The sequence below is a fragment of the Pinus tabuliformis genome, chromosome 4_2 (genome assembly GCF_031772625.1).
Source record: "Pinus tabuliformis cultivar Carrire ecotype Pingquan chromosome 4_2, CPIR1, whole genome shotgun sequence".
Lineage (NCBI taxonomy): Eukaryota > Viridiplantae > Streptophyta > Pinopsida > Pinales > Pinaceae > Pinus > Pinus tabuliformis.
In genome coordinates, this window is record NC_142304.1 from 475,935,404 (window position 1) to 476,007,492 (window position 72,089).

The following is a 72,089-nucleotide window of genomic DNA, read 5'->3' on the forward strand; positions in this document are numbered from 1 at the left end:
GTAGGATTTCTTAGGTCTCCATTCCAAGTGGAATCACTCCAAAATACCTCTGTTACCACGTGCTAAAAAATAGTACAAAATTACTATTCTAAAAACTGGAAATTCAAGAACTAGTGAGCTAGTTAACCTATCAAACGCCTAACCTAATCAAGTGAAAATACAATTGGGTGACTTTTTTTATTAACTTGAATGGTTTTATGCCCTAATACAATTTTAATCAACTCAAATAAATCTCATTAATAGGTTCTATAAAATATCATAAAATTACTACTATTTTTCTACAAGGGAGTTCCAGAAATTCTAAATTTGTGAACTAGTAGATCAATCGAAGTAGCTCAATGATGAAGATTGTTTTTAAAAGTTGTTATAAGGATGAATCATGCTTTTGAATATTTAAATAACCTAAAAAATAACTTACTTCAATAATTTAACCCAATCCTACATCAAAAGAAGCATCAATACTAAATGCAAAAATAGGAAAAAAAAGAATTAGAGATGCATGTCAATAAGAAGTGAAAAGAAGAAAATAAAATTATAAAAAATCACTCTGAGGCTCCTAGGATGGCCAAGACCAAGAATACTAAGAGTCCTATGAAGGATACCAAGCTTTAGAAGCTAAAAATGGCACCAAAATTCATTAATTGAATCAATCCAAATACATGATTGCTAGAAATGAAAGTGGAGCTACAAAAATACAAGTTTTATCCACGGGAAGACTAAGAAATGCCTGCCTTTAGAGGAAAATTCTATTTTTAATTATAAAAAATGGTGAGGAATAATTATCATTGAAATGAGGAAGCTTTCCCCTCCAAAATCTCTCAAATAGTGGATCTGGTTCCCAACACTAGGAATCTGTATTAAATGACAGGGAACACATTCCTAGATTTTCTCAATCATTGAAGCTCTAGAATTCTTCAATAATTTCATGATATTTTGTTCATTTATTATCCAATATTTATCCTCCTGTAGTAGGTAGCAAGTCCCTAGATTAACTCCTCCTCCAAATCTTCATAATCTGCCTAATATTCTCACAATATTCTTCAAAAATAAATAATATGAAGCACGTTATATGCAATCATCTCTAAAACTTCCTCATAACATATTAAAGAAAAAAAACATTATTAAGTGTAGAAGGAGAAGTTTAATATAGCCTTCAAGTTCACAAGAAAGGTTAGCTGGGCCTTAATTTGTGTCTAATTTAGAGGCTCATCATATTGCAAATATAGTGAATTGTGAAGATATATGAGTTACTTAGAACCATATGTAGTAATTAGTGGCAGTGATTTCTATGATTTTCTAAGCTTGACACTAGATGGGAGGAAAGATGATATGTATTGAATGGAATCACCCACATAGACCTTGGGACAAATTAGAAATTTTGGGTGGCTACATGCCCGCAGAAGGTAAGGTTGAGAAACAAATATGCATTATAGGAAATGAACTAAGTATTACTAAGGATCCCCATTCTTACAACATGACCAGACAAAATGAAAAGATGGAAAGAAAACACATCAAAATGATGCCAGTAAGACGTGTAAGTATCTATAGGATTAACTACCCAATTTTCAACAAGGCTTGCACTAAATGACGAAGGTATTAAAACCAAAAAGAGGATGTGCAGAGCTAGATGACCAAGAATTAACACCATCGAAAAATTGATTGACTGAACATTGTCAAAAAATAATAGCTAGGGTTTACTAGGATTCTTTACAACTCGCAATGGCTTAGTTAATCACTAGACCCTTTTCAAACATCATCAAACATTTAGCCAGACATATAAGTGACAACAACAATAGAATAGGGTTGACTAAACTTTGAGGAAATTAGATCTAGAATTTAAAAGGGATCCTTGTAACTTGCAACAACCTCTTCAATAAGTTGACCATTATCAACATTAAGAGATCATTTAGCTGGTCTTTTCATGATTGTGATCACCCTCATTACAACCGTGTTAACACAACCTGTATAATTTCATATTTTTTTCAGAAAAAAATAAAATAAATAAATAAATAAATAAATATTCTATTATAAAATTTCATGTTTACATATGGTTGTAATATACGTTCCCATTAAGAGGATTTTCCAGCGTGTCTCATTCATAATAGAAACTCAAAATTGACCTGTATAGGCTACCAAATGAAAAGCAAAACAAGTGTTTGTAAACCTTACAACTCGTCCCTGTTGTACACCAATCAATCATAGACTATAACTAGCATAACCAAAATATATCATAGCCTGATAAAAAGTCATAACCACATTTAATGATAAACACAACAATGCTAAGAACATTTTTATAAGAACCCTAAAAATATCCCTTTTAAAATCAATTATTTGTAAGTCCGGTTTCTAAATGCAAAAAAAAAAATGAAAAACACCAAATTGAAATGAAAAAAAATACCAAAACTTACATGGAACCTACAGGTTTTGAAGAAATGTCAAATACCCATCAAAGGTTGCCTTCTGAAAAGCATTTGGGTGTCACTGTAATCCAACTTTGGAATTACCATAATTACACTAACCTTACCTTCAACGGACAACAAAACTGCTCATCATATTCGATAACAATTCCAAAAGTCGATGGCCCAGTTGGCACCGCCATCTGTTCATCATTTCCGGTGAAAATCCAAAATCCGGTGCCCCAGCTTGCACCACCATTTATTCATCATACCCGGCGACAAATCCAAAATTCGATTCCCCAACTGGCACCACTGTCTGTTCATCATATCCGACGACAATTCCAAAAGATGTTTCCCCTATTAGCACCACCATCTGTTCATCATATCCAGCGAAAAATCCAAAAGTTGGTGCCCCAACTGGCGCCCCCATCTGTTCATCATATCCGGTGACGATTCCAAAAGTCGGTGCCCCAGCTGGCCCCCTCATTTATTCATCATATCCGGCAACAATTTCAAAATTCGGTGCCCCAGTTGGCACCACCATCTGTTCATCATATCCGGTGACAAATCCAAAAGTCGGTGCCCTAGCTAGCACTGCCATTTGTTCATCATATCTGACGAAAAATCCAAAATTCGGTGCACTAGCTAGCACCACCATCTGGTCATTGTATCCGACGACAAATCCAAAATTCGGTGCCCCAGCTAGCACCACCATCTCTTCATATTATTTGGTGAAAATTCCAAAAGTCGGTTCCCCAGCTTGCACCGCCATTTTTCATCATATTCAGCAACCAATCCAAAATTTGGTGCCCTAGCTGGCACCGCCATCTGTGCATCATATTCGGCGACAATTCCAAAATCTGGTGCCCCAGCTGGCACCACCATCTATTCATCATATCAGGCGACAAATACAAAAGTCGTTTCCCCAGCTTGCACCACCATTTTTTCATCATATCTGGCGACAAATCCAAAAGTCAGTGCCTGGCTGGCACCACCATATTTTCATCATATTCGATGGCAATTACAAAATTCGGTGCCCTAACTGGCACCAAAATTTGTTCATCATATCAGGCGAAAAATACAAAATTCGTTGCCCCAGCTTGCACCACCATTTGTTCATCATATCTAGAAACAATTCCAAAAGTTGATGCCCCAGCTGGCACCACCATCTTTTCATCATATCCAGCGATAATTCTAAAAGCTGGTGCCCCAGCTGGCACCACCATCTGTTCATCATATCCAGTGACAAATCCAAAAATTTGCTACCGCAACTGGCACCGCCATCTGTTCATCGTATCCGGTGACAATTCCAAAATTCGGTGCCCCAGTTGGCACCACCATCTCAATTGTGTTCCAATATCATAAACATACTGTGAAAAATCTATAACAAAGATATTGGCAGCCAAAACTGAGTTCGCCACATGATACGTGAGAGATTTGTGTGCAAGCATTTTGAAATGCAATTTGAGTGAAACAAGTGGAAGCATGGTAAAATACGCATAGTACAATTATTTCCATTTCCATTTTGATGGGCATGGTTCCATTTTAAAAAGTATTATGGAAATATAATTGGTAATATAAATACAGGGAATATGATTTAAAAATGAAAAAATAAAAACATTTAAATGATGTAAATGATCTAATTCAAATATATAAATTCAGTAAATCTTATAAAATTCTTATAAGAAAATTAAAAATAAAAAAACTATCAATGGTACAAAATATCTTACTCAAACATACAAATCCTCACAAAATTATCTTACTCAAACTCGAGTATCTGTTTTATTTCAAACAAGTCACGACAAAATGATTACCAAAAAAACAACTAATTCAAAGTCAATGATTTAAAACAAAAAAAGGGTAACATAATAAATTGTTGAAGTTACATGTGTGCAAATTCTATAACAAAGAGGTTGACCACCGAATTCGAGTTTGAAAAATGGGACACGAGAGATCTCTGCGCAACCATTTTGAAATGTAGTCTGAATGAAATAGGTGGGAACATGGTAAACGATGCACAATATGATTATTGCCATTTCTAGCTTGATTTTCATGGTCCTCAAGATAATTCAAGGCTTCTATGCAAATAGAACACAATGATTTCTCTCCTTATTCATCCGCGAGTTCATCTAATTCAATCTTTTGACACGCTTTCTCCAGTATATCTCTCACTATTTCTTCTTCCATTATTTCATATTTGTCATCATTGTCTGCCCCAGGTAATGGAATATGTTTCCATCACCTTCCACCTTCCACTACCTATTGTTCAACATACACTACAACAATTCCAAATGTTGGTGCCTCAGTTGGCACTGCCATCTGTACATCATATCCGGCAACAATTCCAAGTGTGAGTACCCCAACTGGCATTACCATATGTTCATCATATCCGACAACATTTCATAAAGTTAGTGCCCCAACAGGCACGACCATCTGTTCATCATATCCAGTAACAATTCCAAAAGTCGATGGCCCAGTTGGCACAACCATCTATTCATCATATCTGGCAAAAAATCCAAAAGTAGGTGCCCTAGCTTGCACCACCATTTGTTCATCATATCTAGTGACAAATCTAAAAGCCAGTGCCCCAGTTTTCACCACCATCTATTCATCATATCCGATGACAATTCCAAAATCCGATGCCCTAGCTAGCACCGCCACCTATTCATCATATCCGGTGAAAAATCCAAAAGCTGGTGCCCCAGCTGGCACCGCCATCTATTCATCATATCTATCGACAATTCCAAAATTCGGTGCCCCAACTGACACTACCATCTGTTCATTATATCCGGCGACAATTCCAAAAGTTAGTGACCCAAATAGCACCTCCATCTGTTCATTGTATTTGATGACAATTCCAAAATTCAATGGCCCAGTTGGCACCACCATATGTTCATCATATCCAGCAACAATTCCAAAATTCGATGCCACATCTGGCATCGCCATCTGTTCATCATATCTGGTGACAATTCCAAAAGTTGGTGCCCCAGCTGGCACCACCATTTGTTCATCGTATTTGGTGACAAATCCAAACATCGGTGCCCCAGCTGGCACCACCATCTGTTCATCGTATTCAATGAAAAATCCAAAATTCAGTGCCCCAGCTAGCACCACCATCTATTCATCGTATCTGGTGACAAATCAAAAAGTCGGTGCCCCAGCTGGCACTACCATCTGTTCATCATATCTGACAACAATTCCAAATTAAAGTTGGTGCCCAATATTGCACCGCCATTTGTCCATCATATCCAATGACAAATCCAAAAGCCGGTGCCCCAGCTGGCACCACCATATGTTCATCATATCCGGCGACAATTCCAAAAGATGGTGCCCCAGCTCGCACCGCCATCTGTTCATCATATCCGGTGATAAATCCAAAGTTCGGTGGCCCAGCTTGCACCGCCATTTGTTCATCATATCCAATGACAAATCAAAAAGTTGGTGCCCCAGCTAGCACCACCATCTGTTCATCATATCCGGGGACAATTCCAAAAGTTGGTGCCCCAGTTGGCACCACCATATATTCATCATATCCGGCAACAAATCCAAAATTTGGTGCCCCAACTGGCACCGCCATCTCAATTGAGTTCCAATATATGTGGAGTAGGCAAGTGATGGAAGGGAACTATTCTTGTTTTTAAAATTTATTTCAATATTATTTTTAGTGTTGTGGATGGGGAAGTGCTAGAATGCAAGACTAGTATTCATGAGCCCAGCTTGATTTGGATAATATATGTTTGTGAGATATCCATGTGCCATGATTTAATATTGATTATCGCAGTTTATATATGCATGATTTAATTTGTTGGAGTTGGTTGTTATAATTGTATTCAGGTCTTTTTGAATTTTAATATGATATAGGAAGTTTTTGGGAAATATATTATGTAAAGATTTTTTGAATTTCTAAATGATAGAAGTTTTAGGGAAATATATTATGTAAAGAGTTTTTGAAATGTTTAATGTTTCTAGTAGATATTTTGGTTTACTTATCACCAAATACTAAGGAATATTGAAATATTGGAAAAATGGCAAAGAGAATAATATAAAGGATATGCTTAATATTCAATTTTGATATGTTCTATTTTTAAGATTTTATATTTTGTAGTGAGATGTGGATTTTGTTATAAAAAAATGAAGTTTATATGATTCATAAATGAGGGACTTATAACCCAATTGCTTCATCAACATGGATCCTTTGTGGAAATTTATATCTAAACTCTATCTTTATATTTCCAATATTATATATGGAGCTATGTATTCATAATGATATGTTCTTGGGTGTGACCTACACACATAAAACTCCTAACAATGCAATAGAAATCATTCCAATAAAAAATAATGAATATGTAAATACTCTGCCACTGAGAATTCAATTTTCAAATATGATTTCAAGGGATTTTTAACTCAATGCACTTTTGAATGAAACTTCCCTTCTCCTTGTTTGTCAATGGAATTTAGTGCAACTTCCCTACTCTTTTTTCTTCAATGGAATTTAAGGAAGGGTAATGATTGACTTTATGAGGATTAGGGAAGTGTCAATCAACTCTCTATGCATGGAACGTTATAGCCAACCTCTATAGGCCATGTCCATTAACAGCTTTATGTGGCATGAGCTATGGCCATGGACAACTCATTCTCAGGTAATTTAGCTTTTACCATGGCTTTTATCATACCTCATATATAAACTATAGTGAAAATTCAACTAGCTAGTTCATCAGTACAAACCTTAAATCTACAATGAACTTTTCTACAAAGGATGAAACTCTGAAAATTCTAATCAACTCCATAACTCTAATTATCCACTGATCCAATAAAGGAGTGTCTAAGGAAGTATAACCTTTCAACACATCTATAACAACCTTTGAATCCCTTATCACTTGTGAGTTTAGATTTCTAAAGTGACACAATTAAAATGACTAACATAAATGACTAATCCATATTATTGTAGTACTTGTTAGGTAGTCATATTTTTGTTCCTAGACTAAATTAGTCATTTTTAGTTGCATTACTTATTAATTAGTCATATGTTTTAACTCGAGACTAAATTAGTCATTTATGTTAGTCATCTTTAGTTGGGTCACTTAGGATTGCTCATTTTTTGTATTATTTCACTTGGAAAAGTTTTAGTGACTAACTTTTTTAGTCACGTAGTAACTAATTTCTCATTTTCTACTAGTGGTTTACCTGATCTCGAAGTCAAAATCACTAAGAGTAGCCAATAATATAGCTTTTTTGGCATTCAAATTGCGTTGATCAAACAAGTGCCTTACTCCACTATGATCGCTCATCAGAATGAAACTCTTGCCAATAAGATAATGCCTCCACATCTTCAAGGCATGAATGGTAGCTGCCAACTCAAGATCATGAGTCACATAGTTCTTATCGTGCTCATTAAAATTCCTTGACTCATAGCATACCACCTATTCTTCTTGCATCAATATTCCATTAAGTTCTCCCTTGAAAGCATCTGTACATACCACAAAATCTTTATCGGGATCTGCAATCTTCAAGACTAGAGAATTTATAGGAAAATGCTTTAACTTCTCAAAACTAGGTCCACACTCCTCATTCCATTCAAACTTCTTTCCTCCCCTCTGCAATGATGTAATGAGATAGGCAATCCACGAGAATTTATCAATGAGCCTCCTATAATAGCCTGTTAGTTTAACACCTTCCAGGGTAAATGTGCATATAAAAAACATAATAGGAACAGAAATACAATAAACATATCAGCCATCAAAATCCATATATACATCAGTACATTTGCACATGAAAATCAAGAGAATGAATTTTTTCATTAATAAATGCAATGAACCAACTGGAGATGGGACTACCATGTTCCACCCGACCACAGATTGGCTGACCCATGCCTCTCTTCAGCCAATCACCCATGTGCCATATTCCAAGCATAATTGTGGGATCTCATAGAAAACATCAATCAAAACTCATCCAGGGCTTCCAAAGGCCGCCCACCTCAACCCATCAAACAATGATTCCACCTGATGGTCAAACATCACCAAAAACCATCATCAGATTGGTCTCCATCCAGGTTGTTGGGTTGCAGATCCCCCCACAACGGTTTTTAGGGCTTGTAACCTGAATTGTGGTCAAAATTAATGTAAGGCCTCGCAAAATGTGGGCACAAAGCACGAAAGTCTAGGGTTGTCCTCCCTAAAATGTTGTAATTTAATATAGAATGCGTCGGCATACCCATGGTCCACGGACCATGGGAATGTATAAATAGAGCAAGGCTCTAAGTGTAGAAGGCAGTTCTTGTTAGTTTTCTATCTTAAGTGATATGGGTTTTTGAATACGATATTTGCTCTGAGTCTGTAAGTCCGAGTCTTGGGTGGTAGGAATAGGAAGAGGCTCTACAGCTATGTGCACAGAGGCCTAGTAGAGTCTGCAACTGTGTGCGCGGACCCCTGCAGCTGAGTGCGCAGGGCAAAGTGGGGATTGTAACAGAACAAAATTTTAATAAAAGCTAAGTTGATTCTGAAATATTGTGCATCTATTCATAGATCTGTATGTTTATGCTTCTATTATATGTTTATGCATCTCCTTACCATTTATGATCGCATGAACTTGTTATGAATGTTGAATGATTAATAAGAATATTGGCCCCACAAACTTTAGTTAAGATCTATAATAATAAAGCAGTAAGGATAAAGAATCTAGACCGCACCTCTTTGCACTCTTTACAGAGCTACGTGAAGGTCAAACCACTATGCAGAGCAGTGCAAGCACGCAGGATCAGTTCGCGAACTTCCTACACTTCCTCAAGACATCCCTAGGGTGCGGAACCTAGTTCTAGCACCGTCCCATACTACCTCGGGTGAGACCTCAGTCTGCGCACCACAGACTGTTGCCGAAAGGGTCGGTATTTTCGGGATTTGTTTGGCTAAATCACTTCTGCACCTGGGTCAGACCCTAATAAGCCAACAAATGGTTTCGTTGTCGAGACCAAGATCTGCATAAGGTATGTTTGATGTCGAAACACTGGAATCCTACGAAGAAGAAAATTGAAGATTGGTTGGATCAGAAGCTTCACAAGTTCATGACACAGGAAAACAGAACTCCACAGATATCTGAGAAGAGGTGGCTGGATCGCTACGTATATATGGAAATCCACAAGATCTTTTTCGCGTACTTCTCTTTTGATCCAGGTGGATGTTGGTGGCCACCCACCTATCCCATTTGGACCCCCACAACTGTCTCTTTCAGTTTTTCAGTTTCCTTAATTATAGCAAAGTTTACTATTTTTAGCAGTTTTTCGGGTCCTAAACTTTTGGAGCCGTTTTGAGGCCCTAAACGATGTTTTTTGGGAAATCCACCGTCAGCGATTTTTTTGATAAAAATTGTCTTTTTTGTCGTAGTCCTCGGAGAGATCTTTCCAACGGGCTATCATGCACGTCAAAGGGAGATAATACAACCAATTCGTGACCCCGGGAAGTTGGTTGTCCAACTCACCCCAAAACGGGGCCCACAATTTGGCGTTTCATCTTCTAGGGTTAGGTTTTGGAATGTGAAGGGTTTTCCATTGTTTCTCAATAATAAATAGGCCTTCGAGCCTCATTGTAAACACAGTTCAGAATAGTTCAGAGGCATGTAACCACCACATCTCTTATCAGAGATAAGCTACCATCGCCCTAGTTGGTTTATTTCTATTACTATTTGTAAGCATATTTCAGTATTCTCCATTAATGAAAAGAAGTATTATTTTCGCTGCATCTCTGTATTTATGGTTATCACATCTCTATATTTATGGTTATCTCTGTAATCTATTGCGTTCCTGTTTAAATTCGAATCATCTTTAGAGCTGTATGATTAGATCACGAGGTTAGCCTGTTATCACCCCAAGAAAATCTCCTAGGTTGTATATCAGAGATGCTCAGGAACATTACAAACTCAACAAAAATGTTGGAAAATGGTGGATGAATAGAAGAAATGATGTATATTCAAGCCAGATAACCACTTCTACTATGCTTGACCCCAGACATGGGTGAACACCCCCAGACTACAAGGCTTTAGACCACCAATTACTCACAGTTTAAGGAAAATGTGATGATGGAGAATACTGATCATACTAGCAGATGCATAGGACCCTGTGATGGCCAGCTGCAACCAGTAAGGAGGTCTGCAAATCTATTTCCTAATGCACAGACAGGATGAGAGCTCTCTGGCATTAAAACAACAGAAGCCTACATATATATTCAATAATACTAACTAGATCCTAACACAAGGGTGGGATGATAGCCCCTCTAATGCTAAACATCAAGAGCACATGAAAAATGCATAACAGGCACAGCCTGGAACAAAGAATAAGTGGAAAGTGCACAATTAACAGCAAAAGAAGCTTGTATTAGCTGAAAATGAAGACCAGAAGCTGCAGGTATCACAATAGTTACAGTCTCCAGAAGTTGAACCTTAGATCAAAAATAACATTCATCAACCATCAACCCCCTTACATTCTGTCTTCTGGATATATATAGAGGTTGATCATAAAAACACTCTGCTATGCTATGCATGGAGGGGTCATAATGGACCACCAACCACATTTACAATCTAGCATTGGTCTCTGCTGCAAACTGTGTATTTTAATGAACGAAATCTGCCTTTCTGGTACTCTGTTGTTCTTCTTGAGTAGGCAGAGTACCATATGGAACAAAACTCCATAACTGGTAAATGAATTCAACTGCTCGAGGCAGTACTTTCCTTTCCTGGCCATGTTGTCTCTTGAATGAGGTAGCTGAGGAGTAAAGGCGCAAGGTTCTCGCCTGCTTCTTTCTTCGAAAACATGGTAGAGGTCGGGCACCAAGACTGCATGGTGGATGCATGGGCGCGACGGGGAGGCAATACTAGCCGTTGGATGAAGTAAACAGACGGCAGAGATCGCATTGGAGTGGCTATCGGGAGCACATGGGAGCAGATGAACAAAGGCCATTGGATCGCGGGTGGCAAATCCAACGGCTGACGGGCGTGGGAACGACACAAGCGTTAATGAGCAGGGGCCGTATGGGATGGCGGAAAGCAGTTTCCCCGCACCGCTTATCAGAGGTGACTGGTTTCCATATGCGACCGCGCGATCCAACAAAAATGCGACACGTCGCAGGTAGGTCCGGCGGGAAACCGCCTTCCCCATGGACTGACGTGCATGTAGATTTCGTGGGCGGGAGCTGCAAACATCGTCAGATCCACCGGAAATGATCGGATGGTTCAAGTATTATAGCACGTGCTTATTGCTTGATGTGACGGGGAAAGGGTCTCAGCGGTAGCACTTTTGCGTATGCGCGTAGTTATGGAGGGTTAAGACCTTAGCACCGGGGGTTATAAGGGTATAAGCAGATTGATAAGGAAAGAGCGTGTTGAAAATGCAACAACATGATGGATCTTAGTGAAAAGAAGTCGCCTTCACTAAGTGGGCCCGCAGGCTATTTTTGGCGCAAAGTCTATTTTTAGACTATGTCTATTTTTAGACATATGGATCATGGTCTATGAGTTGCAGGATACTATTTATGGATGATTGGTCATGTTGGTAAAAATAGATGGACCTGTATTTTTAGACATATGGGCGGAGTCTATTTTTAGACTGCCAGTCAAAAAAAGAGAACAGTCGAATATTATTAGCTCTTAATAATATTTGGACTATAAACATTATCTTATCCTCTTGCAGCACTTTAGTTCGAGCTACAGATGTGGCACATGCAACTGCCAGAAGGAAATACGCTTTTCCTATGGGTTAGTTGAGCTATTGCATGATGGACTTTAGTTAGAACTCAAGTGATTGAGATTGGTGGAGTTGATTGAGGAGTTGATGGAGTTGTGTTCAGTTTGACTTAGTTGAACTAGTTGTATTTAATCTAACTGCCAAATACACTAGTGATGAGTGATGTGAATTAATTATTAATTAATTCACTAATTATTAACTCATAAATCAACTAAAGGATACATCAGTTAACTCAGTGCATGGACAGTTCAGTGGAGACAAGTGCTAGAGGTGGGTGAAAGGGTGAGACTATTATCAGTTGTGACTATAGATGTGCATGAGATTTGCACAATCATTGATTGAGATTGCCAATGAGGATTGCGCAGTACAAGCAAAAAGGGAATTCAAACTTGGATCTCATCTATTCTCAACTTGGATTGCGCAGTAGAGGCAGGAAAACAGTGGAGGAGATTTGAACCCGTGACTTGTTCAGATCTGAGCTAGTTTTGTGTGTAGCATGTGGAGATAGTACTGAGTACTTGTGAGGAGTATTGTACTATGTATTGTTACATGTTCTCTATCATTATAATATACAGATAGTTGGGGGTTTTCAGTTGTATGCTTTCCCCATTACATACTGTGTTGATATGTGTGATTGATATTTCAATGTGCGCATGCGATTGTTTTTTTTAAATTCGCAAATTGACGATCAATGGTAGAGGAGGTTATGTATTATGCATGCATTCCACAAATAGTGTATAATTAGGATAATCTTTGTGAATAAGTATTATATTATTCAAATTTCTACATGGTATCAGAGCGAAGTTGATCATCAGATCTATTATTGAGAAAGTGATTACATTTAATTTCTTGAGGCAGAGTCTGTAATCGAACCAGGTAGCCTCTGGATTCATCCTTCTTTTGGAAGGTGAGATATCCGGTAAATGCCCATACAGTCAATCTCTGTATGAGAAATACTTTGTTCTCACGAATTTTAGATCAGAAGCGGTTGAGTTTTGAGCTGGTGGAATTCGAATTTGTAGCAGTGTTTTCTTGGTGGCGAAGTTGAAATGTCTTTCAACGGATTGCGATTGGAGTATGCCCTTGAAGGCAGCTCGAATTATATTGCATGGAAAGACAAGATGGAGGCGGTGTTAGATGACAATGGGTTGAAGGAGTTCATAGATGCTGAGGTACCAAAGCCTACTGATGTTGCTCAAGTTGAGGCTTGGCAAAAGAAGACAGCAAAGTGTCGAAGGATTCTGTTGGAAGGCGTGAAGGATCACATTGTATCCAGCCTACATGGAAAGGCTTCTCCATACTTGATGTGGAAAGCGTTTATAGGTTTATTCCAAAGCAAGAACGACCAAAGGAAGTTGGCGCTCAAGGATAAACTCATAAACATTAAGTGTGAGAAAGGAGACAATATGCCCAAGTATCTCACGAAGTTCACCCAATGCCGGGATGAGCTGGGAAGTGTGGGGGTGACTATCAATGATGAGGACTTGGTGAGCTTGGCTCTCCTTGGTCTTCCAAAGAGTTTGCATTCCTATCAGGACTCTGTCAATGGTCGGGAGAAATTGCCAGGATGGGAGAGACTTTGGTCTGATCTTGTGCAAGAGGAGATCAGGCGGAATACCAGGGATGGATCTTCATCAAAGGCAACTGATGAAGAAAATTGTGCTTTGGCTACCACAGCAAAGAAGGGGAAGAACAAGAAAGCTTCTCATTTCGGTGCGAAAGGCAAGAAGCAGGACATGTCCATGGTGAAGTGCTTCCATTGTCACCAGCATGGACATTATGCCACAAATTGTCTGCAGAAGAAGAAAAATAAGCAAGTTGCTGGATCTGCAACGGGAGAGGCCTTAGCCTCGCAGTTTGAGATGGATTCTTCACTGATCGCATGCTTGGTATCAAGTGTGATGGGGATCGGTATGGTTCTTGGACAGTGGTGCGTCTTTTTCACATGACAGGAGATCGAGATTTGTTTTCTGATCTGGATGAGAAATATCTTGGAGTGCACATCGAGATGGGCGATGATGGTAGATACAGTGCGACCAGTATCAGTACCATTTCCTTTGAGAGGGAGTCTGGTAAACCCTTCGTATTGAAGGAAGTGATGCATGTTCCAGGATTGAAGAAGAATCTTATCTCTGTGGTGATGTTAGAAGACAAGGGATATGATGTTGTCTTTAGTGAGGGAAAGGATTTCCTGTGCAGTAAGACAACTGGAGAAACCCGGAAGATAGGGGTTTGAGTCAAGAACCTTTATCAATTGCATGTAGATGGCTGCGCAGCAATGGCATGCAAGGTAGAAGGATTGGTGAGCTGGGATGATGACGAGCTGTGGCACCAGAGATTGGGCCACCTTCACCATGGAGCCTTGAAGATACTAGAGCAGATTTCTACTGGGCTTCCTAAAGGCACTCTTGCGCAGTCAGATCAGTGCAAGGGGTGTACTTTGGGAAAAGTTGTGAAAGCCGCCTTTCATGAGAAGGATAGTTGTGCCACGACGATCCTTGAGAGAATTCACACAGACGTGTGTGGACCTTTCTCAGTAGCTTCAACAGCAAAACACAAGTACTATGTGATCTTTGTTGATGATTTTTCTCGAAAGTGTTGGATCTTCTTCATGAAGAAGAAGAGCGAGACATACTCAAAGTTCTGTGAGTTCAAAGCACTGGTCAAGAAGGAATCAGGGAAGAAGGTGAAGGCTCTTAGGAGCAACAATGGTGGTGAATTCATCTCTGGCGAGTTCAAGGACTTATGCAGCGCAGAAGGGATTCGAAGAGAGCTCATAGCTCCCCATAACCCACAGCAGAACGGGGTTGCTGAGCGGAAGAACAGAACAATCGTGGGTGTTGCACGAGCGATGTTGCATGATCAGGGCCTACCCCTTCACTTTTGGGTGGAGGCATGCAATACTACAGTATATGTACAGAACCGTTGTCCTCACAAGATGCTTGGCATGAGTACACCCAAGGAGGCTTATTCTGGTAAGAGGCCTGATATTTCCCATTTGAGGATTTTTGGTTCTCCTATTTACATGCATGTGACGAAGGATGCCAGGAAGAAGCTAGAGCCGACCGCAGAGGTTGGGATATTTGTGGGGTACATTGATATGCCCCACAACTATCGTGTGTATTTTCGAGACAGTCGTAAGACTGTTATGTGATGGGATATCAAATTTTAGGAGGAGAAAGCCATGAAGTGTTCGCTTGAGAGGGAGCCACACTTTCATGCAAATGAGGAGCTATTAGTTCCTAAGGATGAGCTTCCAGATGTGGATCAGCCACAAGATGAAGTTCATGGAGTGGAAGAGACCACTCATGCAGCGCCAACCATCAAAGGGCAAAAGCGCACTACAGAAGCTGAGCGACTAGCTCAAGATGCAGAGAAGGTTGTAGGACCACCTACAGCACAGTGTAGAGAGAGACAATCACCTGATTGGTACACTGGATACATGGCTCTTGTGAGAAAATGTGTCGTGATTGAGCCATCCTCTTTCAAGGAAGCTGTGGAGGATCCTACATGGGTAGATGCCATGGTGGAAGAGTATGATTCGATTGTCAAAAATAGTGCATGGGAGATTGTCCCAAGACCGGAGGGGAAATCCGTGGTGGGTTCGAGATGGATCTACAAAGTGAAGCAGGCAGCTGACGGGAGTGTGGAGAAGTACAAGGCAAGATTTGTTGCCTGAGGCTTCTCACAGATAGAGGGGATTGATTATGAGGAGACCTTTGCACCTGTCGCAAGGTATTCTTCCATACGGACGATTCTTGCTCTCTCAGCGCAGATGGGGTGGCACATCCATCTGATGGATGTGAAGACTGTGTTCCTCAACGGAGTCATTGAGGAGGAGGTGTACATAGAGCAGCCCGAAGGTTTCGAGTTCTTCAGCAGTGAGTCGCATGTGTGTAGGCTCAAGAGAGCGTTGTATGGGTTAAAACAAGAACCTCATGCTTGGTACACAGGGATAGACAGTTATTTCACCGGACTTGGATTCTCCAAGAGTGAGACGGATCCTAACCTATACCAAATTGTGGTGGAGGGTAAGTTGCTGATCATTGTACTTTATGTAGATGATTTGATTTTGACGGGAGATGAGCTATTGATACTTTCATGCAAGGAGGATCTTTCTAGAGAGTTTGAGATGAAGGACTTGGGCCTCCTTCATTATTTCCTGGGATTGGAAATTTGGCAGCGCAGTGATGGACTATTTGTTTCTCAGGGTAAGTATGCCCGGGAGATACTGGAGAAGTTCAACATGCATGGCTACAAGCCTGTTGATACTCCTCTTCCTAGAGGTTGGAGGAAGGAGGATGCTACTTCAGCGGAGGTAGTGGATGCCACTGTTTATCGACAGTTGGTGGGGTTGCTTATGTATCTGGTCAATACACGACCCAATATTTGCTATGTTGTTAACCAGCTTTCACAAGCTATGGTTAAGCCAACCAAGCTCTTCTGGAAGGCAGGCAAGCATGTATTACGTTATCTCAGAGGCACATCGGGATATGGATTGTGGTACAGACAGGAGGATGAGGTGAAGCTATGTGGCTTCACGGATGCAGATTGGGCAGGGAGCCCGATGGACAGAAAGAGCACATCTGGAGGGATCTTCAGTATCAGGTTGACAGTAGTTTCTTGGTACAACAGGAAGGAGAGATCCGTGGCACTCAGTTCAGCAGAGGCCGAGTATATGGTAGCAATTTTGGCTGCATGCGAGGCTATATGGATGAGGAAGATCTTGGTCGGGTTGTTCGGGTCACACTTGGAGCCTACTGTGATTTATTGTGATAACCAAAGTTGCATTAAACTCTCGCTAATCTAGTATTTCATGATAGATCCAAGCACATCGACATCAGGTACCATCATATCAGAGATTATGTGCAGCGGAGAATCATGTTACTTTCATACATTCCCACGGAGGATCAGGATGTTGATATCTTGACCAAGGTTCTCACTAGGAGCAAATTCGAATACCACAGAGGTAGGATAGGGGTTGCAGATAATCCATATCTTGTTGAGAGGGAGTGTTGAAAATGCAACAAGATGATGGAGCTTAGTGAAAAGAAGTCGCCTTCACTAAGTGGGCCCACAGGCTATTTTTGGCGCAAAGTCTATTTTTAGACTATGTCTATTTTTAGACATATTGATCATGGTCTATGAGTTGCAGGATGCTATTTATGGATGATTGGTCATGTTAGTAAAAATAAATGGGCCTCTATTTTTAGACATATAGGTGGAGTCTATTTTTAGACTGCCAGTCAAAAAAATAGAACAGTCAAATATTATTAGCTCTTAATAATATTTGGACTATAAACATTATCTTATCCTCTTGCAGCACTTCAGTTCGAGCTACGGATGTGGCACATGCAACTACTAGAAGGAAATATGCTTTTCCTATGGGTTAATTGAGCTATTTCATGATGGACTTCAGTTAGAACTCAAGTGATTGAGTTTGGTGGAGTTGTTTGAGGAGTTGATGGAGTTGTGTTCAGTTTGACTTAGTTGAACTATTTGTATTTAGTCTAACTGCCAAATACACTAGTGATGAGTGACGTGAATTAATTATTAATTAATTCACTAATTATTAACTCATAAATCAACTAAAGAATACATCAGTTAACTCAGTGCATGGACAGTTCAGTGGAGACAAGTGTTAGAGGTGGGGAAAGGGTGAGACTACTATCAGTTGTGACTATAGCTGTGCATGAGATTTGCACAATCATTGATTGAGATTGCCAGTGAGGATTGTGCAGTACAAGCAAAAAGGGAATTTGAACTTGGATCTCATCTATTCTCAACTTGGATTGCGCAGTAGGGGCAGGAAAATAGTGGAGGAGATTTGAACCCGTGACTTGTTCAGATCTGAGCGAGTTTTGTGTGTAGCATGTGGAGATAGTACGAGTACTTGTGAGGAGTATTGTACTATGTATTGTTACATGTTCTCTATCATTATAATATATAGATAGTTGGGGGTTTTCAGCTGTATGCTTTCCCCATTACATACTGTGTTGATACGTGTGATTGATGTTTCAATGTGCGCATGCGATTGTTTTTTTTAATTCCACAAATTGATGATCAATGGTAGAGGAGGTTATGTATTATGCATGCATTCCGCAAATAGTCTATAATCAGGATAATCTTTGTGAATAAGTATTATATTATTAAAATTTCTACAGAGCGGGTTATGTTGCACGGAGTCACATGCTTGGGTAATATTGTGGGTAAATCTTAGCGCCCGGTGCTTAGAGGAACACGAGAATACGTAGAATTTCAAAGGAGAACAGGGAAAACAGGGGCTATGGAGTTATAAGGAGAATAAAGGAGAAAAGGAATCCGACTGTTGAGAGCCTTCATAAAGCACGAAACAACATTGCCACACCTGCTTTCCATCCATCAAATGTCAAAAAATGTAGCAGAGCTAACATAGCCAATAGCCAGGGAAGGTATAAGCTCGATCAACCGATAGTGTGGACTCCGGAGTTAGTGCACAGACTAGAGGCATCAGAAGATAAGATCGCACAGGTCATGGACCATTGGCTTGACCGGATAATAGGGGGACTTATCATTGAGTTCACGATAGATAAAACCGCTAGCTATAGCAAAGCAGAATGACGTTTTCTCAAGGGACTGCGAGATAGGTACATTAAATCCCTGAATACCTGGATTAAGATGTTGTTATATGAAAAGTGGGTTATCTGAATAAATTAATGATTGGAACGACGCAGAGTGGAAAGATCTACAAAGGTATCGAAGGATTAGGAAATAGTCCCTTAATTTCACCTTTGCGAGAAAGCAAGGAAGAGCGCGCTCAGGTTTCTTCGAGAAGTGCGGTCAGTTTGATAAGACAGCACATTCCATAGTTATCACCTCCACTTACGTCATCACCTGCTTCACCTACTTCACCTCCATCCTCACCCACCCCACCTCCACCACCCCCACGGTTTAGCATGGCAAGCCCGATCAAGCTACCCATATTCAGAGGAGTAGGGAATGAGGATCCGGACCATCTCTGGTTCGTGGTAAGGGCAGTATGGGAATCACAAGGGGTCACGGTTGACAACATTAAAAGGGCCACATTGGTGAGCGCGCTACAGGATTATGTGCTAACATGGTATATCAAGCACTCGAATGATCACCCAAATGTAGGAATAGTGGAGATCCAGATTGCGTTGAACAGAGAATTTAGCCGGCCAAAATCAGAGACACAGTCAATCATCGGATTTAAAGAGATCACGATGCTTCCAGGTGAGACCCCCTGGGATCTGGATCAGAGACTAAAGAGTATGATCCGCGAGGCTAATATGACACTAACGGATGCGCAGCACCATGCATGGTTTGTAGCGTCTTTGACATGACACCTGACGACGGTGTTGTCACAGCAAAAGCTTTCAACCCAAGCCGAGGCATTGGAAATGGCGATGAGGTTGCATGAAACACCGATACAAGATCCGAGATTGGGAGTCCAACAAATCCACGCGCAACTACAAAAACTATACCTGGAAATACAGAGCTTGAAGTAGGATAGGGCACCCCAGCCAGAGGTGCATGAAGAAGTGTGGTGCATAAAATGAAAAGGCCAGGGCCATGACAAAGACCACTGTCTAGTATTTGCGAACTACTTGGCAGGAGGGGGGCCAATGCCATTGAGACCAGAGGCATGGGCCGGGCCAAGTGTGGTGGCCACACTTTGTTGCGCGATTTGTCAAATAGGAAGAAAGCACACGACGGATAACTGTCATTTGTTGCAGAAGTATACACAGACTCCCCAGCAGCTGTTTTTCAATTTTTGTAGATCAGTGGGACACGACGAGCATACTTGCTGCAGCTACGAGTTAATGATGGAGCAGACCCCAGCATATAGAATGCAGATGGAAACACAAGGCCTCGACCCAGCCGCGGGGATGGCATGCGTTGGATTTTAGGGCCGAGGCCGAGGACGAGGAGGAATGGGGCCAGGGAGGGGCCGCAGACAGTTAATCTGTTACAATTGTGGAGGACCAGGGCACTACGCTCACGATTGTACCAACTTGATGAGACTATCTTGTTCATACTATGCTCAATTTGATCATAAAGCAGTAGATTTTCCTACGTTGATCACACAGATGCGCGAGAAAGGGGTACTACAGCCTACTCCAACTCAGAATATCCAAATGATGAGGTCTGAACTACACGAAGAAGACCCCAACGTGAACGTGGTGCTCAGAAGTGGCGCAACTACAGGAGAAGAGAAGGGGAAGCAGTCCAAGAAAGATACATGGGTTCGCAAGGCTCCTACAAAGGACCTTGAGTTTGACTTGGAATGCACAAAGGAGACATTTATGGAAGTTAAGAAGAGCTTCACGAAGGCCTCTACTTCAGGTATTAAGGATCAGCGAGAGACAGGGATGCATCTTTCTATGCTAACTACCTTTTTAGAGGCATGTATGAAGCTGCTGCGCGATAATAGGTCAGTGAAAGGACTGCAAGAACTAATAACTAGGTGCGCAGGGTCAGGTGAATTGCACGTAGTCCGGAAACTAGGAAAGCATACATTGCGCATCGGGAGGGAAATGAGATTAGCGGCGCAAATTGGCAAATATGAAATGGAACAGGTAATTCTAGACCTAGGTTTGGACGTGAATGTGTTACTGAAGCAGACATGGGAATGCATGGGCAGGCCTACATTGCAGTGGTACCCTATTCAATTGCGGATGGCGAACCAACAAAAGATCTTGCCCTTGGGGAGGTTACAAGGGGTAACAGTGGATATCGAAGGCGCAAACACGCAAATGGACTATGAGGTAATAGATATTGTGGATGATAGTAACCCTTACCCCACATTGCTAGGAATAGACTGCGCCACTGATATAAATGGAGTCATCAACCTAAAGAAGTGGAAAATGATATTCGAGAAAAAGTCCCTTCACATAATAGTTCTGCTAGATCCGGCCGAAGGTGTGTGCTACACCAAACCTGTGCGCGACTTTGGATTCAGATGAAGAGATAGAATGCTGGAAGAATTAGTTGCACGAAGTGACAACACTGAATTGCAACATGATGATTAGACCACTGCAGTGTGTGATGACCGAAGCAAGGGAACTGCCAACATATGATGGGGTAATAGGAGTGGATGAATTCTTGGACAAATTTGAAAGTGCAGTACCGGAACAGCAGCGATATGATGCATGGAATGGGCGTTATGCGCGACACCCACACAATGGTGGAGTACACATCAGAAGACTATGGGGAATTGGCATGAATGTAGAAGATGAATGTGCTTACGGTTTGGAAGTCCCCAGTGACGAACGCAATCCAGGCAGCCAAGACAAAGCAGACTACGCACCCACCTATGTCGATGGGTGCAGATGTGTGCTATGCAAGCACATCCCAGACCAAGGATTGGAAATCAGAACCTGACGTGACAGCAGGAAAAGCAACAAAAATTCCACATCAAAGCCTTCACAAAACTAGGCGAAATCATGAACAGAGTCTACTAGATGGGATGCACTAATTGGGACCCGCACGTGCTAGTGGTTCAATGGGCCTATAGGACAATAAGCAAAAACTGGAGCGCGGAAATGATTCCAAAGATGACGAGCAGAGTCGAGGCCATAATTTTGGGAAAGAATCCTCACACAATCACTCCCATAATTGCGACAACATGTGAGGATCAGAGTGAAGAAATTATGCAGCCGCGCAAGGATGAACATATGAAGATTCAAGAAGCCATTCAGTGAGGGAACCTTGAACTTCACGAACTCGAAGAAGATCGGGTACTACTGAAGGAGAAAAGCATATTAATGGATGAGGATATTAGAAAACTGGAAACCAAAATCTCGCAAGCATTACGTGTTGACAGAAGGACAGGGCCACATATGGGCAACCCTACCTCCACACTAGAAGATTATTGCCGAAAGGTTTTGGCTATACTACCATGGCTGTGACCGCACCTTATTAGACGAAGTCACCAAGGCAGCACACCACATAAGGAAGAACGCGAGGCGGTGATGAGCACGAGGGTAACCAAGCGAGGCCCGTGCACCGCATTGAAAGGTGACTGGAAGCCTCACACCAATAGTGAGACCACCTGACTATCCGTAGGAAGCATAGTCTCAGTGCTCCAAGTAGTTGAAAGAGAGCACGGGACTATAAAAGAGTATGTATGGAAGCTACGTGACACAGAAGTTGTGAGTAGGATCAGTACAATGCACAGGTCATGTTCATGCACGAAGGACTGCGATGCCACATAGATAGGCTGGAAAGTGACCATTGGTATCATTGTTCATGACAAGATGGCCAATTTAAGACAACGAGGAGCCGACGGCGGGCTATTAAGAAACAAAATCAGAACTAGATTTGGGAATATCTTCCGTCAGTGTTGCATTAATAAGCTAAATTGGGGGGGGAAACAGTCGAATTTGAATTCAAAAGCACCTATAAATCATAGGTGACCCTCCACCAAACAACCCTCGGCATTTTGCGAATTCATTTGTTGCATTATTAAATGGGCATGAACCTGACGAATTTGAAGGCTGTAAGAGAAAGTTTGTGGTTTGAAGCATTGCCAAAGGAGACATGGGATTCTCTTATTAGAATAATGTCAACAACCAAGAGAGCCGCGCAGAGTTCTACGCCACTGGTAGGGGATGCACTAGAAAACCCTAAATCACCCCAGACACTGAGGCCCAAAAAGGACCCATAGGCAGCAGGACTGATCCGTATGTCTCCGCAAAATCCACGATTCGGAAAACTGAGGATGGAAGAAAAGGGAAAAATGGTTAATATTGAGAGTGATGAGGAGAAGGAGGATCTGTATACCTTTGTAGGAGAGCTGGAAATAGAGGAAGAGATGTAAGAAGACATCCAGCCAGTACACGCCACATCAAAGTTGCCGAAGTATGTCCCTCCACGGAAAGGGAGCGTAAAGGTACCTAATGATTTGGATGTCGTTAGAATCACACTCAACACCCAGTTCCTCCCCGAGGGAGTTTTGTTTGAAGGTTTGGCTATGGGTCATCTACCCACTATGAAGTTTGAATACTAAGACCTCACAGATAGCGAGAAGTTCCCTCATTTGGAAACTAGCCAGCTAATGGAACAAAGCACAAAGGAGGCAGTTACAACACTGTAGCCACGGAAATGGCTGCCTAGGGTGGAGGAGGCCGGGCTACTCCACCTCCTATCGATTCCACACTTTCATCGAGCCCCAATCACAATATTTGTCATCAGGCAACTGCTTTTCCTGGTGCACAATGGGTACTTGTGGCTAGAGGAGCCCATTCCCATCACGGCAAAGCTCATTCATAGGATTTCTCAGCTTCCCTATATGGGAAGAGACCCTGCAAAAATAGCTGGCACAAGTGGAGACTTGGTGATTGCGGAGGCTATGAAAAAGAAATATAAGTTGGAGAAAAAGCAAAGGGGTTATGTCATTACTAGTATTCAGAATAAAGGGGTCTGCATCACTACCCAGTTTTTGGAAGGAAAGGTGATGAAAAAATGTCGTGGCAATGAGGTACCAGCAACAGTCATCGTGCTGGCCAAGCAATGCATGGAAGGGGTATAGTTCAACTGGGTGCAGTTCCTCTTCGAGGAGTTCTTGACGAACTGCAGGGAGGCCCAAGAGCATGGTAAGACCTTCCACTACGTGTGGTTTCTCTTATCCATCCTATTGGTTACAGGAGAATTTCCTGAAGATAGTCAGTTTCCTCCCCTTGACTAGGACTCGCCAGAAGTAGCAAAATACACGTCTCTATGGGCAACAAAGGATGCCACATGAATCCAAGAAACCAAGATCTTCTGGGTATTAATGGAGGCGAGTGTATGACTATGGATCAACAAACAGTCGCACCTATCCGCCTCGGTAGACGACAGTCTGAGGAGCTTTGCAAACTTTAAAGAAAATATGCACAATGTGTATATCAGGGTGCAGAAGGATCCAGAGCAGAAGTGGACTACACTCCCCTTCATCGCAATAGATGATGTCGTTTTTGCAGTGCTCAACACATGGCCACCAGAATGGCATGCACCAGATTTGGGGGTGCACGATGAGATGGAGATTCAAATACAAAAGGTTGCCGCCAAGCTGCTAGCACAACAGAGGCAGAATGAACAGCTAGCTGAAGAAGCACGGGTGTCCTGAGAGGCAGCAAAGGTCATCATGGAAACGGCAGCAGTATTAGGGGCCACTACGACACAGGATGAAAGAGGCCCGAACTTGACCATAGGGCATGGGACAGATGATAAGATGGAAGACACAGACCCAAGCACCACCTATACACAATTGAAACGGCCACGCGGGACGGAACAAACAGAGACACAGAAGAAGACAAAGGCTTCCAAGTTGGAGGGGGAGCCTATTACACTGACCGTGAGTGACCTATCCGACATCGGTGACACAATTCACAAGGTCACCAAGGAGGTGCTCCAGGAAGAAATGACGGAGTAGCAAAATGTGTTGGGGGCACTTAGGTCACAATCCCAGGAACTTCAAATGCGGCCCCCCCAGTAGGGAACGATAGCTGCTTATGGGGCTACGGGTGTACCAACAATTGAGCAATTGTTGCAGGCCAAAATGGCTAATACCGTCACGTTTCTGGTAGGAGAACTAACAACGGACAACACGAAGGACAGAGCCGCAGTAAGCCGCCTCAAGGGAATTGGCCTAAACTCAGCTACCCTTCTGCAAGAGATATTATACCAACTGTAGGATGGAGCGACGATAGAGCTCTGCGCTAGGGAAGGACACATAGTGCCTGAGCTAGAGATTGTAGCAAACTTACCAGTAGGTATACAGATCCACAAATTGGCCAGTGGATTCCACAAGGAAAAGGAGGAAGCAATGATGATCCAATTGGACCTCAATTTGTAGATCGCGGAGCTGAGGCTGAAGGTGCATCCCTTTACACCACTGGAGGTCAGAGAGCAGCGGCACCGCACCATTCAATCAAGGTTGGAAGCAATAGAGCGCGCCATACAGGATTGCACAGGCTTGTTAGGTCAGTCACTCGTCACACTCACTTCACTGCAGGAAGACCCAATGCTACAATGGTTAGAAACAGAAGCACGGGAGTTGCAACAGGCCTATGACAATGTCTAGGGACCGCACAGATGGTCGCCCTTACTTAGCGACTGGCCAAGATGAGGGAGGCCTAGGCTCTAAAGCCATAGGTGGAAATTTCACGCCAGAAAGAAGTAATGCTTAAAGAACGCATCTAGCCTTGGCTCGAGGAAGCATTCACAGTCACCGCCAAGCTTGAGGGAAAGCTGGCACAGATGTAGGGCGTATATGCACTCAAGCAAGGAATTGCACCTGACAATGAAGCATTAGAGATATGCACACAATGGATACAGCGAACAGCGGCGGAATGTGTGGCTTACATAAGCAAAGCGCAGAGGTTGCTGGATGAACTTCACGCGAAAATCACCGCACCAGCCGAGTGACTTAGGACGAGTCACGATGATTGTGTTGGGGATCTGTTGGGTAGCGAATCCCCCCCACAACAGTTTTTGGGGCTTGTAGCCTGAATTGTGTTCAAAAGTAACGTAAGAGCTCGCAAAATGTGGGCACGGAGCACGAAAGTCTAGGGTTGTCTGCGCTAAAATGTTGTAATTTAATATAGAAGTGTTGGCCTATCCATTGTCCACGGACCATGGGAATGTATAAATAGAGCGAGGCTCTAAGTGTAGAAGGTAGTTCTTGTTAGTTTTTTTATCTTAGGCGATATGGATTTTTTAATACGATATTCGCTCTGAGTCTGTAAGTCCGAGTCTTGGGTCGTAGGAATAGGAAGAGGCTCTACAACTATGTGCACAGAGGCCTGGTAGAGTCGGCATCTGTGTGTGTGAACCCCTACAGCTGAGTGCGCAGGGTGAAGTGGGGATTGTAACGGAACAGAAGTTTAATAAAAGCTAAGTTGATTATGAAATATTGTGCATCTATTCGTAGATCTGTATGTTTATGCTTATGTTATATGTTTATGCATCTCCTTACAGTTTATGATCATGCACACTTGTTATGAATGTTGAATGATTGATAAGAATATTGGGCCCACAAACTTTAGCTAAGATCTATAATAATAACGCAGTAAGGATAAAGGATCTAGACCGTGCCTCTTTGTGCTCATTACAGAGCTACGTGAAGGTCAGACAGTTGCGCGGAGCAATGCGAGCATGCAGGATCAGTTCGCGAACTTCTCAGACTTCCTCAAGACATCCCTAGGGTGTGGAAACTTGGTTCCAGCACCCTCCCATACTACCTCGGGTGAGACCTCAGTCCACGTACCATGGACTATTGCCAAAAGGGCCGATAGTTTAGGGATTTGTTTGGCTAAATCACTTTTGAACCTGGTTCAGGCCCCAACAAGCCAACACAAGCCTTCTAGGGCTTCCAGAGTGTTTGTCCAACCAAGGCTTCTAGAACTAGTAACTCAACCCACAATTTATACAGGGATTCCAGAGCATTTGTCCAACCAAGGCTTCCAGAACTAGTAACTCAACCCAAAACTTATACAGGGCTTCCAGAGCATTTTTCCAACCAAGGCTTCCAAGACTAGTAACTCAACCCACCAAGGGCTTCCAAAGCGTTTGTCCAGCCAGGGCTTCTAGGAGTAGTGACTCAACCCAAGTTGTTATAGGGCTTCTAGAGCGTTTGTTCAACCAGGGCTTCCAAGACTAGTAACTCAACCCAAGCTGTTATAGGGCTCCTAGAGCATTTTTTCAACCAGGGCTTCCAGGACTAATAACTCAACCCAAGCTAAGGAAACATGAGAACCAACAAAAAACAAAGCAATGAAAGTAAACCCACAATCACCATGGCTATCCAGGAAATGGCAAGGCTATGCAATCCATTGTCGATCCAGGCAATCCTCCATGCCAATGATATATCACAACCAAGAAACCACATGCATGTGCCATGCATGCCAAAAATAGTGAATAAATCATACATGCAACTCGATACCTGCAAGAAAAATTGATTTAGTTCTTGATGTTGATGCCTTCTTGCTCTTTCTTGTTCTTCCTTTGCCTTCTTGCTCCAAGAATTCAAGTATACCACACCCTCCAAGAGTGTTCCAAGAAAACTCTAAGTCTCCAAGAGTATGAGAGAGAGAGAGAGAGAATGAGAGAACTCCAAATATAAACTGACAAAAGATTCACACTCAAAGAAGAAGCTTGCCAACTGATCCTTAGAATCCTTTTTAGGAATGAGGCCTCTATTTTCTTCATTTTCCATTATTTTCCTTCATTTTCCTCCTCACATGCAACATGTGACCTTTCACCTCCTTTTCTCCCAATTTCCATTATTTTCATAAATAAATGTGCCAAAATACCTTTTTGCCTCTTTAATGCCTTAGTCATTTCCTTTGCTAATTTCCTTAACCATAAACAACCAAATGAACACCCACTGGGATGTCTCTCCCACCATTCAACTTGGAATATGTGTTCCATCATTCATGGTATTTATATATTTTTACATGGAATTTTCACCAGGGTTGTTACAGAAAAGGGGGAACACCATCCTCGGTGTTCAATGACACCTATAACCAACATAACTATTGAAATAAAAACATACTGCCCATGGAGCTTTATAACACAGTTCGTTGTAGTATTTAGAATGAAAGATTTTCTTAAAATCAAAAAATCATGACAACATGATAACATACCGCATATTGGAGCTTTGTAACATAGCTCATTACGATATCTACAATAACCACATATACATATACACACATGTACATTTTCACAAACATAAAATAAATTAATATGATGCTTGCATCCGCAACAATGGAATCTAGAGGCTCACACCTCCACCCTTAAAGTAATACTAGGATCCACCTCCTTCCCAGGAAGTCCAGAATCCACTGCAAGGTAAAATCTGCATCCAATGTCCAGTGTTATAATCTCATGCCACTTGTCCTCTTAGTGAATAGTTACCGACTCATTGTTCCAGGGCGCACTCCCAATGTGCATCTGATTCCATATGGAAATTCTAATGACCAAAACAAATCCATATATGACCTTCCCTTCTCTGCTACATAGTCCCTTGGGAATCTGTTCACCCCTTCCATGCAGTCACTCACCTTCCAAGTTCCACTAGCACCCCCATCCCGGGCAGTCCATCCCTTGGCAAGGCTTCCTCGCATCGGAAGATACAAAAACCAAGGTTTCCTTTGCTGTTGCTGCTAATTCTTGCAGTCGATTCCAATCAGCCAACTGGGCATTTCATGCATTCCTGTACCAAACACATAACTTCCATTAGATTTGAAATAAATTCATATCATACCTCATTGGTAGCTCGTCAATAAGGTACATTTGCAATCATGTTCGCTTCCTGTCACAATAATTCAAACTAGCATACTTGACCGAGTCAACATATATAAACATATCACATCAGTTTAGCTCAAACACAACCATCATAGATCATAACCATCATAAACCAAAATCATAGATCACATATAGTCATCATACATCAGAATCATAAATCACATGCATAGTAAAACTAAAATAATATATTGATACTTGTCCTTCATTGATACTTACTTCTGCCTTTTTCTTTATCTCGTACGCACTCTGGATCAGTTGCCACACCTGGAAATCTCCCAGTGCCTTCTCCTCAAGCATGTGCATAGACACATAGTGTGCATCACACACATACAACCACATGGCATACCACACCATGCAATACATGCATCTAAAATTGACATACAACACATACACCTACACCCAATGTACACAATACAATGCATCCATCTATACCCGATGTGAAATACCACCCAATACATGTACCTACATAGAGTACCACATAATGAGTACACATGCCACAATACTATGACTACATGATGCACATACATAATATCACATGCCCTCAACACATCATGTATGACATGCACACAATACCACACATGCACCAATACCATATGTACAACATGTACACAGTTCCACCTGTACACTGCCCCACTTGCACAACATGTGCACAGCATCACATATACACGGCTCCACCTACACAATGTGTACACAATGCCACATGTACACTACACCAATGTACAATGTGTACACAATACCACATGTACACAATACCACATGCACGATGTGTACATTACACCATATGTACATAGCATCACATGCACGACATGTACACAACATCACATGCTCATATCACCCTATGTACAACAGGTACATGACACCACATGCTCACAGCACCACTTGTACAATCATGCACACAACACCATATGTACAACATGCACGCAACACCACATGTACATAGCACTGCATATCCAACATGTACATAGCATCATCCGTGCTTAGCACTACATATCCAACATGCACAGAGCACCGTATACACACACGTCGCATATACATCATGAAGAAAATACAATATGTATACAACACCCCATATGCAATATTCACACAACCCTATTTGTACAATCTTGTATATAACATTGCATAAACAACATGTACACATGTCATGTATACACAACACCAAAAGTGCACACATCATAGATGCAACATGTATAACATATACAACATATGCACAACAATAGTACCACACTATCCTTACCAAGAAACCTTCTATCCCGTGTCTTATCCATGCTTACCCTAGCATGTCGCAAACCACACTACTTTCACTTTGTTGTTGTATCCTTCAACATTACCTGTCATAACATAAACATTGGCATAATACAAGTATACAATATCAGTTCATATCCACATGATACTAACCTCATATATTTATTGTGAATACTCTTCCCAATTGATTCCTCGTAAGACCAGGAACCTCTTCATGTTTTTCTCCATCATAAGCAATCATTCCTCCACAAGAATGATCACTGACAACCCTATCAAATAGTAACATATATACATGGATACATACATACATATATAAATGTTAGCATAAAATAATCATGATATTGTCATACAACGACATACCTACATACATATATGTATACACATATAAACATCAACATAATCATGATCATAACAAAATTGCCAAATAACATAAGGTCAAGGTTAAGAGAACTTCCTTTATTCATGCACGACATGCCTGATATTGAGAACAATGGTTCCCAACATATCCAAGGCATCTGATGCCTCAGATCCATTTACTCTACCTTTTCATGTTACCTTTCTCATGACTATACTATTACCCTCCATTTACCACAATGGACCTAGTCAGTCCAACCGACTGTCATAGATTTACCTTCCGTTGTGCTTACTCATGCACCGAGATTCATCTCAATCTTACATTACCTTTTCGGTACCACACAACTCCCCCTGAGCTCCATCAACTTTCCTCTTTCCCAACCAATTCCAAGACTCAAAACAATTAAAGATAAGACAAGAAGAAGACCACGAAAGCCCATAATGATATGACACTACAACAAAGTGGCAAGGCCTTGCACCAGCATAAACAAAACCGAAAATCAAGCTTAAAATACCCAAAGCACAAGACTGACATCATGACTCAATCCCCATGGTTCCCAAGGAAATCTCAACCTAAGCCATCTTCAAGATTTCATGGCAACCTGTCTTGTCATGCAACTCCCTGCATCATGCTACCATAAACACATAATTATCAATGTATAATTATGCATAATAATACACCAGTTACCTCATCTAATTGTGCCAAGCATGCTTCTTGCAACTGAACACATCCATGCCATCTCTCAAGGAACTCCAATCCTTTAACAGATCCACCTGTAGCTAAAGACTAGCTAATATACCTATCAAGTACATGTTCATGAATATATCACATATCCACATACTGTCAGACAAAATCAAGGTTAAGAAGACTTCCTGTGTGCAAAGAACTCATTTGTTTGAAATTAGGGTTTATACCTGTCAAGTACATGTTCATGAATATATCACATATCCACATACTATTAGACAAAATCAAGGTTAAGAAGACTTCTTGTGTGCAAAGAACTCATTCGTTTGAAATTAGGGTTTCCAAACATAGCCAAAGGAATTCTTGCCCAATTCCTTTCTTTTACCTTTTTACCTTGTTGGAATCGAGGCTTACTATATGTTGTCACACCACCCAACTGTTAGTTATATAGACACATCAAATATTACCTTGTCATGCTAATACCAAGCATGTTACCCTGCAACATATTACACATGTCAACCACATGTTCCAAATATCAAGACAATCATATCTATTCATTTGAAATCAATCGTTACCAAGACTAACCATCATGTCATAATCCATAGTCAACTCATAGTCATCAATCATTATACTACAACTATCACCTACTATACTCAAGTACATATTAATTGTCTCAACACATATATTTTAGTGCAATCATCTTAAAACAAGATCATTTCAACACATACTCATATTATACAATTCATCAAACATTCATACCATGTTAAATAAATCAACTAGATGACATAATCAACAGTCAAGCACCAAATATATGACATAATAAACTGATACCTTAATGTATCTCAGGGGAGGTGATCTTTTTTTCACAATCAATCTAGTTAGCACAATATAACTTTACAACACATCAGCTCAAGCACTCACAAGATCATGATATCCATAACAATATCTAACTAACATGTTCACATCATAAACTCATACACATGCAAAGTCAATCTAGATTAGTATGAAACCATCTCACAAATATGTTGGTTCATACCTGAATATCACGACCATAACCATCTGCATAGGTCAAACCAGGTTAACACAATACATATAACATCAAGATCTTCAAGGCAATAAACATAACCATCACGGATATGACCAATCCAAATTATAACATTAATATCTCAATGAAATGACCCTAATCATCAAGTTAATAGCATATAACAACAATAAGCTATATATCATACTCATCAACAACATACAACATAATCGTCAAGTTATCTAATATAAAACAACAATAGAAATGCCTACAACTACAGGTTATTATCATTCTTGACTATCTGACACATGTGCATATAACCACACTAATCATCTAACATCTATCATGAATGTAACCATAACATCAAATACATGTTCATAAACCTAATGTATATAACCCTAATGCATATAACATTCCTTAACTTACATACCTGCATGCCAAACATACACTACCTGTATGACGATCTGCTCTTATCCCAAAGTCTAATGTTGTAACCTCATTATGATGATCTGCATCGATTGTTCTATCTCAACTAGCTCATTAGCATCATAACAACCAATAGCATCATGGTGACCTAAATTGCATACAATGACTTCACAAGGCATGTTTGACCTACTATACATGCATAATCATAGCCACGATCATACATACATAACAACAACCATTACTCCATTGTACACATTGCCACATGCAACCAACAGTATGCATAAGCAATGCCAAACCAACTACACCTATGCATAAATGCATGTATTCAAACACAAGCAATCGATTCTTGTAATCAACCTACAAGACTGATACATGTAATCAAAATATTAAAAAATGTAACTTAACATACAAGGATGTAAGTGGGTATCATTATATCAACATGTAAGCGACATATAATTCATACACAGTCAGTCACATGTTCCAAAAATCAAGACATCATGTCTATTAATTTGAAATCAGAATTCAACAATACTAACAACCTATCAGCATACCCCCTTACTATCCATGGTCCACACTAAGGTAGAAGGAGGAAGCTACTATAATGGCCCGATCTCCAATGTCCAATTATGGAAATGGATCTCCAAAGCTCTACTAAATTTAACCACACTTGAAAAGAAATTGATTTTTATTTCTCCTACATTTGTATGAGATTAAGTCAAAACATTGCGCTTATTCCACTTGTATGATAATAACTAAAAACATGCCACTTTTCCATTTCCTTACATGCAACTTTTCAAATTCCTTGCGTGCAACTTTTCAAATTCCTTACATGCAACTCTTGAAATTTTTTGCATGCAAATAGGCATAGATCAACTACATCCATATTATCATACTACAATACTATCCCATCGAAAGAAAAAAAAAATAACATTTCTTCAAACAATCACCGTACTTTTATATTTTTCTTCAAACAACTACTATACTATTACATTTGCATGTAAGCATTTCTTTAAACACTCTACATGCAAACTATTTGCATACAAGTAAAAACATATAAACTACAAGAATACAATTACACATCAATACTATCCCCAACCACAAACAACATACTCATTTGGGCATTTTATCAAACAATTTGTATGCAATTAATCATTGAACCCTTTAAGCATTTCATCAAAAACTTTGCGTGCAAACTAATATAGTGAATGATTCAATGCATATATCCTAAACTATAGTAGTACAATTTATGGAAACTGAACCATATTATCAGTGGTATTTTCCCTCACTATGGTTCAAGTTTCAACTTCTGATATTTCATAGATGAAAAGTTATAACAAAAATACCAACACAATCCTATTTGGTGCACAATTCTAGGAGTATCCAGAAATCTCGACTTTCACTGGTCAAATATCCTATACTATAGCGAATAAATGTTTGAAATTTTTATCACAAAATCAATGGTATTTCCACTCATTATAGAAAAAAATTCAGCTCTTGAGAGTGCCCAGAAGAAAAGTTCTAACAAAAATGTTAGCGTGACCTGTTTGAGGCCTGATTTTAGGAGCATTCAAAAGGCTCGACCCCCTCTACTCATATATCCTAAAATATTGCGACCCAATATCTGAAATTTCTACCACATAATCCATGATATGTCCCCTCAATGTGGACAATTTTTCAGCTTCTGAAAGCCTACCAAAGATGAGTCATTGCAGAATTTCCAACATGACCTGTTTAAAGGTGCATTCAGGAAGGTCATCTTCCTTAGATCATAATTTCTAAATTATTTTGAACCAATATCGGAAATTTTTACCAAATTATCAATTGGATTTATCTTCAACATGGACAAATTTTCAACTTCTAATATTCCACAGAATAAATGTTATAACAAATATGACAGAAAGGTTTAAAATTTAACCTTTGTTCTTCATTTCACCTATGAGAGAGTCCATCCAATCCAAGTGTTTGAACCATTTTCTGAGACCACTCTGTAACACCTTCCAGGGTAAATGTGCATATAAAAAACATAATAGGAATATAAATACAATAAACATATCAACCATCAAAATCCATATATACATCAGTACATTTGTACATGAAAATCAAGGGAATGAAATTTTTCATCAATAAATGCAATGAACCAATCGGAGATGGGACTACCACGTTCCACCTGACCATAGATTGGCTGAGCCAAGTCTCTCTTCAGCTAATCACCCTCGTGCCATATTCCAAGCATGAATGTGAGATCTCATAGAACACATCAATCAAAACTCATCCAGGGCTTCCAAAGGCCACCCACCTCAACCCATCAAACAGTGATTCCACCCCATGGTCGGACATCACCAAAATCCATCATCAGATTGGTCTCCATCCAAGCCTTCTAGGGCTTCCATAGTGTTTTTCCAACCAAGGCTTCCAAAACTAGTAACTCAACCCACAACTTATACAAGTATTCCAGAACATTTGTCCAACCAAGGCTTCCAGAACTAGTAACTCAACCCACAACTTATACAGGGCTTCCAAAGAATTTGTCCAACCAAGGATTCCATGACCAGTAACTCAACCCACCAAGGGCTTCCAAAGTGTTTTTCCAACCAGGGCTTCCAAGACTACTAACTCAACGCAAGTTGTTATAGGGATTCCAGAGCATTTGTTCAACCAAGGCTTCCAGGACTAGTAACTCAACCCAAGATATTACAGGGCTTCCAGAGTGTTTGTTCAACCAGGGCTTCCAGGACTAATAACTCAACCCAAGCTAAGGAAACATGAGAACCAATGAAAAACAAATCAATGAAATTAAACCCACAATCACCATGGTTATCCAGGAAATGGCAAGGCTATGCAATCCACGGTCGATCCAGGAAATCTTCCCTGCCAATGATAGATCACAACCAAGAAACCACATGCATGCGCCATGCATGCCAAAACTAGTGAATAAATCATACATGCAACTCAATACCTGCAAGAAAATCTGATGTAGTTGTTGATGTTGATGCCTTCTTGCTCTTTCATGTTCTTCATTTGCCTTCTTGCTCCAAGAATCCAAGTATGCCACACCCTCCAAGAGTGTTCCAAAAAACTCTAAGTCTTCAAGAGTATGAGAGAGATAGAGATAATATTGAGAGAGCTCAAAAGCTAAACTGACAAAAGATTCACACTCAAAGGAAGAAGCTTGCCAACTGATCCTCATAAGCATTTTTATGAATGAGGCCTTTATTTTCTTCATTTTCCATTATTTTCCTTCATTTTCCTCCTCACATGCAACCTGTGACCTTTCACCTCCTTTTTCTCCTAATTTCCATTATTTTCTGTCATTTTCCTCCTCACATGCAACATGTGACCTTTCACCTCCTTTTCTCCTAATTTCTATTATTTTCATAAATAAATGTGCTAAAATGCCTTTTTTGCCTCTTTAATTCCTTAGCCATTACCTTTGCCAATTTTGTTAACCATAAACAACCAAATGAACATCCACTAGGATGTATTTCCCACTATTCAGCTTGGAGTACGTGTCCCATCATCTGTGGTATTTATATATTTTTACATGGAATTTTCACCAGGGCTATTACAGTTAGTCCCACGAATTATCTAACCTCATCCACATTCCTAGGAGTTGGCCACTCCATGATAGCTCTAACATTTTCTAGGTCCACTGCTATACCTTCCTTGGATTCAACGTGCCCAAAGTAATGAACTTCAGTGTGAAATAAACTACACTTCCTAAGATTGGAATACAACTAATGCTCTCTCAACAATCTCAATACTCTTGCTAGGTGCTCTACATGCTCTTCCTCATTCTTAGAATATATCAATATATCATCAATTAACACTATCACAAACTTGTCCAATTAAGGATGAAACACACTATTCATCAAACACATGAAAGTAGTTGGAGCATTAGTAAGACCAAACGGAACCACTACGAACTCATAATTCTTATACCCAGTACAGAATTTGGTCTCGTAGATGTCCTCTTTTTTATGTGTACCTAGTGATATCCTCATCTCAAGTCAATATTTGATAACATTGTTGCTCCCTTCAAATGATCAAACAAATCATCAATCCTCGATAATGGATATCTATGCTTGATTGTCACCTTGTTCAAATGCCTATAATCAATGCACAATCTAAGAGTATCATCCTTCTTCTTCACAAACAATATTGGTGCACCCAAGGTGATACACTTGGCCTAATGTATCCCTTATCAAGCATTTACTTGAGTTGCAACTTCAGTTCCACTAACTCTGGAGTGATCATCTTGTAATGTGTGTTTGATGTTGGTGTTGTTATTGGTACCAACTCGATAGAAATTTCCACTTCCCTATGAGGATGAAATATGAAATATTTGCAAGAAAAACATCTTGAAACTATTGTAAAATAGGATAACTATTCAGAACTTCATGATCCTCAACATCCTTCTCTTTATCACTGGAAATATGAACTGTAAACAATACAAATCCTTTCCAGAAACTGCACTTAGCTTGCATAGTTGTAACCATTATAACTAATGTAGGCTTCTTCTTTCCCTACAATAATCTCTTCTCTCCATCATCATCCAAGCAAGGAATAGCCTTCTATTACTAATCTACCTTAGTCCTGTGAAGGTATAACCAATACATTCCCAAAATCATGTTGTGTGAACCCAATGGAAGCACATTTAAATGAGTTGTAGGCACACCATTCAACTAACATGCACATGCTCTCACCCAATGATGAACTCTTTTCTTAGTCCCTGCAACAAACTACACCAACTAAGACTTTACATGTACTTCTTTACTCAAGCCACACTTATTCACTAGGTCATGATTAACATAACTATAATTATATCTAGGATCAATCAAAATGGAAGAAACTCAATCACAGAGCTTACCTTCCATCTCAATAATGGATGCCTAATGATCTGACTGCTTGTTATCAAATGCTACATAAATTTGAAGAATGCACTGACCAACATCCCCAACCATCTGCACCTCCCGATCATTGTAGATCTAAGGTCTACCACCTTGGTACAATGGAAAATCCTTCTTGCGATGATATTTGCCACAAATCCAACACTGCGATGGTTCCCTGTCACTACCTTTATTTTGCGGCTCTCCAAGCTGAGATCCACGTCCCTCCTTAACTGCACTGAACTTCTTGTAAGGAGCCACATTTTCTTTCTCACTTGCACCTTGAGGTATTTCCTTCTTTGGAGGCCATTCTCATTTGGTATTATAATTACCTTTCCAATCATACTTAGGCTCAAAATTACGCTTCAACTACTCATAACTATGCTTCAAATTCCCATGACTTCCTCTAATGACTGAAGCTAAAATTACTCAATTTGATCCTTGAATGCTAATGGTAGTCCATTAATGAACCTTTGAACATTCATCTTCTCATCCTTAAGATATGACACATACCTCAACAACTCCAGAAACTTAGTCATGTACTCTTTGTGTGCCATAGAACCCATCTTCAACTCATAGAACTCCTTCCCCTTTCCATCATAGTACCTCTCAAAAAATTATTTATTTCTGAAGAGTATCTTAAACTCATGCCAACTCAACTCCTCTATCTTTATTCCTTTGAAATGTTTCACATCTTCTCACAAAATATATGATTTTCCTCTAAGACTAAAAATAACTATCTTGGCTTTCATATTCTCTGTATATTCATGCAGCTTGAAGAAATTATTCATCCCAAGTAGCCATGCTTTTGCATCATCCAGTTTCTTCATCTCTCCATCAAATGTAGGAGCCTTGTCTTTCTTGAATGCATTTGGAAAGTATTGGTTCTCACTCCTCATCCGAGGATGATGATAGATGACCATGATATCTCTCCGAACTAGAACTAGAATAGAACCCATAACCACTACCTCTCCTGTCGGGTGTATCTAACCATCTTCCACCTATAAATGCGGCATCCATGTCCAACTTGTATCTTGATCAAAACCTGCTACCATGTGCCCCATTATTCCTTTCCTCCTATCCATAATTTATCCTTCATTGTCCCTATATCTGCAAATCCGATAAGCTCTAAAGGATCATTGTAGTAACCTTGGCTTGGTTTTCTTGACCTATGGCAAGCATTTCCTGTGAATGAATTATCATGTTGTTATCTTATTTGCAACATATTATTTCTACCTTTAAAATTCTCAATGTATCTACTATATCAGGAGAGTACTCATATTCTTACTGCTATCTCAAGAGAGTACCATGTTAGATAATCCAAATATAAACATTATCAAAATAATACCTTAGTGAATTTCAGGGGAGGCTATCTCATCTACAAAAATCAATGCATATTAGCACGATATACATGTATATACGTACATGAGGACATAAACCTATCAACATATCACGTCATGCATGATAACTCAAACTACAACATCGACTACATGCATGACAACAATAGTCACTATAATGCATGCAAAGTAAACACATTGGCAACTAACATGCATACGTAACAATCACATCTAGCCCATCTAGTCTAAGTGATTGAACCTAGAAGCTCTAATACCAATATGTAACACCCCCTCCCCAGATATACTCGCTTTTACAAGACCTCTTGGTAGATGTGAAGAAGATTGCTACTATGACATGACCCGACCTCCAAGTTCCAGTTATGTAAGTGGCGTTGACAAACTGACAGCTTCACTAACAACCCTCATAGACCATATATCACTAAGATGGCTACAAACCACCCCACGTGGTCAATCCCTAGGATGGACCCATTTTTCACTAACCTAGACCCATAACCGCACCCTTGTCAGTATATCTATGCAGTTATGAGGCTATAACCACACTCAAGGGCTTGCCTCCATGCAGTTATAACCCAAAAGATATATTTTTGTGTTTGTGGTTCCAAGACCTGAGCCACTTTTCCAAGCTAGTCTCTATACAACTGCCTAGTACTACCTGCAACTTTATAGAATCATAACTAAGATGATAACAATGCAAAACATTCAAGATTGAAGAAAAAAATTGACTTATACTGCCTAATATACATTAGAAATTTCATAAAGCATATGTCAAACATAGAAGCTACAGGTCATGAATTCATATCTGATGTTAAGAGTCTAAACTTCATTTGAGAATCACCAAGAAGATCTATTTCCCTCTCATAATAGTTGCAATGACACTTGTTATCTGACACATTCATCAACCATTCATTAACATATCAATTCATGAACAAGATCCATAGCTAGAATATATTATAGAACCATGCATATAACAAACATATAACTAGAATATTAACCATAACAGACCATACCTCAAATCAACATAATAACAAGTACAAGTTATCATATATTACAATAAGAAAATAGCTCTTATTAACATGTGTAAAATCCAACATAGTCAGGGGTTTCCATATACCACCCGACCATAAATTGGGTTGAACAAAATCTTTCTTTCATACAATCACCCTTATGCCATATTCCAAGCATGAATGTGGGATATCATGGGATAAACCAAGGCATAAACAACCAAGGGAATCAAAAAGTTAATCCACTGCCACCCTCAAACTATTGTGATCTCACCTAAACCAGTCTCGAGATCACAAAACTAAACCAAGCTTGGATGCCTTAGAATTTCTTCACCATACCTTGAGAAATTTTCCTGTCTCCACCCCCTTTCATGGAGAAAAACATATCCAACCCAAACCCTTATGAATTTTTCTAAGACCACATCAACGTGTTAAAAAACCTTCCACAATCCAAACCTCAAACAGAAATGAATCCCATCATTCCATGGCTATCCAGGAAATGGCAAGGAAAATTTGAAACCACTATAAAATTAGGAAAAACCCATGCCAATGATAGCAAATGAACTAAATAAACAAATGCATATATTGTGCATTCACACATGCAACCTATTACCTACAAAATATTCCTACTGAAGCTGTTGATCCAACCTTCTCCTTGCTTTCCTTTGCTTTCCTTGATTACTTTTCCTCAGCATTCTTTCTATCTCATATGGGAGATCTCTCTCTCTTTCTCAATTAACCCAAGCTAAAGAATAACCAAAATTGTGAACTGGTTATTTGGTGCCTTTTTATCATCAATTTCTCCTTTTTCTTCATTTTCCTTCATTTTTCCTCTAATTTCGTTAGCATGCAAATCTATGTGTCTTCACCTACCTTTTCTCCTATTATCTTCATTTTCATAAATAAATGCCAATTATTTCCTCTTTGCCTTTGTCAATGCCTTTCCCAATTTCCATAGCCATAAATAAATAAAAAATGATTCCCACTATAGTGTTTTGTCCAACGTTCAACTTGGAATATGTGTCCCATGACCTTAGCCTTATTTTCCTTTATTATCCTTTATTACATGAACTTTAACCTCGGGATGTTACATCAATAGATTAGTTAGGGTCTAGTGTCAATTTTTCCTTTAATGATTGAGCCTATTGTCTGTTGTTATCTACCACACATGCTTGTCTCAGATTGTTTCGATGTCTAATGAGTCAAGGTACTTAGCACTTTACATGGTGCAAGGTAGTTGGGAGGTAGCAAAGTGTGTGTCAATTATAGGTCGGGCGTCATGAGTAATAAGATATCCTGTCAAAATGTGGAAACCCAGTTATGAAAATCGTCTATTAACCTCTTAGGTGAGACTTCACTCACTTCATCGGTGTTGTCAAAAGGGTTGATCCTAACAAATCCCCCTCCCATTGTACATGTTTAAGTAGGTCTTTATTGGCATAACAAATCCTGGCTCTGACAGAGTCCTGCATGCCAACAGTTGGACTGATTACCCAACTAGTTTGAGTCATGGGAATGGGTAGTGTGTTGGAGTTGAGTTGGAGTATGGCAACAAGAGTTAACAGGTTGATGAGATACGATGGATTGCCATAATGTTAGTTGTGATTGATACGTTTCAACCAAGTTGGAAGGAATACCTTCCATGAGTTAGGGTGGCGTGGAGGATTGTGATGCATTGTGGCTGCTGACTATGAGATTGATAAATATTTATTATGTGAAGACATGAGCCTTGATGAAGGTTCACACGAAGGAAGTGAAGATTTCATGAAGATAGGAATTGAGCAACAGGTTGAGTGCAACTTGGAGTTATTGACTTCACGACGTTTTGGACTTGGTGAAGAATTTTTTCAAATGGAGTTGTTGTCATCGAGTTATTTTCATGTACACCCAAGTCACGTGATGCAACAAGCATGGAGCATGGGCACGACATGTTAGAAGTACAGGCCAAGCGTTGAGAGATTTGGTTGAAGGAGTGGTGTGTGGAATGTCTCATGGAACGCACAGCATGAACGCGCGTGCTCCGGATGCTCCTGCACAAATGTAGGATTCCCAAGCATTATAGGTGGATTAGTGTGCATATTGGGGCAACAAGTAGGATAGATCGAGTGGAATAACAAAATAGCATAAGTTTTGGGAAACATGACTTCACAATGGAAACCTTTGATGGACCGGGCAGAGGGTATCGACTATATGTGCAAACAGTCAGACACGATGTTTGATGGGTGAGAAGATGAGCATGAGGGCACAAAGAAATGTCTGCCATAGATGTTACCACATGACGGTGGGGCATCAAGTGCCTAACTTGGGCATCGTGTGTCATGCACATCAAGGTTCCTAGACATAGGGATGTCTGTGTGGTGAAAAGAAAGTTAGCTTGAGATGAAAGGGGCATTAACCCAAGGGAATGATCATCGAACGTTCATGTTGAGGTGTGTATATATTAAAGAGAGGCACATGATGGAAAGACACAAGTGAAGTCCTCAAAAAAAGAGGAAAATAGAATGAAGGGTATAAAGCAAGAAAGATGTAGCCAAGAAGGCATGAAGTCGCAAAAAGGAAAAGTGAGGCTCACCCAGTGAGCCAAGTCATGTAGTTTTTAGACAGATCTTGTGGGTTTGTTTTTTTATGGTTTTGACTAAGTTCATATGTCAGGTTTCCACATGATTTTGGTTTTTTATCTTTGGTTTATCAATGTGTAAGCCCAAGGATGTGCATGACCTTGTGTGAATTTTATGTTTTTGGATAGTGTGTTGGTTAAACCACAACTATTCCATCCTTGTAAATCTATTGTATAATATAGTTGAAGTTGAAGGTAACATAAAAGGGTGAGTTGTTCTTGGGAGTTCCCCTCCCAGTGTACATGTTTATGCCTTATTGAAATGCATTGTTCTATTTATTATTACCATGTTCATTTCACATTGTGAATGAATGTAAATTAAGTAAGGTTGAAGTGAAAATTTGATTGTGTTGAAAGATAAGAAGTTGGCTATTGTGATAGATGAGTTCACTAACACACATAAGCTAGAGGTGTAGCCTGGGAGAAATTAGTTTAGCGACTCGATACAAAATTTCTCTGATGTCACACACCCACGACAGTCTAAGTGGTGTGACCATCCTGGGATTGTAACATCCACGAACACGAGGACCCAAGTAGTATGGGAGTCCATGATGGTTCCTATCAACAATTTAACTATAAGGGAATGGTTCACCTCCGCACGCGAAGCAGGGTCAGGCTCCTCGGATCCCATGAATTCCATAGTAATGGCGGGAGAGCCTCGAAGCAAAGGCAGATGTGTTATATATGTCTGCGGTATGGGACTCACAATGCGAATTCAGGGTCTATTCCATTTGTTTCTGCAGCCTCTGGCGCTGCTGGTCCCTCCAAGCTTTCATCTTTCTGCTTGGGCCATTCACCCACATGCATATGGTCTTTCCTTAGCTGTTATGGGATTCAATTCTGTGGTGAGCTCTATCTCGGCCTTAGACATAGAGACTTTGTTGGGCTCTGCAATCATGGTTCGGCCTCGACAGAGAATGCTCAGCCGTCGAGGCACCTCCCGAGGTGGGTCCTCGCGCCCTCCAGTCGACGAAGACTCTCCCCATCACTGCCATTGCCACTGCCCTCGCACTCAAGGAGCAAGCCTCCTTCGGTCCAGCCAATTTCTGGATGCCAGCGCTCCTGGGTCCTCTTCCTCGCCCTCCTTTGGCTCAGCAATCTTCAATTTCAACAGTTCTTTGAACCGTCCCCGGATCAACGCCCATGTTTCGGTGCTCTTCATTGAGGAAACCCAAGATGAGGTCGATTCTAGAGCCCATCGGGGGATGATGCCAACTGATGGCTCTGCAAGAGCCATGGAGACACCCTCTGCAGATCCTGTGAATGTTTCGGATAGGCCATTTGCTGGTCCCACGAGCGCTAGGGAGACGATGATCAGCCAGAATGAGGATATCAAAATGGAGCCCGTTCCGACAGCTACGGAGGAGGCTCAGGACATGGTGGAATTCGGGTGGTGCAGGGTAGTGGAGGAGGATCCGGAATACTAGCTGCAACTTCTTATCAGGTCCCTGCGGCCCAATAGTGCGGGCATTTTGTAATTCTTGTTGTTTTCGGATATGCTCTTGTGTCAAAGTTGTGGTGTTACTATCTGTGTTAATGTTGTTGGGAATTTGTCCGTGTTTAGATTCTGGGAATTTTTTTTCTCTGTGTATGGGAAAGTTTTTGGCTCCCCTGCGCGGGATTAGTTTGCTATTCCACTGGCGCCCCTGCGTGGGATTGCTTTCTAGTCTGGTTTGTCCTCTAAGACTGCGGACGTTGTTGTTCCATGCTGCCACCACCTCCAGGCAGCTGGTTCTTCATGCCATCTAATGTCTCAGGGATGGAAAACTTTAAGTTCCAAAAGAGGTTTGCAACCCGATATTTGATCTCTCTCTACACTTGACATTCAAGATTGAGTCGAAATAAAAGAATAAAACTAATACAATTTGGAATTGATAAAATTATCTTACTAATGGACATGGATAACGACTAATAATGGGGGAACCTAGAAAATATATTAAAATTCTAAAAATAAACAATAACCTAAATTCCCTAAAAGGAAAAAAAAAACCCTTGGTAGATCTCGAAAAGGGAAAAATGAAGTGGAGAATAAATTATAAAATTCAAATAGGTTATTGGTATAGGAAAAAAGAGACTAAATATATAACTGTAAAAAAAATAAAACCCTAAACAATATCTAGATAAAAAACAAGTTCTTCAGAAGGTGAGCAAAGCCTGTAGTGGCACTGAAGCCAATTTTCTAGTTGAAGCCTGAAATAGCAGACCCTTAAATGCAAGCTATTATGGATTTGGCCTATAGTCTAGCATAGACTTGATTTTAAAGAACTTCGAGGTCTGGAAGTTGCAAGGAGCTTTACAGATTTAACACCTTGACCAAATAGTTACTTTATGGAAACTTTCCTTGAATGCACCTATCTCAAGCAGGCATACTGTATTTGTGAGAGAGGGTTGTAATCAAAGCAGTAAAGAGGAAAGAGAAGTTTCAGGAAGGCTTTGCTTCCATCTAGAACCCCAACTCCCTTCAATTTGAAAGGGAAATGAGACTATGTTGGAACACTAGATCTTGTTCTCCTTCTTGAAAACTAACCCACTAAAACTTTTTATTATCTTTAATATCCAGGCCCCACACAACTAAGAAGAATAAAAACAATGTTGACTCTCCATCCATGAGTTGATTCATCCATATACAAAGAGAGCCATGCATGTAATACTAGTCTAGTAGATCATGGATATTAGTGGATATTAAGGAATACTTCATTTCATCTTGCTTCATTAAAGAAAATTTAAAAAGAATACCTTCAAAATAAAAGGAATCATTGACAACCACTTGTGGTAGCTCTCTTACTGCAAAGCTACCGCCATCTTGAAATGTATCATCTAACAACCAATAAATATTCAAAACCAATTGGGAAAAAACTCTGCAAACCGAAATAATGTAAACGATAATATTTGTTCAACAACATTTTACTAGGGAAGGCTTTGAGGAAGCAACATAATATTTTGGATATCTTAAATAGTCATACATAGTATTGTAGCATGCAAAACAAAATTGGTAATTCACATAGTCCAAAAAAAAGTTAATTATTACTAGAAGCAAACATGGATACAAATATTTTTTTGGCTTTGTGAATATCAAAACTCATCTCAACTATTCTATTATTGTTTTTTAATGCTATGTCACCCATAGAATACAGTACTATTCAAAAAATACAAAGGGAAAGAAAAAATAACCTTTTTTCAACTAGAGAATGTGATCCAATAATGATAATCAAATATAAAGGTTATCTTAAATGTTGTGCCAAAATTGGTTCATATTTTGTTCATGCCAGGATAATCTATTATAGCTGATTCAAGGATTGGTTGAACTAGACATCACAATATAAGAGATTGTATAAGATTAAAGATTTGATAGTAAATGGAAACCCACATTTTGACCTCCATATATTAGATTCAAGGATTGGTTGAACTTGACATCAGAATCTAAGGGATTGTATAAGATTAAAGATATGATTGTAAATAGAAACCCACATTTTGATCTCCATATATTATAACGGGTTCAAGGATTTGTTGAACCAGACATCAGAATCTAAGGGATTGTATAATATTAAAGATCTCACAATAAATGGAAACCCGCATTTTGATCTCAACCTTTGATAGAAGGTAGTAGAGTTGGGATTACTTCTTGCAATGTCAACCTTGGATTTCAATAATAAAGGTGCTTTAACCATGGGAGTCAATAAATTGAACTAACCCTAGGGGTTGGCACTCCCAGAGGAAGAAAGTCAACGTTCCTCTTAGCCCAAAGGCAAGAGAGATGTTGTTGTTATTAATAGACATGTCAACTTTACGAGACTTGATTCTCGGTGAGCAAGATAACAATCATTCCACCCAACCACCCACGCTAAACTCAATTGATAAAATTATTACAAATTTATAATAAAAATAATTTAATTTATTTTAAAAATTCAAATTATAATTTTTTTAATTAAATTTCATTTTGAATATATAAATAGATTGATCATGAATTTTCTCAATCATTGTGTGTAATGTCTGAATGTCCGAAGTTTCAGGTAAACACAAAACCCATTCTCAAGGACACAAATTGTAATGAAGAATCAAAGAGTGTTAAACCAAATATATATGTAGAAAAGAAAAGAATCATAAAATGATTATGACCCTTAGAAATAAATGTGATCATTAATGAAAATCAATTTTTAAATAATTATTAAAAAGGAAATATAGAAATAACTAGAATAAGACAAATTAAAATTAGTCAAATTTGAAAAGGAATTAAATGAACAAATCGGTCATATTAAGTTTAAATATTACCATTAATTAATATGTACTTTTATTGATTAATAGAATTAAATATTAAAATATTAGTGAAATAATAATAGAAAAATAGAATTAGATTATAATGGAGTAAAATAGATTAAAAGACCAGATTAAGCGAGAGGAGTATAGAGGGAATTAAAGGTAAAAATGAAGTAAAAGAAAGGACACGGGAAAGGGAGAAATATAGGAATATTCTTGTAAACATCGTAGATGGAATATAGAAGAATGAAATAGAAAAGAGTAGGGGGCAGGGAGGGGCAAAGACGAGGGATATCAAATGAAGTTGAAAGAGAAGGACATTAGGATGGGTTAGACCTAATATGAGAATAAGGAGAATTATGTTTTGAGGAAAATAAATGGATGCTAAGTTTGCAATTAAGGCTCAACTTATATCCATCTTCTCCATTAAAATTATAAGAGTGTTTTTCAATCTCTAAATCTTTCGTGATGATGCATAGAGAACTTGAAAGATGAGGACATTAGGATGGGTTAGAACTAACATTAGAATAAGGAGGATTATATTTGGAGGAAAATAAAAGGACTATAGGTTTGCAAAAATTGCTCAACTTATATCCATATTCACAATTAAAGTTATAGGAGTGCTCTGGAGCTTCCTTCATGATGCCTTTGGTAAAGGCTAATATTTTAGTAAATATTTTATATTGAGGGAGTGTTCAACAATGGTTAAATTAGCTACACGATTATGAAAGGTGTCATATCCATATGTTCTTTAAATCGAAGCATCTCTAGTTTGACTTATGTATGACTTACCACAAGAGCAAGAGATCTCAAGGGATCTTATATACTTAGCAGCCAAGCATAAGGTTTTTTTTATCTTTCACAAATCTAAAAAGCTATATGAAATCCTTATAAAGTGATAAGATTTTGATATTTTTTCAAAAAAAATGGAAATATAATACTTTGAATATAAAAAACACTCTCAATAAATATATATATATAAATAAATAAATTATGTAAATTATCTAATTCAAATTTATAAATTCAACAAACTTAATTAAAAAAAAAATACTTTAAACCCTATCAATCAATCCTAACATACACTCATTAACCAGCAAAAAATAACGAAAAAATCAGAAAAAAAAAATACAATATGATTAGAGTGCACATTTTATTTCAAATAAGACATTAAAAATCAAGATTATTTACCAAAGAAACAACTCATTAAAAGTCAAAATAATTAAAAAGAAAAAATACACTAACATAATATCATAAACGTACACGTGCGAGAATTCTATAACAAATATCAATGATACAAATTATCTTACTCAAACATACAAATCCTAGCGTGCTCCTCTCATTAACGAGGAAAAGGGCAAAAAAATAAATAAATAACTCGAGTTTGCGTTTTATTTCAAACAACTCACGGCAAAATGATTACCAAAGAAACAACTCATTCAAAGCCAATGATTTAAAACAAAACAAAATGGGTAACACAAGAGACTGTTGAAGTTACATGTGTGCAAATTCTATAAGAAAGAGGTTGACCGCGCAATTGGAGTTCGGCAAACGGGACACGAGAGATTTCTCCGCAACCATTTTGAAATGCAATCTGAATGAAACATGTGGGAGCATGGTAAACGACGCACAGTACGATTATTGCCATTTCCAGCTTCATTGTCAGGGTCCTCAATATAATTCAAGGCTTCTATGCAAATAGAACATAATGATTTCTCTCCTTCTTCTTCATCTGCCACTTCATTTAATTCAAGCTTTTGACACAGTGTCTCCACTATATTTCTCACTATGTCTTCTTCCATTATTTCATCATTGTCATCATTGTCTGCCCCAGGTAATGGAATATGTTGCCTTCGCCTTTCATCTTCCACCCCCTGTTGTTCAACATACCCTGCAACAATTCCAAATGTCGGTGCCTCCGCTGGCACTGCACTCTGTACATCATATCCTGCGACAATTCCAAGTATGAGTGCCCCAACGGGCACTTCCATGTGTTCATCATATTCGACAACATTTCCAAAAGCCAATGCCCCAATAGGGACCACCCTCTGTTCATCATATCCGATAACAATTCCAAAAGTCGGTGGCTCAGCGAGCACCGCCATCTGTTCATCATATTCAGCGACAAATCCAAAAGTCGGTGCCCCAGCTGGCACAACCATCTGTTCATCATATCCGGCGACAATTCCAAAAGCCAGTGCCCCAGCTGGAACCGCCATCTGTTCATCATATCCGGCGACAATTCCAAAAGCCGGTGCCCCAGCTGGAACCGCCATCTGTTCATCATATCCGACGACAATTCCAAAATTCGGTGCCCCAGCTCGCACTACCATCTGTTCATCGTATTCGGTGACAAATCCAAACGCCGGTGCCCCAGTTGGCACCGGGATTTGTTCATCGTATCCGACGACAAATCCAAAAGTCGGTGCCCCAGTAGGCACCGCCATATGTTCATCGTATCTGGTGACAAATCCAAAAGTCGATGCTCCCGCTAGCACTGCCATCTGTTCATCGTATCCGGCGACAATTCCAAATGTTGGTGCCCCAGCTGGTACTGCCCTTTGTTCATCATATCTGGGAACAATTCCAAAAACTGGTGCCCCAGCTGGCACTGCCATCTGTGCATCATATCTGGGAACAATTCCAAAAGTCGGTGCCCCAGCGCTTACCGCCATCTGTTCATCATATCCAGCGACAATTCCAAAAACGAGTGCCCCAATCGGGGCCGCTATCTGTTCATCATGCCCTGCAACAATTCCAAATGGGGGAACCCCAACTGGCACCACCCTCTGTTCATTGTTTCCTGCGCGTCCTTCCATATTTTCCTCGTCAACTGACTCGGCAAGACCCCAATTACTATTAATGGCTCGTCACCCACCTGCGCCTTTCTGTACCCTCTATAACTGCACTGCGTATCAACTGCAACACAAAATATTAATCGCACTTGAGTATGAGTTCATTGACACGCGCCATACAAGTTCATATATATAACTTTGTAAGTGATTGGAACCGATAGATATTTCGTGACAATGTGATATTTGGTGATGTCGGCCGGTGTGCATCCAAAGCACCCCTCATGATCCACAAATGCTACGGCCCAACCGGAACTGACCCTCTTCCGCACACATCTGGCGGTCCCGGCCCCGGCTTCCTCGTGACGGTTTGGCCATTTTCTTCATGAACGAATTTTTTTATTAATATTGGTGTGTAAAAGGGACATTTACCGTTGATAAGTTAGCCTTATAACTACTCTAATGTGGCGTGCTTTTTATAACTACTCTAATGAGGGACGATTAGTAGTTTATTAGAGATATAATGGAGCAGGTTTGAAAAACATTGAAATGATTCCCATTTAATTTAGGAAATAAATCATTTAACTATAATTAAAACATAATTTACGAAATAAAATTTAAATTATTTATATATATATAATCTTATTTTTATATATATAATCTTTATTTTATTTGAATTGAACCGGGGTTTTATTTTTTTAATATTTTATTTAAAGTATCTTAATTAAACTTTAATTAACACTAACTTAAAGATGGTTCACATTATTTATTAAATATGATTAAAACTTTTATAAATAAAATAATAATAATAATTTGAAATTTAATTATATTATTAACTTTTTAATTATTTATCTATTTATATAATATTATTAAATAAATTATTTAAATATGTCAAATATATTTTATAAGATTTATAGTATATTAAAAAACATAATTTAATAATTTTAGTGTTTTTACTAATCTAGAATTTATAGGTAATGTGTATTTTGATTCCTTAATCTATAAGTAAATATAATCGTCTTTCAAGATGACAATCTATCCCTCCAGGATGCATTTGAGGCTCTCGACAACATATTCATCTTATCAAAATATATGCTCTTGTTCAAGGTCGTTTTGAATTCTGGCAACACTTGGATCTTTGTGGTATTTTGAAAATTAGATCTGTTATCATTGCAAGTGACTTGAATCTCACCACTTTTGGTGAGGAGTGTTGGGGGTAGCGATGCAAATTGGATTCCATGAGCTCTTTCTTCAAAAATGTTTTCAAGGAGAACTCCCTAGTGGATATTCGCCCCTCACCCCTCGCTCTGACATGGAAGAATGGTTGTTCTGGTCCTAGCTTGATAGGAAAACGACTAGACATATTTCTAGTCCATGAAAATCTCCTCAAACAACTTGGGTATATGTGCTCGTGGATTTCTCCTGAGACATTGTCAAACCATGCTCCAATCTTCCTACAATGGTAGGGCGATTGTATATGGGAAGGAATTCCCTTTAAATTTAACCACTCATGGTTAGCCGAACTAAACTTCTGTCAACTCATTCAAAATTCTTAGTCTATGGATCATACTTGTGAGGAGAAATTTTGGAATGGAGGTGGTCATGCTTAAACTCGGTTTTCTCAAACAAAGAGTCTGGAAAAGGGATCAGCTTCTGGATCACCAGAAATGTTTCATTCACTCACCTTATGTTCGTCAATGATGTGTTATTGCTTGTACAGGTCTCTTTGAATCAATGGAAGAATCTCTTCCATATTTGTTACTGGAATAATTCACCCGAGGGTATGGGTTAAGCACCCCAACAGAGCAGAGGGCATACACCAATAAGAGGCAAACAAATAAGCAACCTTAATACATAAACTACTAAAGTAGGAAGAAGAAGTATTACCAAAAGGTCCTATGTTTGAGGTCGTTCCCATAGTGTCCAAACCCTATGCTTCCTCCAATGCTTCAAAACTTGCAACTTATTCAATAAAAGCACATATACCAGCAGTAGTTGAAAGCATGTTCATGATATAAATGTTAGATCATATAATCATATGAGTATAAAACATGAAATCATACATTAGTTAGATTAAAACATTAATTAAAGCATTAAGATCATAACATCAGGAACAAGACATAGCTTCTCTATTGATGACTTCAAAAGAATGTGGAAGAATACAAACTCATTCGTCCATGCTCCAAGCAAAACCTTCCTCCGGATCTGTCCAGCCTAAGCCTCAACAATCCTCTTTCAAATGCATACACATGGATGCCATATAAAGGAGATGGACATCACAATGAGGAAACAGGGGTTTCGTATCGCTGGGAGTGCAGGGGGCACAATGATAAATCAAACTTGATCAGGGAAAAGTTGGATATAATGTTAATATCCTATCTTTCTCTCCCCTTAAGCCTTCCCCATGAGGTGTATTTATATCACCTCAAAACAGTTTTTTCATTTGGGATACAGTTAGGCCATGGGCTCCTATAGGTAGGCTTCTTGTGTAACCCGTAAACCCATCTAAAAAAATAGGGATTTTATATTTTTTTCATATTTTAGATCATATACACGGGTTGCGTATAGTTGAACCCGTGTGTGCACGCGTTTTTTGCAGGGTAGAGTCGCGTATGGAATTTAAAATAATATTTTTTAATATTTGGACCAAGTTTGAAGGGAAAGGGTTTCTCAAGGTCATCACTCAAAGCATCAAGTATACAAAGGTGGTAAATGATGCTATAACAATATCATCTCAAATTTTGGAGTGGCATCATATTTATTCATGAATAACCTAAAATATGTTCTTGTCTATGCTCCCTCCAAGATGGACACAATTGTTGAAATTGCTAACACTTTTGGGGTTGCTACGTCTTTGTGTGAGTTGGGTTTCTCTTATCTCAGCTTCAAGTCGAAACCTAATAGATATGGTGATGGGCCTCTAAATTAGACATAAATTAAGGCCCACTGGACCATCCTTCAGTACATTAAACCTGTTTTTTGCATTAGATAATGTATTTTTAACTTTAGTATGTTCATTAGAAAGGTTTATAAATAATTGCATATTTGTGCCGCATATTATTTATTTTTGTGGAATATTATAAGAATATTGGGTAGATTATGGAGATTTGGAGGAGGAAATAATTTACGGACTTGCGCCCTACTACAGGAGGATCGATATTAAATAATAAATCAAAAATATATTATGTAATTATGGCACAGATTGTGGAGCTCCAATGATTGAGAAAATCTAGGGATGTGTTCTCTGTCGTTTAATGCAGATTCCTAGCATTGGGAACCTGATCCACTTATCAAGGGATTTTGGTGGGGAAATATTCCTCCTTTCATGGGGAATGATTCCTAATCATTTTGTATAAGTAACAAGTTGAATTTTCCTCTATGTGTGGATTTTTATTAGTCTTCTTGTGGGGAGAACTTGTATTTTTGTAGCTCCATTATAATTTCTTGCAGGGATGTAATTGTATTGATGGAAATAATGAATATTGGTGACATTCTCAGCTTCTAGATCTTGGTCTCCTTCATAAGACTCTGAGTTTCCTTGGGCTTGGCCATCCCAGGAGCCTCAGAGCCCTTTTGTATCATCTTCTTTTGTTCTTTTCACTTCTTATTCACATGCATATCTTGTTCTTGTGTTTTTTCTGTTTATGCATTTAGTGTTAATGCTTTCTTGTTGTAGGATTGGGTTAAATGGTTGAAGTAAGTTATTTTTCCGGATCACAAGCATCATTTCATCCTTGGAACTGCTTTGGAAGTTCATAGTAATCATTGAGCTACTTGGATTCGTTTTCTTATTCCCAAATATAGATTTCTGGAACTCCTTTGTGGCAACTAACAATAAATTTATGCTATTTTTTAGAGAATGCTAATGATCTTTAATTGATTTGGTTCCAATTTCATCACATCAAAAAATAATTCTAGCTAATAAAAAAATTACCCTATTGCATTTGCACTTGATTAGGTTAGCCATTTGATAGATTTACTAGCTCACTAGTTCTTGAATTTCCAGATTTTCGACTAGTAATTTTCTGCCATTTTTTAGCATGGGTTAACATAAGTATTTTTAAGTGATTCCACTTGTAATGGACACCTAAGACACCCTAGTCAATAAAAAAATTTGTCTCATCCAATTTGGATTTGATTTGCTTCGTCATTCGATGAATTATAACTCCTTGTATTAAATCTGTAACATCTTGTAGTTTCATGTAGTAGCCTTGAATTTTCCTCTAGGTGTGGATTTTTATTAGTCTTCTTGTGGGAAGAACTTGTATTTTTGCAGCTCCATTATAATTTCTTGCAGGGATGTAATTGTGTTAATGGAAATAATGAATATTGGTGACATTCTCAACTTCTAGATCTTGGTCTCCTTCATAAGACTCTGAGTTTCCTTGGGCTTGGCCATCCCAGGAGCCTCAGAGCCCTTTTGTATCATCTTCTTTTCTTCTTTTCACTTCTTATTCACATGCATCTCTTGTTCTTGTGTTTTTTCTGTTTATACATTTAGTGTTACTGATTTCTTGTTGTAGGATTGGGTTAAATGGTTGAAGTAAGTTATTTTGTAGGATCACAAACATCATTTCATCCTTGAAACAACTTTGGAAGTTCATAGTAATCATTGAGCTACTTGGATTAGTTTGCTTATTCCCAAATATAGATTTCTAGAACTCCTTTGTGGAAAATAGCAGTAAATTTATGCAATTTTTTAGAGCATGCTAATGAGATTTAATTGATTTGGTTCCATTTTCATTACATCAAAAAAGAATTCAAGTTAATAAAAAAAATTACCCCATTGCATTTGCACTTGATTAGGTTGGCTATTTGATAGATTTACTAGCTCATCAGTTCTCGAATTTCTAGATTTTAGACTAGTAATTTTCTGTCATTTTTTAGCATGGGTTAACATAGGTATTTTTGAGTGATTCCACTTGGAATGGATACCTAAGACATACTAGTCAATAAAAAAATTTGTCCCATCCAATTTGGATTTGATTTGCTTCATCATTCGATGAATTATAACTTCCTGTAGTAAATCTGTAACATCTTGTCGTTTCATGTAGTAACCTTCCAACATGCATATACTTGCCTAGATTCGCTCAAGAAGCTTGGTTATTGTCCCTTTGGGTTGAATAAAGACCCCTAGGCTCTAAATCAATGATTATGGAAGACTAAAGACCACTTGGGACTTTCATCTTTACCCATGCAAAACATTTCAACGATTTGGGCTAATGGACAAATTTATGAAATGGGTAATACAATGATGATTTTATTGATTGCCACATCCAATGAACTTTGTTAATGGATCTAAAGTCTTTGAAATGTAGTGGTAGACATTAGTTCATTCCAAATAGGTTAGATCCATTGACATATTTCATTATATACTTCATGTGGCAATCAAGAAAATCATTATTGTACTATACAATTAATAAATTTGTTCATTAACCCAAATTGTTGAGATGTGTTGGAGGGGTAAAAAGGAAAATACTGAGTGGTATTTGGTCTTTCCAAATCATGTATTTAGATCCTAGGGGTAACTTTTCATTTAGAATAATTCATATTTGCAGTGGGGATCAAAACTGCTGAAGGAAAGTGATGCTGCGGGTTTGCTACAGGAGGCTTGTAATGCTACAGGAGTGAGAATCTTGCTAAATGGACAAGTAAATCCAATTAAAATGGGATGGAAAAAAAATTGTTATGTAGGATGTCTTAGGCCTCCATTCCAAGTGGAATCACTCCAAAATACCTCTATTAACATGTGTTAAAAGATAGCATAAAATTACTACTCTAAAATTTGGAAATTCAAGAACTAGTGAGCTAGTCAACCTATCAAATGCCTAATCCAATCAAGTGAAAATACAATGGGGTGAATTTTGTTATTAACTTAAATGTTTTTCTGGCCTAATACAATTTTAATCAACTCAAATTAATCTCATTAACATGTTCTAAAATATAGCATAAAATTACTACTATTTTACTACAAGGGACTTCTAGAAATTTTAGATTTGTGAACTAGTAAACCAATCGAAGTAGCTCAATGATTAAGATGACTTTTAAAAGTTGTTCTAAGGATGCATCATGCTTGTGACTATTTAAATAACCTGCAAAATAACTTACTTCAATAATTTACCCCAATCCTACAACAAAAGAAGCATCAATACTAAATGCAAAAATAGGAAAAAAAGAAAAAATAATAGGAGATGCATGTGAATAAGAAGTGAAAAGAAGAAAAGAAAATTATAAAAAAAGGGATTTGAGGCTCCTAGGATGGACAAGACCAAGGATACTTAGAGTCATATGAAGGAGACCAAGATTTAGAAGCTAAAATGGCACCAAACTTCATTATTAAATCAATTCAAGTGTATCCCTGTTAGAAATGAAAGTGGAGCTGCAAAAATACAAGTTTTATCCACGGGAAGAATAAAAAATGCCTTCCTCTAGAGGAAAATTCGAATTGGTACTTATAAAAAATGGTGAGGAATGATTCTCCTTGAAAGGAGGAAGCTTTCCCCTCCAAAATCCCTGAAATAGTGGATCTAGTTCCCAACACTAGGAAGTTGCATTAAATGAGAGGGAACACATTCCCAGATTTTCTCAATCACAAAAGCTCTAGAATTTGTCAATAATTTCATGACATTTTGTTCATTTATTATCCAATATTGATCCTCTTGTAGTAGGGAGAAATTCCCTAGATTATCTCCTCCTTCAACTCTTCATAATATGCCTAATATTCGATTCTCACAATATTCTTCAAAAATAAATAATATTAAGCCAGTAATATGCAATCATCTTTAAACCTTCCTAATAACATATTAAAGAAAAATAATATTATTAATTGTAGAAGGAGAGGTTTAATATAGCCTTCAAGTTCCTAAGAAAGGTTAGATGGGCCTTAATTTGTGTCTAATTTAGAGGCCCATCATATTGCAAATATAGTGAATTGTGAATATTTGGGAGTTACTTAGAACCATATGTACTAATCAGTGGCAATGATTTCTATGCTTTTCTAAGCTTGAAACCAGATGGGAGGAAATATGATATGGATTGAATGGAATCACCCACATAGACCTTGGGAAAAATTAGAAATTTTGGGTGGCTACATGATTGCAGAAGGTAAGGTTGAGAAACGAATATGCATTATAGGAAATGAACTAAGTATTAATTAGGATCCCCATTCTCACAACATGACTAGACAAAATACAAATATTGAAAGAAAACACACCAAAATGATGCCAGTAAGACATGTAAGGATCCAAGGATTAACTACCCAATTTTCAACAAGGCCTGCACTAAATGAAAAAGGCATTAAACCAAAATAGAGGATGTGCAGAACTAGATGTCCAGGAATTAACACCATCCAAAATTTGATTGATTGAACATTGTCAAAAAATAACAGCTAGGTTTTACTAGGATTCTTTACAACTCGCGATGGCTTAGTTAACCACTCGACACTTTTCAAACATCATCAAATATTTAGCTAGACATATGCATGACAACAACAATAGAATAGGGTTGACTAAACTTTGAGGAAATCAGATCTTGAATTTAAAAGGGATCCTTGTAACTTTCAACAACCTCTTCAATTAGTTGACCATTATCAACATTAAGAAATCATTTAGTTGGTCTTTTCATGATTGTGATCACCCTCATTACAACCATGTAAACACAACCTATATAATTTCTTATATTTTTTCAAAAAATAAAAATAAAAACATGTTCTATTATAAAAGTTCATGTTTTTTTATGGCTGTGATATATGCTCCATTTAAGAGGATTTTCCAGCTTGTCTGATTCATAACAGAAACTCAAAATCGGCTTGTATAGGCTGCCAAATGAAAAGAAAAATAAGTGATTGTAAACCTTACAACTTGTCCCAGTTGTACGCCAATCAATCATAGACCATAACCAGTAGAATCGAAATATATCGTGGCTTGATAGAAAGTCATATCCACACTTAATGCTAAGCACAACACTGCTAAGAACCTTTTTCTAAGCACCCTAAAAAAAATCCCTTTTACAAGAAATTGTTCATTAGTCCGATTTCTAAATGCCAAAAAAAGTGAAAAATGCCAAATTGAAATGAAAAAAATACCAAAATTTACATGGAACTTATAGGTTTTGAAGAAATGTCAAATACCCATCAAAGGTTGCCTTCTAAAAAGCATTTGGGTGTCACTACAATCCGGCTTTGGCATTCCCATAATTACACCTACCTTACCTTCAATGGTATTGAGATGCTACTCTTGAGAAGAGGGAGGTTATGGGGTTTGAATGTCTCAATTGAGTTCCAATATATGTGGAGTAGGCACATGATGGAAGGGAACTATTCTTGTTTTTCAAATTTATTTCAATATTATTTTTAGTGTTGTGGATGGGGAAGTGCTAGAATTCAAGACTAGTATCCATGAGCCCAACTTTATTTGGACAATATATGTTTGTGAGATATCCATGTGCCATGATTGAATATGGATTATTACAGTTTATATGTGCATGATTTGATTTGTTGGAGTTGGTTGTTATAATTTTATTCAAGTCTTTTTGAATTTTAATATGATATATGGAAGTTTTGTGGAAATATATTATGTAAAGAGTTTTTGAATTCATAAATGAAAGAAGTTTTAGGGAAAGATATTATATAAAGAGTTTTTTAAATGTTTAATGTTTCTAGTAGATATTTAGGTTTACTTATCACCAAATACTAAGGAAGGTTGAAAGATTGGAAAAAGGGCAAAGAGAAGAATATAAAGAATATGCTTAATATTCAATTTTGATATGTTTTATTTTTAAGATTTTATGTTTTGTAGTGATATGTATATTTTGTTATAAAAAAATGAAGTTTATATGATTCATAAATGAGGGAGTTATAACCCAATTGCTTCATCAACATGGATACTTTGTGGAAATTTGTATCTAAACTCTATCTTTATATTGCCAATATTATATATGGAACTATTTATTCATAATGATATGTTCTTGGATGTGACCTACAACATCAAACTCCTAACAACACAATAGAAATCAATCCAATAAAAAATAATGAATATGTAAATACTCCGCCACTAAGAATTCAATTTTCAAATATGATTTCAAGGGATTTTCAGCTCAATGCAACTTCCCTACTCCTTGTTTTTCAATGAAATTTAGTACAACTTCCCTACTCATTGTTCTTCAATGGAATTTAAGGAAGGGTAATGATTGACTTTACAAGGATTAGGGAAGTTTCAATCAACTCTCTATTCATGGCACATTATGACCAACCTCTATAGGCCATGTCAATTAACAACTTTATGTGGCATGAGTTATTCCCATGGAAAACTCATTCTCAAGTAATTCAACTTTTTCCATGACATTTATCATACCTGAGATATAAATTATAGTGAAAATTCAACTAGTTGGTTCATCATTACATCCCTTAAATCTACAATGAACTTTCCTACAAAGGATATAACTCTGAAAATTCTAATCAGCGCCAGAACTCTAATCATCCATTGATACAATAAAGGAGTGTCTAAGGAATTATAACCTTTCAACAAATCTATAACAAGCTTTGAATCCCTTGTCACTTGTAAGTTTAGATTGCTAAAGTGACACAATAAAAATGACTAACATAAACAAATAATTCATATTATTGTAGTACTTTTTAGGTAGTCATGTTTTTTTTCCTAGACTAAATTAGTCATTTTTAGTTGCATTACTTATTAGTTAGTCGTATGTTTTAACCCAAGACTAAATTAGTCATTTATGTTAGTCGTTTTTAATTGGGTCACTTAAGATTGCTAATTTTTGGTAGTATTTCACTTGGAAAATATATAGTGACTAACTTTTTTAGTCACATAGTAACTAATTTCTCATTTTATACTAGTGGTTTACCTGATCTCGAATTCAAACTCACTGAGAGTAGCCACCAATCTAGCTTGTTTGGAATTCAGATTGCATTGATCAAACAAGTACCTTAGTCCACTATGATGGCTCATCAGAATAAACCTTTTTCCAAGAAGATAATGCCTCCACATATTCAAGGCATGAATGATAGCTCCCAACTCAAGATCATGAGTCACATAGTTCTTCTCGTGCTCATTGAAATTCCTTGACTCATAGCATACCACCTATCCTTCTTGCATCAAGGTTCCATCAAATCGTCCCTTGCAAGCATTTGTACATACCATAAAATCTTTATCAAGATCTGCAATCCTCAAGACTGGAGCATTTGTAAGCAAATGTTTTAAATGGTCAAAACTAAATGCACACTCCCCATTCCATTCAAACTTCTTTCCTCTCCTCTGCAATGATGTAATAAGATAGGCAATCCACGAGAATTTATCGACAAGCCTCCTATAAGTACCTGTTAATCCCATGAATTATCTAACCTAATCCACATTCCTAAGAGTTGGCCACTCCATGATAGCTCTAACATTTTCCAGGTCCACTGTTATACCTTCCTTGGATTCAACATGCCCCAAGTAATGACCTTCAATCTAAAATAAACTTCAATTTCTAATCTTGGCATACAACTAATTCTCTCTCAACAATATTAATACTCCTGCCAAGTGCTCTGCATGCTCTTCCTCATTCTTAGAATATATCAATATATCATCAATGAACACTATCAAAAACTTGTTCAAATAAGGATGCAACACACTATTCATCAAACAAATGAAAGTAGTTGGAGAATTATTAAGACCAAAAGGAACCACTAAGAACTCATAATTTCCATACCTATTACAAAATGTGGTCTTGTAGATGTCCTCTTTTTTTATATGTACCTGGTGATATCTTGACCTCAAGTCAATATTTGAGAAAATTGTTTCATATTTCATATTTTCAAGATGTGTTTCTTGTGAATGAATTATCCTGTTGTTATTTGCTTTGCATCTTCTTATTCCAACCTTTAAAATTCTCAATGTATCTGCTATATTAGGAGAGTACTCATCTCCTTACTGCTATCTCAAGAGAGTACCATGTTAGATAACCCAAATATAAACATAATCAAAATAACACCTTAGTGAATTTCAAGGGAGGCTATCTCGTCTACAAAAATCAATCCATATTAGCACGATATAGATGTATATATGTACATGAGAAGATCAACATATCAACATCTCACATCATGCATGATAACTCAAAATGTAACATCAACTACATGCATAACAACAATAACCACTGCAATGCATGCACAATAAACACATTGACAACTCACATGCATACATAATAATCACATCTAGCCCATCTAGTCCAAGTGTTTGAACCTAGAAGCTCTAATACCAATCTGTAACTGCCCTTCCCTACATATACTCGCTTTTACAAGCCTCTTGGTAAATGTGAAGTAGTTTCTACTATGACATAACTCAACCTCCAAGTTCCAGATATGGAAGTGGGGCTGACAAACCGACAACTTCACTGACAGCCCTCATAGAATATAGACCACTAAGACGGCTACAAACCACCCCGCATGGTCAATCCCTAAGATGGACACCTTTTTCACTAACCTAGACCCATAACCGCACCCTTGGCGCTGCATCCATGCAGTTATGAGGCTATAACCACACTCAAGGGCTTGCCTCCATGCAGTTATAACCCAAACGCTCTAGTTTTGTGCTTGTGGTTCTAGGATTTGAGCCACTTTTCCAAGCTAGCCTCTAGACCATTGTCAAGGTCAACCTGTAACTTTCTAAAATAATAACTAAGATGATAACAATGCAAACCATTTAAATTTCAAGAAAAAAATTGACTTAGACTGCCTAATATACATTAGAAATTTTGTAAAACATATGTCAAACATAGAAGCTACAGGTCATGAATTCATATCTGATGTTAAGAGTCTGAACTACATCTGAGAATCACCAAGAAGTTCTAATTCCCTCCCATAATAGCTTCAATAACACTTGTTATCCCATGCATTCATCAACCATTCATTAACATATCAATTCATGAACAAGATCCATAGCTAGAACATATTATGGAACCATGCATATAACAAACATATAACTAGAATCTTAACCATAACAAAACATACCTCAAATCAACATACTAACAAGTACAATTTATCCTATATTAAAATAGGAAAATATCTCTTATTAACATGTGTAAAAGTCAACCAAGTCAAGTGCTTCCATATACCACCCGACCATAGATTAGGTTGAACCAAATCTTTCTTCCACCCAATCACCCCTGTGCCATATTCCAAGCATGAATGTGAGATATCATGGGATAAACCAAGCCATAAATAACTAAAGGAATCCAAAGGTTAAGCCACCTCCACCCTCAAACTATTGTGATCTCACCTAAATTGGTCCTAAGATCACAAAACTAAACCAAGCTTGGATGCCTTAGAATTTCCTCACCATACATTGAGAATTTCTTTTGTCTCCACCCACCTGTCAAGGGCTTCATGGAGAAAACCATATCCAACCCAAACCCTTGGGAATTTTCCTAAGACCACCTCACCCATTTCAAAAACCTTCCAGCAATCCAAACCTCAACCAGAAATGAATCCCATCATTCCATGGCTATCCAGGAAATGGAAAGGCAAAGTTGAAACCACTATCAAATCAGGAAAAACTCATGCCAATGATAGCAAATTAACCAAATGAAAAAATGCATATACTATGCATTCACACATGCAACATGTTACCTACAAAATCCTCTTGCTGAAGTTGCTGGATCCCAAACAGTGCTGCAAAACCCTGGTCTTTCCTTAGCCAAAAATGCAGAGATAGAATGTACAATGATATGCCAAAGCAATCACAGGTGTCCAACCCTAAAAATGACTTAGGAATTACATGATATAGACTAGCCCAACCCATTCCCTTACCTCTAGGGGTCGAGCTCATCATTCTATGAGTTGTTTCAACCAATTCTAAACAAAGAACTGAAATCTAGGTAGTCAAACAACTTACCCCTATATGCTAGGAAACTGATTCATTCACTCACATTTCACCTTTTGGTGAATGAATCTTCTATAATAAGTAAAAATGTGCCATTATTACATCATGTTTATCCAATTATATCAAGATAGATCAAAAATTACATAAAAAAGCAAAACTAGTCAAACTGGCCGAATTTCTGAGCTGGAAGGTGAAAAATTGAGCAAAAATCCTCTATGCGCCGCGCCAATTTCTCTATGCGTCGCGCCACTTTGAGGCTGAGTTTGAGGCACTTCCTGAAGTCCAAATTGAGCCCAAGATAGCTCATTAGAAAGCGCTGCCTGTCTAATTTATAATCCAAGTGGAATTTTTCAATTTGGATGTCATTTTCCCCTCCAAAACCTCAATCTCCCAAGACTGCTTCCTGTGTGTCAAAATAGGGGCAGAAAGGTCATTTTGTGAGTGTTTTTGACCTCCTCGGGACTCAAAACTTGCCCAAACTTCTTGGCCATGCACCAGTAGTCATGATTTTTCATGCCAAATCCAAAAATGTAAACTTTTTGCAGTTTGGAGCTCCCTAGCAAAAGCGCGCGCCAGGTGGCGCGGCGCACAGGGAGAAAAACCCTGTTTTTTGTTCCAAAATTTGCCAAAATGCCAAAAATGCCCCAAATTTCTTGAAATTTGGGTTGGAGCTTCCTCATTAAGTGTTATGCTGGGCTAAAGAGGCTTCGGCCAATATCTGAAGATGATCAAGCTCCCTTTGCCTCTTTTGCTTCCTTATTGCCTTCCTCAATTTTGCCTTTAAATTCCTGATTTGTGCCTTGCAGACCTTGTTCCGTGCCATGTAGTGGAAAGCCATGTGTCTCAGCAATGCATGGTCCTTATCGGCCTTTTCCAACAGTCTCTCTAAGTGCATGTTAACTCTCTCAAGATTAGACTCTCGATCCTCATTAATCTCTTGCTCCAATGACGTGAGCTCAATTCTTCTCCTTTGTGCAGCTTGGCGATTCTCGTGGATGTTTTGTAAATCCATGATTGCTTGCTGATCTTCAACCTGTTTGTTCCTCTACTCCAAATATTTCATGGTCCACTTAGCACTCTCCAATTCAAGGGATAAGGCTTGGATCTCTGTTTGCTGCTCTAGATGATCTCCCTAAGCTTGGCACTTTGTGGGCCTGTATCTGTATCGTCATCATGAATGAGAATGAAGTCGGTTTCTTGCTCACCTGAAGGCTCACATGAAGGCCCCTCATCCTGCATTGGCCTCTTGCCTTTGTCCTGTACCTATGATGCTAATGGAGGAAACGAGGCCCCTTCCACCCCGGGTGGAGATAACACTCACTTTGCCGCTGCAAACAAATGTCTGGTGCCTCTCTGATATGTGATGAATACCGGCACACTAGCGGTATCATGGCGCTCATACTCATGAGAAGTTCCACCTTCATGCTTAACCTCTGATAATCCCTGTGAAGCTCTAAAGAAGTCACGAGAGATGAAATCATCCCAAGTGATGCCCTATGATCCAAGCTGATGAACCACCAAAATTTTAATATGAGCAAAATGATAAACACTGTTAAGTCGTTGTTGAGGGGTTTTATGTTGCACAAGTGTAGTCATCCTCTCTATGTTCCGGCAAATGAAATATGGAATGTTCATCATCCGTACCCTGGTGAAATGCATGAGCAACCTGATGTGATAAGCATATAGACGAGAGAACCATCCTCACAGCTGAAATATTTCATGATCAATTTCATTAGTGGAGCATATTAATCTTTCAGATATCGGAATGGAAACACTCTCTTGAGCTACCTCAAGAAACCGGTTTTAATGTATGGCTCATAATGCTAGCGGTCAATCTTCTGCTTCTTGTTCCATGGTTATCCAATGTTTGGTATGCCGGTTGCTAATGAGACAGATTCTGGTGTAACTGTGAAGGTGACACCGGCTAAGATAGCTTGATCTCCATGTAAGTGCAGCAAGAATAGACGAGCCATCTCATGATGAAATTGAACACTATCCACCTTTTGACAAAACTCAAAGCATGACTGATGCTGGAAACACAACATAGCAAGAGGGCAGGCCTACAATTATGTAAGGGTGGTCGGTTCTTCTCTAACATGTCTGCCACTTTTATGAGGCCTCCAAGGTGCCTGTTCTTCCAAGGGTGAGTCACTTTGGGTTTCCACTTCATAGTCAGATGAATGCTCAGATGCCATGACTGTTGTTTTTCAACTGCCTTAGAGAAAAACTGCGCTGGTATATGAACACTGTTTAGATTGCTCCTTTAGTGATGTGTGCAAACTCTGCCGCCAAATGGGAAAACAATTGAAACAGGGACTGTTAAGAAGGGGAAATAATATGAGGGGATTAGGAATTATTGGGAGAGATTTATTTGGGAAATATGGGAGGGGGTTTAGGATTTAGGTGTGGGAATAGGGTCTAGGTTTTTCACATTAAAAGTTTGGGAAAGGGAATTTGGGATATTTAGGGGATAGGGAACAATGATAACAACGAAAAGAATGGAGTCTAGGAACAAAGGGAATTAAGGACAAAAGAAATAATGGAAAAGAGTAACCTTGTTGGCAGACAAGTTTTGAAACCCTAGGAAACAACTTATATGTGAGGCATTCAAAATTATAGGGTTTGATTGTTTATTTGGAAGCTCAACACATCAACCATAACATACACCATAAACTTGAATGTTGAACAATCATGAAGGAGGAACTCAACCTACTTGAATTCAAGATAAAATGGCATGATTTTGTCATTTAGAGGCCATTCTGGAAATTTTTGGGCCAAATAGCTGAGTGTGCCGCGCCGCTCACCCAACGCGCCGCGCCATCCCAGTGCGCCGCACCCATTCAAAATTACACTGGGAAATTTCTCCCAGCGCCGCACCTCCCTAGTGCGCCATGCCACCTGTGCTGTGCACCGCGCTGGCCAAATTTCCTCCAACGTCACCCAAATCGCTCACAAACTCAACCAATTTTCTTTGAGTGGCTTTCTCCTTGGTCTTGGCATGCAAATAACATTGATCTTCATGAAAATGTCTTTATAAAGGCATGGATTTAATTTTTGACTCTCCAAGACCCATCTTTGTAATTTTTTGGCATTGGCACTTTTTCTATTTTAATACAACTCTGTTTTTAAAATTTCCTTCTTGATTTTTTGACTAAAATGATGAAATTCTTGGCAATTTTTTGCAAGGATAGCTAACATGGAATTTGGCAAAGGAGACCAGGGCTACGCCTGAACAGTTCAACAATGGAATACTTTTGAAAATTATTACAAAGGACAAAATGTTGACTTTTCTTCGAAATAGAGTTTTGAAGAACAGTCATAATCCATCCATATGATGATGAAATTCGTGAAATAAAAAACATGTGTAAAAGCTCCCTCTGACCTACTGGCATTTGGACACTTTAACAACTCAATTTGTGAAACCCTAAACCTATGATTGACATGATTCTTTTCCCATTAAAAGATCAAACATTGACTGTCATGGACTTTAATAAACATTGATGAGAAGACCTAAGCCAACAGGTACAAGACATGAGGGGAATGAATGACAAAGCTCTTCTGTCAGATTTATGGCATGCTCCTAGTGGAATGCAACTGAGTGAATCGAGCGAGACACCTAAAAATGAAATGCAAAAAGAGTTTTGATCTCTGACAGAGGGATGACCAGACCGACTCTAACATTGGCTCCAATGGGGATGGTAGCTCCTTGGGATATTTAGGGGATAGGGAATAATGATAACAGTGGAAAGAGTGAAGTCTAGGAACAAAGGGAATTAAGGACAAAATAAATAATGGAAAAGAGTAACCTTGGTGGCAGACAAGTTTTGAAACCCTAAGCAGCAGCTTATATGTGAGGCATTCAAAATGATAGGGTTTGATTATTTATTTGGAAGCTCAACACATCAACCATAACATACACCATAAACTTGAATGTTGAATAGTGAAGGAGGAACTCAACCTACTTGAATTCAAAAGAAAATGGCACGATTTTGGCGTTTGGAGGCCGTTCTGGAAATTTTTGGGCCAAACAGCTGAGTGCGTTGCACCGCTCACCCAACGCGCTGCGCCATCCTAGTGCGCCGTGCCCATTCAAAATTACACTGGGCAATTTCTCCCAGTGCGTCGCGCCACCTGCTCTGTGCGCCGCGCTGGCCAAATTTCCTCCAACTTCACCCAAATCGCTCATGAACTCAACCAATTTGCTTTGAGTGGCTTTTTCCTTGGTCTTGGCATGCAAATAACATTGATCTTCATGAAAATGTCTTTATAAAGGCATGGATTTAATTTTTGACTCTCCAAGACCCATCTTTGTAATGTTTTGGCGTTGGCACTTTTTCTATTTTAATACAACTCTGTTTTTTAAATTTCCTTCTTGATTTTTTGACTAAAATGATGAAATTCTTGGAAACTTTTTGCAGGGATAGCTGACATGAAATTTGGCAAAGGAGACCAGGGTTGCGCCTGAAGAGTTCAACAACAGAAAACTTTTGAAAATTATTACAAAGGACAAAATGTTGACTTTTCTTCAAAACAGAGTTTTGAAGAACAGTCATAATCCATCCATATGATGATGAAATTCGCAAAATAAAAAACATGTTTAGAAGCTCCCTCTGACCTGCTGGTGTTTGGACACTTTAACAACTCAATTTGTGAAACCCTAGACCTATGATTGACATGACTCTTTGCCCATTAAAAGATCAAACATTGACTGTCATGGACTTTAATAAACATTGATGAAAAGACCTAAGCCAGCAGGTACAAGACATGAGGGGAATGAATGACAAAGCCCTTCCGTCAGATTTATGGCATGCTCTTAGCAGAATGCAACTGAGTGAATCGAGCGAGACACCTAAAAATGAAATGAAAAGAGTTTTGATCTCTGACGGAAGGATGACCAGACCGACTCTAATGAGAAGCACAAGCCAAGTGACGAGTGATTTGGTTGAAGGAGCAGTGTGTGGAATGTCTCGTGGAATGCACAACATGAAAGCCTGTGCTCCGGATGTTCCTGCATAAACGCATGATTCCAAAGTTATATAGATGGATTAGTGTGCATATTGGGGCAACAAGCAGGAGATCTCAGGCGGAATAACGACATAGCATAAGTGTTGGGAAACATGACTTCACAATGGACACCTTGGATGGATCAGGTAGAGGGTATCGGTGATATGTGCAAACAATTAGACATGATGCTCAATGGGTGAGAAGATGGGCATGAGGGCATAAAAAAATGTGTGCCATAGGTGTTCGCACATGCTGGTGGGGTATCAAGAACCTGACTTGGGGATCATGTGTCATGCACGTCAAGGTTCCTAGATGGAGGGATGCCTGCATGGTGAATGAAAAGTCAGCTTGAGGTGAAGGGGGCATCAACCCAAGGGAATGACCGTCAAACATTCATGTTGAGGTGCGTATATATTAGAGAGAGGTGCATGATGGCAAGACACAAGTGAAGTCCTCGCAACAAGAGGAATATGGAATGAAGGTCATAAATCCAGAAAGATGTAGCTAAGAATACATGAAGTCATAGAAGGGAAAAGTGAGGCTCACCCAGCGAGCCAAGTCATGTAGTTTTTAGACAAATCCTGTGGGTTTGTTTTTTTATGGTTTTGGCTAAGTGCATAGGTCAGGTTTCCACATAATTTTGGTTTTGTTATCTTTGGTTGGTCAATGTGCAATCCTAAGGCTATGCATGACCTTGTGTAAATTTTATGTTTTTGGACAGTGTATTGGTTAAACCACAGCTAGTCCATCCTTTTAAATCTATTGTATAATGCATTTGAAGTTGAAGGTAACATAAAAGGGTGAGTTGTTGTTGGGAGTTCCCCCTCCCAGTGTACATGTTTATGCCTTGTTGAAATGCATTGTTCTGTTACCATTTTTCATTGTACATTGTGAATGAATGTAAATGAAGTAAGGTTGAAAGATAAGAAGTTGGCTATTGTGATAGGTGATTTCACTAAGGCACATAAGCTAGAGGTGTAGCCTAGGAGAAAGTAGTTGAGCACCTCAATACAAAATCTCTCTGATGTCACATGTCGATGACGCAAGTAGTATCAGAGTCCACAATAGTTCCTGTCAACTATAAGGGCATGTAAAAAAAATTGTAAAAACAAATCAACTAAGATTAAGTCATCTATGAAGAAATGCAAATCAACAAATGACAACATAAGTGATCAAATAACAATGAATTGAAAACCTAGATAAATATAAAAAAATAATAATAAATATATTTGTGAGTGCATCTCTTTCAAATACATTAACATTTTCAAATAATACTTAGCCAATTATTGCACAGAGACGTATTCTCCAACCTAGTATGATAGAGATGTTATAATGTAATGTTTAACTTTTTGACCAAGTCAAATTACATAAAAATAAATTAATTAATTAATGTGATGTAATGTAAACATTTTAACTATGTCAAAATAAAAAAATGAAAAATTACCCTATAAAAATAAATAAAAATATTAATTTTATATCAAGAGAGATAAAAGAATTGAAAGTAAAAAAATTATAATTTTATCTCTAATTACTTACTACTTTTGGGAGGTGTAATTCATTCACTGCATTATACCCCTAATATGAAGGAGATTGGGAAATTCCTCAATTACTCATGATAGAGTTGACTGTGGTATTTCAAAAACAAATATTAATAGTAAAAATGCCTCAACCATTAAAAAAAAAAAATATCTATACATTCTCATATGAGGAAGATGTGTAGTTCCTTCATTATTTAAAAATACTTTAATGCAGAGTTTAAATAAAATTCAAAGATGGATGTAATGTCTCATAGATGGAAAACTTTAAGTTCCAAAAGAGGTTTACAACCCGGTATTTGATCTCTCTCTACACTTGACATTCAAGATTGAGTCGAAATAAAAGAATAAAACTAATACAATTTGGAATTGATAAAATTATCTTACTAATGGACATGGATAACCACTAATAATGGGGGAACCTAGAAAAGAAATAATCTAGAAAATATATTAAAATTCTAAAAATAAACAATAACCTAAATTCCCTAAAAGGAAAAAAAAAAACCCTTGGTAGATCTGGAAAAGGGAAAAATGAAGTGGATAATAAATTATAAAATTTAAATAGGTTATTGGTATAGGAAAAAAGAGACTAAATATATATCTGTAAAAAAAATAAAACCCTAAACAATATCTAGATAAAAAACAAGTTCTTCAGAAGGTGAGCAAAGCCTGTAGTGGCACTGAAGCCAATTTTCTAGTTGAAGCCTGAAATATCAGACCCTTAAATGCAAGCTATTATGGATTTGGCCTATACTCTAGCATAGACTTGATTTTAAAGAACTTCGAGGTTTGGAAGTTGCAAGGAGCTTTACAGATTTAACACCTTGAACAAATAGTTACTTTATGGAAACTTTCCTTGAATGCACCTATCTCAAGCAAGCATACTGTATTTGTGGGAGAGGGTTGTAATCAAAGCAGTAAAGAGGAAAGAGAAGTTTCAGGAAGGCTTTGCTTCCATCTAGAACCCCAACTCCCTTGAATTTGAAAGGGAAATGAGACTATGTTGGAACACTAGATCTTGTTCTCCTTCTTGAGAACTAACCCACTAAATTTTTTTATTATCTTTAGTATCCAGGCCCCACACAACTAAGAAGAATAAAAACAATGTTGACTCTCCATCCATGAGTCGATTCATCCATATACAAAGAGAGCCATGCATGTAATACTAGTCTAGTAGATCATTGATATTAGTGGATATTAAGGAATACTTCATTTCATCTTGCTTCATTAAATAAAATTTAAAAAGAATACCTTCAAAATGAAAGGAATCATTGACAACCACTTGTGGTAGCTCTCTTACTGCAAAGCTACCGCCATCTTGAAATGTATCATCTAACAACCAATAAATATTCAAAACCAATTGGGAAAAAACTCTGCAAACCGAAATAATGTAAACGATAATATTTGTTCAACAACATTTTACTAGGGAAGGCTTTGAGGAAGCAACATAATATTTTGGATATCTTAAATAGTCATACATAGTATTGTAGCATGCAAAACAAAATTGGTAATTCACATAGTCCAAAAAAAAGTTAATTATTACTAGAAGCAAACATGGATACAAATATTTTTTTGGCTTTGTGAATATCAAAACTCATCTCAACTATTCTATTATTATTTTTTAATGCTATGTCACCCATAGAATACACTACTATTCAAAAAATACAAAGGGAAAGAAAAAATAACCTTTTTTCAACTAGAGAATGTGATCCAATAATGATAATCAAATATAAAGTTTATCTTAAATGTTGTGCCAAAATTGGTTCATATTTTGTTCATGCCAGGATAATCTATTATAGCTGATTCAAGGATTGGTTGAACTAGACATCACAATATAAGAGATTGTATAAGATTAAAGATCTGATAGTAAATGGAAACCCGCATTTTGACCTCCATATATTAGATTCAAGGATTGGTTGAACTTGACATCAGAATCTAAGGGATTGTATAAGATTAAAGATATGATTGTAAATAGAAACCCACATTTTGATCTCCATATATTATAACGGGTTCAAGGATTTGTTGAACCAGACATCAGAATCTAAGGGATTGTATAATATTAAAGATCTCACAGTAAATGGAAACCCGCATTTTGATCTCAACCTTTGATAGAAGGTAGTAGAGTTGGGATTACTTCTTGCAATGTAAACCTTGGATTTCAATAATAAGGGTGCTTTAACCATGGGAGTCAATAAATTGAACTAACCCTAGGGGTTGGCACTCCCAGAGGAAGAAAGTCAACCTTCCTCTTAGCCCAAAGGCAAGAGAGATGTTGTTGTTATTAATAGACATGTCAACTTTACAAGACTTGATTCTCGGTGAGCAAGATAACAATCATTCCACCCAACCACCCACGCTAAACTCAATTGATAAAACTATTATAAATTTATAATAAAAATAATTTAATTTATTTTAAAAATTCAAATTATAATTTTTTTAATTAAATTTCATTTTGAATATGTAAATAGATTGATCATAAATTTTCTCAATCATTGTGTGTAATGTCTGAATGTCCGAAGTTTCAGGTAAACACAAAACCCATTCTCAAGGACACAAATTGTAATGAAGAATTAGAGTGTTAGACCAAATATATATGTAGAAAAGAAAAGAATCATAAAATGATTATGACCCTTAGAAATAAATGTGATCATTAATGAAAATCAATTTTTAAATAATTATTAAAAAGGAAATATAGAAATAACTAGAATAAGACAAATTAAAATTAGTCAAATTTGAAAAGGAATTAAATGAACAAATCGGTCATATTAAGTTTAAATATTACCATTAATTAATATGTACTTTTATTGATTAATAGAATTAAATATTAAAATATTAGTGAAATAATAATAGAAAAATAGAATTAGATTATAATGGAGTAAAATAGATTAAAAGACCAGATTAAGCGAGAGGAGTATAGAGGGAATTAAAGGTAAAAATGAAGTAAAAGAAAGGACACGGGAAAGGGAGAAATATAGGAATATTCTCGTAAACATCGTAGATGGAATATAGAAGAATGAAATAGAAAAGAGTAGGGGGCAGGGAGGGGCAAAGACGAGGGTTATCAAATGAAGTTGAAAGAGAAGGACATTAGGATGGGTTAGACCTAATATGAGAATAAGGAGAATTATGTTTTGAGGAAAATAAATGGATGCTAAGTTTGCAATTAAGGCTCAACTTATATCCATCTTCTCCATTAAAATTATAAGAGTGTTTTTCAATCTCTAAATCTTTCGTGATGATGCATAGAGAACCTGAAAGATGAGGACATTAGGATGGGTTAGAACTAACATTAGAATAAGGAGGATTATATTTGGAGGAAAATAAAAGGACTATAGGTTTGCAAAAATTGCTCAACTTATATCCATATTCACAATTAAAGTTATAGGAGTGCTCTGGAGCTTCCTTCATGATGCCTTTGGTAAAGGCTAATATTTTAGTAAATATTTTATATTGAGGGAGTGTTCAACAATGGTTAAATTAGCTACACGATTATGAAAGGTGTCATATCCATATGTTCTTTAAATCGAAGCATCTCTAGTTTGACTTATGTATGACTTACCACAAGAGCAAGAGATCTCAAGGGATCTCATATACTTATGAGCCAAGCATAAGGTTTTTTTATCTTTCAC